The following is a 72,089-nucleotide window of genomic DNA, read 5'->3' as shown; positions in this document are numbered from 1 at the left end:
CCGTCGTAGCGCTCAAGAGTCAAAATCAAAATCAAAAATCAAAAATACAAAATATATACTCTATCCATATGGTATATTTATATTCGACATTTTAAATTTAGCCGCGTGCCTACATAAGTTCATTAACTCACTTCTTTGATTCAAAGAATTATTGTCTTTGAATAAGATGTGCATTTTCTCTAATAGGCAAAGTCTGCACTTGAAATTATATTTGTAAGCTCCATGCCTGTATGGTGCCGCCCTGTCCAGAATGCTCCATGTCACGTTGAAAGGTGGGGCTTCCTTTTCTTTTAGTTCCCAGACATATTTTGCTAGGCTGGTTTTCTTCCTATTCTCTGGGTATTTAAAAGAATTCTTATGAGAATAAAATCTTGTTTTAAATGAATTTTCTGAAGCCCCTGTGTATGTCTTGTATTCCGATGAGCCTTCCACTTGCACCTTGGCTCTATAAACTACTCCTTTCACTAGACATTTCCCTTCTAACGGACAGGAGCTTTCGTTTTTGCAATTACATTTCTTAATGGGCTCGGCACCATGTCTAATCTCAATTAGCTTCCTATTATGTTGGCTAATGTAAGAGGCGAAATTTCTGCAACAAGAATAGCTAACCTTCAGGGTTCTTCTATTAAATATTCTGTAGAATTTATGACCCTGCTTAAAATGCTTAGAGACTAATCTCAAAAATTCCTTACCTATATTAGTCTTTACGGCCAAATTGAAAGCCGGGTTGAACCACAAAACTTTCCTGGTCCTAGTTCTTCGTGCAGCATTATTATTAGCATTAAGCTGGTTGAACTGGATCTTCTCCGAGAATCCACTATTCTTTAATGCGCTATCGTAATAAGGTGCCTTATTACGATAGTGCATTAAAGAATAGTGGATTCTCGTATATATATATATATATATATAAATGCCTAACTTAGTGGTCCGCGGACTCCTGGTTGTCCGCAAAGATAGTACTGGGAGTCCGTCAACTAAATTCAAAATTTCATATAAATCTATCTATCTATCTAATATCTATCTATCTATCTATCTATCTATCTATATATATATATATAATATATATATATAATACATACATATATATATAATACATATATATATATATATACCTCTGTCGCATAACCAGCCCATTTTAAAGTACCCTTGAATCGTCGGGCGATCTATTGGATCAAGTAAAATGGATATCAAAATGGAAATCGTAGTTGTGTCTGATGTCAGTGCTACCTGACTGGCACCCGTGCTGGTGGAACACAGTAAGCACCATTCGAGCGTGGGTCGATACCAGTGCAGCCTGACAAGCTCCCCGTGCCGGTGGAACGTAAAAAGCACCATCCGAATGTGGTCGATGCCAGAACCACCTGACTGTCTCCCGTGCCGGTGGCACGTAAAAAGCACCCACTACACTTTCACAGTGGTTGGCGTTAGGAAGGGCATCCGGCTGTAGAAACATTGCCAGATCAGACTGGAGCCTGGAGCAGCCCCTGGCTATCTATCTATCTACCTACCTACCTGTCCGTCTGTTACTTGTCTATCTATCTATCTATCTATCTAGATAGATAGATAGATAGATAAGTTTTTTTATTGGCCACACAGGGCTGCACACAGATGGGACAAATTACAAGGTAGAGCTTTTCTTTTGGGGGATGAAAAAAAACAAAAAACAAAAGAAACAAAAAAAGTGGCGTAGGTTTTTGATCAAAAGGGATCGTAAAAGGGAAAAAAGAAAAAAAAGAGAAAAAAGAAGGAAAAAAGGAAAAGAAACAAAAGAAAAGAAAAGGAAAAAGGAGGAAAAAAAGGGGAAGAGGAAAAAAAAACGATCAATAGGGATCGTGTATCACAATGTCATGATGTACAGTGTAAAGGGGGAAGCAGATAAGGTTTATCCGTGGGAAGAAAAGCCTACGAAAAAGACCACGGTAACCTCAGTCAATATTGTTATATAGATAGATAGATACATAAATAGATAGATAGATAGATAGATAGATAGATAGATAGATAGACAGACAGAGACAGTTTGAACTGTAAGTATAATATTCAGTATAGAGACTATTTGCTGTTGTCTTTGCCTTTATTTTACACACACACACACACTCTCTCTCTCTCTCTCTTTCTCTCACTTTCTGTCTTTTTGCTCTCTCTCTCTCTCTCACTCTCACTGCAAAAATAGATAGATTAGAGAGAGGGAGAGCAGAACAGAAACTCGTTGAATCCCCGTACATGTCCATTTATTGGATACAAATCAGAAATACAAATCATTACAAAACAAAGACATTCAATCTGCTTTTCTGGTTTACACAAATATTTTATCAAGTTACATTCTTTTGCCGAGCATTCGAATCGTTGACTCTGAACGTATTTCTGGCATGTTTGATCAAACCAGGCAGAAACCTCCCCCACCTTTTAAGTGTAGACCTTGCTTCGAAAGGGCCGACAGAACGCCAAATCTTGACTGTTTTATAAATAATGTACCTTATTTTTATATAGACACACCTCCCCTGCCTTCACTCCCTCCGCGACACATGTAGGGAGAACCAGATGTAGCAGTATTAAAACAGCATAGTTATATTCTATCTTAGGCGACCCCTTTTGTGTGTGTGTGTGTGTGTGTGTGTCACTGTCCTTGTATGAATATGCGAGCCTGTATATCTGTCTGTCTGTCTGTCTAAGCAGTTCAGCAGAAAGGACTGATAGAAGGACCAGACTTTAAAAAATATGTACTGGGGTCAATCTGTTCAACTAAGCCCTTCGACTGAACCCTTTAAGGTCGCGCCCCAGCATGTCTGCTGAAGAAAGAGCTTGAAACCGTTCGGTAACATGAATAGGCTGTTATGAGACTAAATTTATAACTTGGCATAAATAATACACCCCCTCCATGACCTAATATACAAGTGCGTGTATATATATATATATATATATATATATATATATGTAGGTCCCGGGTTGAGTCGGGGTTAACCATAGTAAATAAGGTACTCAATACATAGCAGAGTAAATTAATTCATTTTATAGAAGTAGCTTCTACAGGACTAGAACTGTTTCATTCAAATGAAATCATCAGGAAGCTTCCTGATGATTTCATTTGAATGAAACAGTTCTAGTCCTGTAGGAGCTCCTTCTATAAAATAAAAATATATATATATATATATATATATATATATATATATATATATATATATATACATATATACATATACATATACATATATACATATACATATATATATATATATATATATATATATACATATATATATATATATACATATACATATATAATATATATACATATAATATATATATATATACATATATATATACATATACATATATATATATATATATATACATATATACATATATACATATATATATATATTATATATATATATACATATAATATATATATATAACATATATATATATATACAATATATATATATACATATATACATATACATATATATCATCATCATCATCATCATTTAGCGTCCGCTTTCCATGCTAACATGGGTTGGACAGTTCAACTGGGGTCTGGGAAGCCAGAAGGCTGCATCAGGCCCAGTCTGATCTGGCAGTGTTTCTACGGCTGGATGCCCTTCCTAACGCCAACCACTCCGTGCTTTTTACGTGCCAGACGGAGCTGGCAAACGGCCACGAACGGATGGTGCTTTTACGTGCCACATATCCTTAGCTGCAATATTTTAAGTAAAAATGTTCTTGTTCTGTACTTTACTAGTTGTAATAACTTGTCCTGAACTTTTCCAGGTTTATAATCTTAAGAATATTTCTCTTGCTCGCAGTTTTCCATGTAATTCACTATTAGCTCGTAGTCCGTATTTTACCAGTTCCATTCTTTACACACACACACACACACACATGAGAGAAGTAACGAAGACACCCTTATAATCATTAATTAAATCTGAAATTATATATTCAAATTATTTATTAAATGGTATAAGTGAATATTTAATATTTAACAGACATGCCCTTTGCATTTTTCAATGCTAGGGCCCTATTAGGCATGTTAATAATCAGATGAATATTCTTTTGAAGAATTTCTTGCCAAGTTACAGGCAGTAATTTCAAAAGATCTGGCTTTGAAGATGCTTTCTTGTTCTTTTTATGAAGTGTCTTTGTCCATTATGTCCCAGAGGTGTTCAACAGAATTCACATCTGGGAACTGGCTTGGCCATGGAAGCTTTTTAATGCCATTCTCATCCAACAAACCTTGGGTCATTTTAGCCATGTGACAAGGAGCCCCAGACCATCACAGAATAGCTGCCGTGTTTCATTGTTGGCTGCAATCTTTTCACATCAAATTCTTGATCACAGAGTCTCCAGACCCACACTCGACCACTGTCAGAGAATACAGCAAATCTGGACTCATCAGAGAATATGACAGTGTCCCAAAATGCTAGTGGCCTCTCCACCATCTCACTGACCCAATCTTTTCTCCGCTTGATATTGGCTGGTCAAAGAAGTGGCTTCGTTTTTTGCTGCTCTGCCATAGCAGCCAGGGTTGTGGAGATACCTGGCAGCTGTTCTGGGACTGACATCCACTTGTTCTGCTATGTCAGAGGCCTTGCAATGAGGATTGTCTTCCACACTTCTCTTAACTAAGAGAAGGGTCCTGTCATACAGCCCTGGTCGACCTGGGTGAGGTGATGTGGACTTCTTCCCCTCTCTAGTGAATTATACAATCACTCTATTAACTGTAGAAAGTGGGATCCCAAGGTTTTCTGTGATTTTTTGCTGACTCAGTCCACCTTCAGAATGACCCACAATATGGCCCCTTTGAAATTCAGACAGTTCCCAAGGCTTCTTTTGTACGTGGCATGATTAAACAGTTGGATATAGAACCTGAAATATAAAAATGTCAATTAATAAAAAATATAAACCTTTACAAGTTAGAATAAACATGAAACGATGTTTTATGGGGTGTCTATATACTTCTGTCATGTCTGAGTGTGTGTGTGTATTCACACTGAGGAAGAGGGAGAGTGTGGGTATGCGTGTGTGTGTGTGTAGTATTATATAACGCTATAAATGCATATATGTAGGTATCTGAATGTAGATTTGTGTATGTATATTTGCATGTGTGTATTTATATTGGGTTGGCAACTAATTTTTAGTGTGAAATATAGTCATTTTTTTTTTCATACAAAGAATGAAATTTCATCAATTATATATTTTCCATTTTGTTCAATGATCTTTTGCCATCTTTCTGGCAACTTCATGATTCTGCGCTCATAGAACTTCTGGTCCTTATCAGCCAAAAACTGAAGCAAGTGTGATTTCAGATCATCATTATTCTTGAAAGTTTTACTGTTCAAAGAGTTTTGCAAACTTCAAAATAAATGGTAATCTGATGGTGCAAAGTCGGGGCTGAATGGTGGATGTGACACCACTTCCCAACCAAGCTCCAGTAAATTTTCATGAGTAAACAAAGACATGTGTGGTCTAGCCTTGTCTCGGTGGAACATGATTCCTTTACAAGATCCCAGTTCTGGCCGTTTTTCTTTGATTGCTTCCTCCTGTTTCATTAGTTGTTGACAGCATGACCTTTTTTTTTATGCAATTCAGCTTTCGATGTGGTTTCTGCTGGTTCATTACACTTGGACCATCATCATTTTCGATTGATATTATAGACAATCCACTTTTCATCACCACTGATGATCTGATTCAAAGAAAGGTCGATTTCGTTGTGTTTGAGATGCATGTCGCAGACACTGATTCGTTGTGTAAAGTGAATCTCTTTCAATTTATGTGGAACACAAATATCAAGCGTCTTTTTTTTTAAAATTATTTTTATTATTATTTTTTTTTATTACCTACAAGGGGCTAAACATAGAGGGAACAAACAAGGACAGACAAAAGGATTAAGTTGATTACATCGACCCCAGTGCATAACTGGTACTTAATTTATCGACCCCGAAAGGATGAAAGGCAAAGTTGACCTTGGTGGAATTTGAACTCAGAACATAAAGATGGATGAAATGCCACTAAGTATTCCACCCGGCGTGCTAACATTTCTGCCAGCGTCTTAACGAGTCCAAGACATTTTAAGTGATTTTCAGTTGTTGTGTTTGATACATTTAACCTCTCTGCAATCTCTCGCACAGTCACATGACAATCAGATTCAATTATGGCTTTGATTTGGTCATCATCAACTTCAGTAAGTCGACCAGAATGTCGGTCATCTTTCAGTGAAAAATCTCCAGAACAGAATTTTTTAAACCATTTCTGACCATGTATGTTCTGTTAAGCAGTCAAGACCCTAAACTTCACATATCTTATTGTGAGCCTCAGCAGCTTTCTTTGCCTTTGTGGAAATAAAAAAGCAGAATATGGCGAAAATGTTCGTTTTTGCACTCTGAGTTAAAACCAATGCTGAACTAACAGCTGTAAACAAAATTACGTGCAATTAGCTTCTGGAGTAAGTTAAAAGTAACGACTATTGAATGTCAAAAGGGAAAAGAATCATAACATTCACAAAATTCATTAAAAAAAAATCCTAACCCTATCTATTTGCGAAAAACCAAATTACTTCCTTGCTAACCCAATATACATACATATATAAATATATATATATATATATATATATATATATACACACACACACACACACACATATGTTTGGGAGCATGTACAAGTAATGACTAAGTTTGTATAAGCCAGTGTGTGTATGTGAGTGTACATACACACACAGGCACACACTTTATAATGAGTATGACACAATTATCTGCTGGTTATTCTTGTGTTCATGTAAAAAGTGAGAGAGAGAGAGAGAGAGAGAGAGAGAGAGAGAGAGAAGCACAACAATTAAGCAATAGAAATGAAAGACAACCAGAAAAGCGGGAATCGGTGGGGAGCAACAGAGTGTCGGCTGTTAGTCTTGAATCCTTGTTGCCCAAACTCAGTTGCTATTCAACAGTGAACTGCTTTGAATAATGTTATCGCCAGTGAACTGGAACAAATTGTCAGGAGAACCCAAAATACATTCAATTTGGTTTCTTGCTGGTTTCAGCTCTGATGAGGAAGCTTTTGATTAAAGTGTTCCAGCCGTGACCAACCTTTATTTATATATATATATATATATATATATATTATATATATATATATAGTTTTGTCTATCTATCTATATCTGTCTGTCTGTCTCCTTCTCTCTCTCTCTACATATATATATATATATATATATACATATAATTTTTATTCATGTATGCAGAGACATGGCAGCTTGGTAAGAAGTTTGCTTCCAACCACATGGTTCCAGGTTCAGTCCCACTGTGTGGCACCTTGAGCAAGTGCCTTCTATTATAGCCTTGGACCAACCAAAGCCTTGTGAATGGATTTGGAAGACGGAAATTGAAAGAAGACCAACATATATATATATATACATATGTGTGTGTGTGTGTTTGCTGTCCACTACCGCTTGACACCCGGTGTGTTTATGTCCCTGTAACTTAGTGGTTCAACCAAAGATACCGACAGATTAAATACCAAGATTTGAAAAATACGCACTGGGGTCAATTCTTTTGACTAGTGTTCCAGCATGGCCGCAGCATGACTGAATTAGGTAAAAACTAAAAGATAATGTTAGAAATTATACTATCAGTTATGCTGAAAGGTTTGGAGATAGTTTTGGGCCCAGCTGTGATGGCATCGTTCATTCGATGCTGACTTATTTGACATCAGATGATTTAATGTTCCTCCTTCAACCCCCCTCCCTCTTTTTCTCTGTCTGTCTCTCTCTCCTCCTCCTCCTCCTCTCTCTCTCTCTCCTTTCCCCCCTCCCTCTCAGTTTATGTGTATGAGCTTATTTCTTTTTATGTTTCTGAGGAGGGAGAAAAGTTTGTCAATCATATTCAACGAATAAGTTGTAGCCTCTCTCTCTCTCTCTCTCACTATCTTTATCTGTATGTGTATATTTCTGTACAGGTGTGTGTGTGTGTGTGTGTGCATATTTGCCAAAAAGTACTGTCACCAAAACTGGTTCAATATGTAGTTGGAGGCACTTGCCTGTGGTGCCGTGCGGTGGGACTGAACCTGGAACCATATGGCTGCAAACCACTCAGTCGTATCTATCTGTGTCTATGTATATTTTCCTACTAAGCTAAATGAAATAAAAACATAAAATGAATTAAATGTTGAATAAATTAAATGTAAATTTACAATTTCTACATCTTGTTGAGCGTCAGAGCAGGCTGCCAACACTTAAAAAAATTTTTTTCATCTCACAAAATATTTTCAATATAAAATGTAAATAAACACACTTAATTACCTCTGGAACTTTCTGTTTTTTTCTCTTCTTTAGGTGTCATGTCCAAAAGGTAGGACATAGGTGAACATGTCCTACTGTAATTCTCTGTTATTTGTTTTCAGTAAATTTCATTTCCTAATATTTAACCATTTTGTTACTGTATTTCTGTTGAGATGTTCTGTGTTCCTTTCAATTAATTTTAAATATAACAAAGAATTTAGTAAAATAACTTAGTTATCATTGAGCTAAGTGTTAGGAACATAAACTGCGACTAAGGTTTGGTGGAAGATTTTAATTCAAAACTTATGAAAACAAGACATTTGTACTACAGAGCCAGAACCGGTTTCAGCTGGGTTGGTAACAAAAGGGTTAAGAATTGTTTCTCTATTGTTCTCTATTCCTGGACTAAGATTGGACAGAAATATTCTTCATCAATGTCTGACTTGTCTCACTGAGACTTGATACTGAAGCAGAAGCAGACGGTCAAGTTTGTCAAATTTTTTTTGGATACAAACATTTTGCTCTATTCATAAAAATTAACGAAGAATTTGACCCAAATTATATATAACAGCGGAGGAAACTCACAGGCAGTGATTGGCATCATATTATGCCATACGACACACTGCAGATATGGGATTACAGTACTCTCAGATGGAAGGTATGTTATCTTAAATTCTACAGCATTGACACAAATTCTTAAGCAATAACGGGAAAGGGTGAGTTCTTGGAACTTGGCACCTTGCCAGAATGAAGTAATGACTTAGATACCATTAACCAAAGCAGAAATACTAAATGGTGATGGGGCTGTTTAAAAATTACTTTGTACTGGGAGTTTCATATTAATCCTTTCTACTATAGGCACAACGCCAGTCAATTTGATCAACCCCAGTATGCAACTGGTACTTAATTTATTAACCCCCAAAAGGATGAAAAGCAAAGTCAACCTCGGTGGAATTTGAACTCAGAATGTAGCAGCAGATGAAATACCGCTAAGCATTTCACCCGACGTGCTAACGATTCTGCCAGCTGACTTTATTAGGGAGTCTTCTAATAATGAGACACGCTTTGAGCACAATTAACAAACACTGGAACAAACAGGGGAGAGACACTAGGATCGTTGTGAGAGACCCTGTTTAATACTGAGGGATTAAGAGAACCATTAATGTCTTACAAAATGACTTGCAGTGTTAATCTATGGTCTGTTATGTACTGAGTTCAAATCTCATCAAGGCTGACTTTGCTATGCATCCTTCCAGGATCGATAAAAAGTTCTAGTCAAAAACTGCAGGTGTTATAACAGACTGAGGGCTGTGATAGTGTAGCTAGAGATTACTGCTTCAGGTAGGTCTTGACTTTGCTGGTACCCCTCTCCCCACACACACTTATACAACTGACCATAAAATGTCTCCTTAAAAGCATAGCCTGGACCAGACCCTTTCATTGTTCCCTTTTCCTTTCAACTCCACTACCGATAGACAAGCAGGTGCAAAATCACCTGCTTGCAGTAACCTAGTTGGCTGCCCAGTAACAGGTAATTTCATTATATTTATATCAGGTCAAACAATGATGTAAATGATAACTCGTTGGCTCACCTAATGCAATATCAGAAACTGATGGTCTCCCACCCTGCCATCTTATAAAAACCTTATACTGGATGGGTGGACTTCACTAATACATGTCAGCTATGCTAACAGACTTACTCAACAGCCAAACTAAGTTAATTCTCACTAATCAGCAATTAGTGTGCTGCTATATCAACAGGCATGACTAATCACTGTCAGCCCAGACATAAAATCCTGATTATGAAGAACAGACATTTCTTAAAACTGAAAAAGAAGCCCCTTTACCATTTATTACATTATTATGCCACCCAATTTTGTCACAGTCCACAACTTCTAATGGTAAGCAGAATCTGTGGAGATGGTATTTTCTATAGAATAAACCAAACTGTACAAACTTTTTCTCTATTTCATCTGTTGTTACATTGTTTGAATATATATTTTCTACAATATGGTCCCAAGGCTTGGAGGTGCAATGGCCCAGTGGTTAGGGCAGCGGACTCGCAGTCATAGAAGCGCAGTTTCAATTCCCAGACTGGGTGTTGTGAGTGTTTATTGAGCGAAAACACCTAAAGCTCCACAAGGCTCCCTGCTGTGCTCTTTCGCCATAACTTTCTCTCACCCTTTCTACCTGTTTCTGTTGTACCTATATTTCAAAAGAACCATGCTGAATCTCCCCGAGAACTATGTTAAGGGTACACAGCTGTCTGTGGAGTGCTCAGCCACTTGCACATTAATTTCCCGAGCAGGCTCTTCCATTGATCAGATCAACTGGAACCCTCATCATTGTGATCAACAGAGTACCACGATATATTTTCTACAATATGGTTCCAAGGGCACTGTGCCTAAGAAAAAGGCTGGATGGTCATGACTGTAACACCTTTGCTCATAGGCCTGCTTGTAGCTAAGCAACAACAACAACTACATCCAATGGATGGCTTTGTGTTTGTCCACTTTGACCCAGCAAGATTAAATCTCAAAGAACTGAAATAAATAAAACAAGGTATTTGGTCCGACACTTTGTTAACTCACTGTTTAAAAAAAACAACAAAGATAAAGTTTGGCTTGAATTATATTTGCTGTAGAAAGAAGTCATTAAATCCTGGGATTAGGAACAGGCGTGGCTGTGTGGTAAGTAGCTTGCTTACCAACAATATGGTCCTGGGTTCAGTCCCACTGTGTGACACCTTGGGCAAGTGTGTTCTACTATAGCTTCAGGCCGACCAAAGCCTTGTGATTGGATTTGGTAGATGGAAACTGGAAGAAGCCCATCGTATATGTATATATATATATATGTGTGTGTGGGGGTGTGCATCTGTGTTTATGTCCCTGGAACTTAGCAGTTCGGAAGAAGAGACCAATAGAATAAGTACTAGGCTTACAAAGAATAAATCCTGGGACTGATGTGCTTGACAAAAGGGTGCTCCAGCATGGTTGCAGCCAAGTGACTGAAGCAAATAAAAGAATTATCAAATGATAGCTGCATCGTTAATGAGCCAGCAGAATCAGCATCCTGCCAGACAAATGCTTCAAGGAATTACTTTTGGCTCTCTACATTCTGAGTTCAAATCCCATCCAGATCAACTTTGCCTTTCTTCCCTTCAGGGATCATCATCATCATCATCATCGTTTAACGTCCGTTTTCCATGCTGGCATGGGTTGGACGGTTTGACTGGGGATTGGCAAAGTTTCTACAGCTGGATTCCTTTCCTAATGCCAACCACTCCGAGAGTGTAGTGGATGCTTTTTAAATGCCACCAGCACAGGGGCCAGTCAGGGGGTACTGGCATTGACCATACTTGAATGGTACTTTTTACATGTCACCAGCATGGGACCAGTCAGGCGGAACTGGTAACGATGGTGCCACTAAGTAAAGAACTAATCAAGTATGGCATTGATTTTAATTGACTTTCTTCCTCACTCCAAAATTGCTGGCCTTGTGCCAAAAAATTAGAAAGAATTATTAATTAATATTTCTTTCAGTGCCACATAAAAGTGCCCATGCTGGTGCAAAGAATAAAGCAGCCAGGACACTCTGCATTAGGAAGGGCATCCAGCCGTAGAAACCAGGCCAGAACACATAATTGCAACCTGGGGCAACTGTCTGGATTGCCGAAGCCTGGCAAGCCATCCAACCCATGCCAGCATGGGAAAAACAGACATTAAATGATAACGACGACGATGATAATGATGATGATGATGACAGTGACGCTGATGATGAAGATGATAATGATGATGACGATGATGATGATGATGATGATGATGATGATAATGACAATGATGATGATGATGACAATGATGATGATGATATATATTTAAGGCAGTATGCTGGGCAAAGTACTCAGTGGCATTCTGTCTGTCTTTACGTTCTGAGTTCAAACTCCACTGAGGTCGACTTTGCCTGTCCTCATTTCACGCTTGATCAAATAGGAACCAGTTGAGCCATGGAGTGGATGTAACCGAATTACCACCTCCCCTGAAATTGCTGGCCTTGTGCCAAAATTAGAAACCAATATTTCAAATATATATTTGTGAATTGATAAGAATTACACACACACACACACACACACACACACACAGACTTCTTATCGTTTCATAAATTCCATCAGTGGCATTTATTTTTGTTCCTCATCATTGATGTCGTTATCTTTAAATATTTTCAAAAACTGCAGTTGTGGCTCTGTGGTAAGAAGCTTGCTTCCAACCACATGGTTCCGGGTTCAGTCCCACTGTCTGACACCTTGGGCAAGTGTCTTCTACTATAGCATCGGGCTGACCAAAGCCTTGTGAGTGGATTTGGTAGACAAAAACTGAAAGAAGCCGGTTGTATGTATATATTCTGTGTGTGTGTATGTGTGTGTGTGTGTGTGTATATGTCCCCCACCATTGCTTGACAACTGGTGTTGGTGTGTTTACATCCCTGTAACTTAGCAGTTCAGCAAAAGAAATCGATAGAATAAGTACCATCTTTGAAAAAGAAAATAAGTGCTGGGGTTAATTCATTCAGCTAAAAATTCTTAGAGGCCCCAGCATGGCCACAGTCTAATGACTGAAACAAGTAAAAAGAAAAAAAAAAGATAAATGAAATAAAAAAAAAACAAAGCCAAAACAAAGATAATTAAAAAAAAATATAGTTTATATCAAAATAATGAAATTCTGGTGAAGAGAAAAACAAAATGGGACAAACACTTGTTGGAACCAATCTCAGACTATAATTCCAAGGAATCTATCATGTTATGGCATTGCTTTGAGTTGAATTGGTTCAAGAAATAGGACATGTCAGGAAGCTGGTATGTTCGGTTAATTTTGGTTTTATGGCTTTTGCTTGAAAAACTGTCATATTTTGTAATATTTTGCCTGTGAAAAATAAAATAAAATAAAATATTAACATTGTGTTTCGAAAGAAATATAAAAAAAACATTATATAGGCGCTGGAGTGGCTGTGTGGTAAGTAGCTTGCTAACCAACCACATGGTTCCGGGTTCAGTCCCACTGCGTGGCATCTTGGGCAAGTGTCTTCTGCTATAGCCCCGGGCCGACCAATGCCTTGTGAATGGATTTGGTAGACGGAAACTGAAAGAAGCCTGTCGTATATATGTGTGTGTCTGTGTGTGCATGTGTTTGTGTGTGTGTGTTTGTCCCCCTAGCATTGCTTGACAACCGATGCTGGTGTGTTTACGTCCCCATCACTTAGCGGTTCGGCAAAAGAGACCGATAGAATAAGTACTGGGCTTACAAAGAATAAATCCCGGGGTCGATTTGCTCGACTAAAGGCGGTGCTGCAGCATGGCCGCAGTCAAATGACTGAAACAAGTAAAAGAGTATACAATGGAAATGTGAGAAAACTCTGTTACTTTCACAATTTGGTTGGCAAATCTGAGCAGTTTCCAATGTGTCTTTTCTGCAGCATTTACATCCTTTTAATTGCTGTATTTAGCAGCATTTAATGCACTCTCTCACATGATGCAACCCTATTTGATGAATATATTGTGTGGAGAAAAAAAACAAACAAAATTGGGACATTTCACTCTGCACACATTGAAAGATATTTCAAAGTGGCTTTGTTGGGGGAAATGCATGGTTCTGCCCATGAAAACATACAATGCTGTGATAGTATACTGGAATAAAATATAAAACTATAAATCTATCTTATACATATAGGCACAGGAGTGATTGTGTGGTAAGTAGCTTGCTTACCAACCACATGGTCCTGGGTTCAGTCCCACTGCGTGGCACCTTGGGCAAGTGTCTTCTACTATAACCTCAGGCTGACAAAAGCCTTGTGAGTGGATTTGGTAGAAGGAAACTGAAAGAAGCCCGTCATATGTATGGGTGTTTGTGTTTGTCCCCCTAACATCACTTGGAAACCGATGCTGGTGTGTTTATGTCCCCATAACTTAGCAGTTCGGCAAAAGAGACTGATAGAATAAGCTCTGAGGTCGATTTGCTAAACTAAAGGCCTCTTCATCAGCATGGCCGCAGTCCAATGACTGAAACAAGTAAAAGAGTAAACCACATGATATGACTATTGCACTTCAGTTTTATCTTCTTTCAGATGAACAGTTTTAGTTGATTATATTTGGGTCCAGAGAACTGTCATACAAGATGTAAAACTCATATTTATGGCTGTGATGCTTATTGTTACTGTGATTGGCCACCAGGGTGGTGCACCACTGCTATGATTTTGTTGTCATCCACTCATTGCAAATGGCTGACTGGTAGACGAAAGTTTAACATTGCTTTCTTCTTTCCAGGAGAGTTTTTCATTTAGATAATTAAAAAATGTTTCTTAAAAGTATTACAGCCATTAAACAATGTAAGACGCAGATCAATTGTGGGTTACGTTTGCTGAGGAAGGAGGTATAAAAAGATGATGTGATCTCTTCACATAACCGTTAACATATTCTAAACACGTCACCATCAGACTGGATATTTTTGTTTTTAATAATTTATTCTTAGTAACAGTTATTGTATTGTACCTAGCGGATTTACGTTCATCCAGTTCCCTTGTCTATAGCGCTCAGTCTGCCATCCGTTATAAAGCCTCATTAAACGTAGAGCAATTTTTTGATGCATTAAAAAAAAAACATGTCTTATACACTATTAAATAGAGTAACTGCACTGAATTATTGTTTAATTTCTGGTAAATTCTGAGCAAGTGAGACCTAGGATCGAAGACGTTCCAGTCTTGACCATCACAAATTTTCTAATATGATGAATTAAAAGTGTCCTTTTTCAGCAAAAGTCTCAAAATGGACACGTAATTTGAGAATGAGATATGAAGGAAATTTGGCTGCTATTTCTTGCACAATGAATATCACTCGCTGGTAAGTTTTATGACATTTAAACAGATGAAGAAGATTGTCTCCCTTTATTTGCTTCACATTCTCGGTGAAATTACAGTTATCTCCCTTTTGCAGCTACACTTCTCTAACTGCGATGTTGGAGAGGAGAGCCACTGTTCACAGATTTCCGTTTCTAAAACACTACATAAAAAACTGGCAGTAATTTTTAAGGGATTCCAGAATTTAGGAAATAACTTCCATTTATGTTTGCAATGTATCTTTTTAAACAAATTAAGGAAACATGTGAAAACGAAACTTTTCCTAAAACTTGGCATGTTTGTCCCATCCAAAATTTTCTGCTTCCTCCGCAGTTTTCAATAATTCTTCCTCAACCCAAAAGAGTTTCTAACGTGTCTCTTATCTGGCCAACGGCTGTGAGAAACCTTTCCCTTCCTTATTGATTAAATAATAATGATAATAATGGTTTCAAATTTTGGCACAAGACCAGTAATTTCGAGGATGAAGTCAGTCGATTACATCGTCCCAAGTGTTCAACTAGTAACTATTTTATTGACGCCCCAGGAAGGATGAAAGGCAAAGTTGACCTCAGCAGAATTTGAACTCAGAATGTAAAGACAGATGAAATGCTGTGAAGCATTTTGCTTGATGTGCTAACGATTCTACCAGCTTGCCTCCTTGATTAAATAATAATAACAATATTAACCTTTTCTGTAATTGGCACAAGGCCTGAAATTTGGTGGGGAAGGGGCCAGCTGATTATGTCGACTCCAGTTGTCAACTGGTGTTTATTTCGTTGACCCCAAAAGGATGAAAGGCAAAGCCGACCTCAACAGAATTTGAACTCAGAACATTAAAGACGGATGAAATGATTCTAAGCATTTTGTCAGACATGATGATGGTTTTGCCAGCTCTCCATCTTGATGATGATGATGATGATGATGATAGCAGCAGTAGTAGTAGTAGTATAATAATCGTTTCTACTATAGGCACAAGTCCTGGATTTTTGTGGGGAAGGGGACAATCGATCACTTCGACCCTAGTAATTTATTGAGCCCAGAAGGATGGAAGGCAAAGTCGACCATGGCAGAATTTGAACTCAAAACATAGCAATAATAATAATAATCATAAAAAAAACTAGTCAGACAAATACATAACAAAAACACCAGGACTTATAAATATATATAACATACAGAAAATTGCACTACTAGTCACCGCACACATCCTACGCAAAACACTTTCAATACAGTGAAAATAAGAGCATCACAACAAACCACAGCACATACTCAAGGCACACAGAGACACACTCGGTAGTGAAGTGAAAGCACGCTATAAAAATAAAACTACTGAATAATAATAATAATAATAATAATAGGCCAGATATAGTTGTCAGAGATCATCAAGAATAAAATGCTTTTTAATTAGTGTATCAGTAGCAACAGATGACAATGGTTCTCTAAAAGAAACTTTCAAAATACAAAGACCTGGGAATATAGGTAACTCGAACGTGGAGTTTAAAAGCAGAAACAATTCCTATCATAGTTGGCTCATCAGGTATGATAAAAAAATATTCAGACGTCCTCAGCCCCCTCTTATTCATCATAGTCCTCCAGGCAATAGCAGAGGAATTCAAGACAGGATGCCCTGGGAGCTCCTTTATGCTGACAACCTTGCTCTAATTGCTGAGTCACTATCAGAACTGGAGGAGCAGTTTCAAGTGTGGAAGCAAGGATTAGAATTGAAGGGTCTTAAAATCAACCTAGGTAAAACCAAAGTCCTAATAAGTAGAAAGGCAGGCAAGCCACAAATCCCTTCAGGTAGATGGCCCTGCTCAATCTGTAGTAGAGGCGTAGGTAGAAACGCTATAAGATGTACCCAGTGTAAGCTATGGACACATAAGAGGTGCAGTAATATCAAAGGAAGGCTAATGGGGAAGATAGTTTTTGTATGTGGCAGATGCCCGGGAGCAATAAACACTTAAAATGTGCAGAGAACAACTTCTGCCATATTCCAGGGAGAAAAACTAGAAGTAGTTGATAGCTTCCGTGACCTAGGGGACCAAGTCAGTAGCGGAGGAGGGTGTGCTGAAAGTGTAGATGCTAGAATAAGAATAACCTGGGCAAAGCTCAGAGAGCTCTTACCCCTGCTGGTGACAAAAGGCCTCTCGCTTAGAGTAAAAGCTAGACTGTATGATGCATGTGTACAAACAGCCATGCTACATGGCAGTGAAACATGGGCCGTGACTGCTGAGAACATGTGTAAGCTTGCAAGGAATGAAGCCAGTATGCTCCGCTGGATGTGTAATGTCAGTGTGCATACTCGACTGAGTGTAAGTACCTTGAGAGAAAAGTTGAACCTAAGAAGCATCAGATGTGGTGTGCAAGAGAGACGACTGCGCTGGTATGGTCATGTGGTGAGAATAAATGAGGACAGCTGTGTGAAAAAGTGCCACACCATAGCGGTTGAGGGAACCTGTGGAAGAGGTAGACCCAGGAAGACCTGGGATGAAGTGGTGAAGCATGACCTTTGAACATTGGGCCTCAATGAGGCAATTAGTGACTGAGACCTTTAGAGATATGCTGTGCATGAGAAGACCCGACAAGCCAAGTGAGACCATAACCCGTGGACTATGCCAGGGGTGTAACCAGCCCACTTATGAATACCCCTCATTCATTCGACAATAAACTTTGCTTGCAAAGACCTGTTGAGGCAAGTGATATGAAAATCGCTGACATGGCCGATGACAGTTCCGCCTGATTGGCACTCGTGCTAGTGGAGCACTAAGAGCACCATTTGAGTGTGATTGTTGCCAAGGCAGCTGACTGCCTCCTGTGCCAGTGGCACGTAAAAGGCACCTTTCGAGTGTGATCATTGCCAGTGTTGCATTACTGGCACATGAAAAACAACATCCAAGCGTGGCCGTTGCCAGTACCGCCTGACTGGCCCTTGTGCCAGTGACATGTAAGAGCACCCACTACACTCTAGGAGTGGTTGGCGTTAGGAAGGGCATCCAGCTGTAGAAACTTTGCCAGATCAGATTGGAGCTTGGTGCAACCTTCTGGCTCGACAGTCCTCAGTCAAACCGTCCAACCCATGCCAGCATGGAAAGTGGACATTAAACGATGATGATGATGATGAAATACATAACAATATCACCAGGACTAACAAGTATAAATAATGTAGAGAAAATAGCATCACAAACCACAGCGCACACCCAGGGCACACAGAGCTGCACTCAGTAGGGCAGTGAAAGTATGTGATAAAAATTAGGCTACTGAATAATAATAATAATAGTAATGAAGATTTACTTACGTCCATGATACATGGGGTCGCATCATTCTCATACAACTTTTCACTGGCATTTTAAGAAAATCAACATCGGTTTTGAAGTCTATGTGTCCTTCACCACCAATTTTAAAATCAATTCCAGCTTTCAATATTTTTGACTCCAACTTGACAGAACCATCGAATAACAAGGCTCCACTGCAACAATGAAACAATGATTAGATGGAAAGGTATTCACACACACACACACACACACACACACACACATATACAAGAGCTGGAGATTGCTACAAAATCTCTCTATATATAAATGGCAAAATGTCTGTCTGTCTGTGTGTGTATCCTTTATACAAATCCACAATTTTTCAGTTAGAGGGCTCGCACTTTCTATGGTCATTCGAAACCGTCCAAGGGTGGTCGTGCACATCTTTACATTTCCCCAGTCACCCTGCAAAGCCAATAAAAAATCAATAGAGGTGACTTTTTTGTGAATTTTCTATCCAAAACCCAATCAAAATGCCCAAAACTTGATACACCAATTGAATGCCAGCTAGCTGTATGTGATTGGTCGGAGATTTGGACAGTACTCGTGTGTATGTGCGCATGCACGCAGTGAAGCCCTTGGAGACCCAAAACGCAACAGGAAATGCTGGTTATGTGACATTTCAGTGGAGGGTATAACACCAGCTGCCCAGATGTGTCATTGAGGTATTATTTCACAATGTAACACAATGTTGTTGCCTAAACAATATGCAATGCCATCCCCCAACCAAAGGCTGTCCAGGAATAAAAATAGAGAACCCCGTTGTTACTGAATACATGTGTAAACACCAACACAAGGAATATTGGTGGAACCTACCCATCAAAACTTCTACCAAGTGCAAAGATAACAGGCCAGATAGTGTTATGGGATGTAAACACACCAACACTAATTGTCAAGCAGGAGTGGGGGACAAACACACACACACACATATATATATATGTATAGGGTGGTTGGTGTTAAGAAGGGGCATCCAACGATAAAAACCCTGCCAAACGAGACACAGTAGCCTGGTGTAGTCTCCTTCCTGGCCAGCTCTTGTCAAACTGTCCAACCCATGCCAGCATGGAAGACGGATGTCGTATGATGATGATAAATGTATGACAGGCTTCGTCTCTGTGTTCGTTATGCTTTTAAAGTTTTAAGCAGAGAGAAAAGGCAGCAGTTATGACCTTTGACAGGACCTCCAAAATTTGTGATGAGAAAGGAGGAAGCAATCGTAATATATGGATTATCTCATACATCACAAAGAACCAGAGTTGGTGTTCAACTGGATAATCGGTTAATTCTATCATCTAAGAATAGGTACAGAAGACAGGCTTCCTGTAGTTTCCCTTTTGACAAATTCACTCTGAAAGCTTGGATTAATACAATAGTAGAAGATACTTGTCCAAAGTGCTGTTCAATGATATTGAACTGGGAACCATGAGTATTTGAAGTGAGCTGCTTCATCCTCTGACCATTCCTGTTGATGGGTATGTTTGTCTAAATAATAACTTTCTGATGCAATTAAATTGTCTTTAAGCCTTTAGCATTCAGATTACTGTGTCAAACATAATCCTTTCTACTGAAGACACAAGGCCGAAAATTTTGGAGGTGGGGATTAGTCGATTGCATTGACCCCAGTGTCCCACTGGTATTTAATTCAATCAATTCTGAGAAGATGAAAGGCAAAGTCGACCTTGACGGAGCTTGAACTCAGAATGTAGTAACTGACAAAATACCGCTAAGCATTTCGCCCAGCGTGCTAACGATTCTGCCAGCTTACTGCCTTTACTCTGTCAAACATAAAGCTTACTTATTCACATTGTTTTGAATTGATCATGGATTATCTCAAACCTTTGAGATTTTGATGATCTGATTGCTTATTTTTGGAATGACTTTGTAAGGTATGTACAAGAGGCTGGATCTGGCCAGTTTGAACATAAAACATATATGGCTGGTTTAAATACTAAACGGCTAAAGGTAGTTCAACTTACCTGTTTGTTACTACGCTTTGAGATGTTCGGCTCCAAATGCTATTTACCATTGAACCAGAAATGTCAAGAGACAGTGCTGTCATTAGATCGACTTTGGCAATAAAGCCATTCATAAGATGTAGAGTTTGGTGTTCATCTTGTAAAAGTATGTTACCCTGCAATAAAGAAAATCCAAATATTTTTAATATCACATCGTTATCAAAAAACTGAATATATTTCAAGTAATTATCTCTTGTTTGTAAAGAAATGTTCAAAATATGCAATTTACACCAGCAATGCTACAACGCCACCTTAAGAACAAACGCGACTATGCCTCTCCTGGTCTCGATGGTGTTACATACCTACTTCTCAAACGCGGTGGGTACTTTCTTCTAAGCCAACTTTCTCTATTCTTCCAATTCTGTCTTGACAATGGTGTTACTCCAGAGCAGTGGAAAACTGCCAGTGTTATCCTCTGTTCAAAAAAGGCGACTGCACATCGCCTGTCAACTATCGCCCCGTTAGTCTTACTAGCTTCATCGCCAAACTGATGGAATCCTGTATCAGGGAAACCCTCTGGAACTTCTGGAAGTCTCACAGCCTCATCCAGCTGTCACAATTTGGATTTATTCCTAACTCCAGCTGCTGTAATCAACTCATCGAGTTTCTTGAGGACGTTACCCAAATCACTGATCCTGGGTGGATGTTATTTACCTGGACTTTGCTAAGGCTTTTAACTCTGTGCCACACAAAAGAATTATGGTGAAACTCTCTGCAATAGGTGTAAGAGATGATCTCTATAACTGGTTGAAGTCCTTTATTTTCGGCCGAAAAGAGGTTGTCACAGTTCTAGGACAGCACTCTTCACCCTATGAGATGACATCTGGTGTACCACAGGGATCTGTTCTTGGACCCCTTTTATTTGTTGCATATGTTAATGACATAGATGCCAACTTTAAGAATGCCACAGTGCTGAAATATGCAGATGACATCAAGCTGTACCTCGAAATAAAGAGGTCAGATCCTGTACAGTATAGATCTCTATTGCAAGCAGACCTGGACACAATGCAGCAGTGGATCATGGACTGGCAACTCAAGCTGGCTGTGGACAAATGTACCACCATGCATTTTGGGAGGAGAAACCCAGCGTCCACTTACTCCCTCCACAACACTGTTCACTTTCCAGGCATTTATACATTACTGCATATTCTTTATATGCCCTTTTGACAAGTTGCCAACCCTTGTTTCCAGATAAGGTAATATTTTTCCATGGCCAGACGTGATTTGGCGGAATTATTCATTTACAACAGTCTTGTGATATTAAGACAAGGAAATACAAATACACACACACACACACACACACACACACACACACACACACAATGGGCTTCTTTCAATTTCTGTGTTCCAAATCTCACAAGGTTTTGGTCATCCTGGGCAGAAGATATTTACCTAAGGTGTCACACATTGAGATTGAACCATGCACCATGTGGTTGTGAAACAAACGTTTTAAACACACACACATTCCTGCACCTATTATGGCCTTGCCTGTGACATGCAAATTGTAGTGGAAATATATAGTGAGAACAAGGTGTTGATGTGGCTGTGTGTATGTTATTACAAATAGCTCATAATGAGATGAAGAATAAATTCAAGACCTATATATTTACCACACAAAAATATATTTTATTTACTGGTCAATGATGATACATAGAACTGATATGTAGAATCTAGTTGAATGAAGTAATCTATGCAAGAAAGTCCAGTGGTAGAAAATGTAGAAATAACAGCTAAGTGGTGGTTTTCAGTCATGTGTCATAGAGAAAGAGACAGGCAGAGCAAAGACTTGAATGGCTCAGAGTCTAGTCGATTGAGAAGCGAAAAGCTGGGTTGTTAGCAAGCTGTTTTTATTAATGGAACGCTAGACATTCTAGAAACTTCCAAGAGAAACACTAAGGTTCTTGAATAATTAAGAATCACGTCTCATGACACAGATGCTTCGAGAAACTTAGAAAGGGAAGTTACTCTATAATCTTTCTTGCAAGGGAGATCATTCGACTACCTAACTACTGCTACAGTAATTTAATGTTACCACAATTAAGCATCAGCAGCACTAATTACACTCCATTATTAAGATGTGAAACAGGCCTCAAAAACAAGGGTCGCCGGCTCTGCTTCTGCTCCTTTTTTCTCCCGATTCATTTTTTACCTTTCATTAGATTGACATGGGGAGTATGGAATAAAAAGTAGAGAAAAAGTGTCACACCCTAGCAGCAGAGGGAACCTGGAGAAGAGGTAGACCCAGGAAGACCTAGGATGAGGTGGTGAAGCACGACCTTCGAATGTTGGGCCTCATGGAGGCGATGACAAGTGACCAAGACCTTTGGAGATATGCTGTGCTTGAGAAGACCCGGTAAGACAAGGGAGACCGTGGCCTATGCCAGTGCAGCATAACCAGCCCATTTAAGGGTGCCCTTCAATCATTGGGCAATAAACTGTGCTTGAGAAGACCTGTTGAGGCACTGCCTTTACTCGAGCAAATCGACCCCAGAACTTATTCTTTGTAAGCCTAGGACGTATTCTATTGGTCTCTTTTGCTGAACTACTAAGTTACGGGGATGTAAACACACCACCATTGGTTGTCAAGCGATGTTGGGGGACAAACACAGATACGCAAACATATATACATATACGACAGGCTTCTTCCAGTTTCTGTCTACCAGCCCTCAGTCCAACCCATGCCAGCATGGAAAACAGATGTTATACGACGATGATGATGATGAAAGAAATATTACCTGCAGAGCTGATGTTGGTTCAGACGGTGCATTCCATGCGGCGGACATCAACTCTCCTGACCCACGGAAGAATTCAACTGGTCGTAATAAAACATCAAACAGTGTCAAAGACATTCCGGCTGTAGGTTCAACCTCTTCAGAAGTGGATTCATCGGACACCAAACTCTCAATACCATCAGCGTATAGTCTGAACTGCAATGAAAAAACATAAAGACATAAATTAGAAAATGGTTTCAAATTTTGTCTTAGGACCAGGAATTTTAGGTGAGGGGTCGAAGTTGATTACATCGAGCCCCCTGCACAGATGACCCTGAAAAGATGAAAGGCAAAAGTGACTGTGGCAGAATTTGAACTCAGAATGTAAGGAACTGGAAGAAATGCTGCTAAGCGTATTGCCTGACATACTGATCTGATGAATTTGCCTTAGATCAGTGGTTGCCAAAGTGGGCAGTACCCCACCACAAGGAGTGGTGGAAAAGTCCAGCAGAGGAGCTGAAAAAAACTGAGGCAATAATGGGGTGACCAAGATGGGGCCATGGATGTTAAAAAAACAAAGGATTAATTAGGTGAAGTTTTATTTGTGAAAAATTGTTGTTCTGAATTTGCTGCAGAAAATGGCTTATGTCTGTGATGGGTGAGTGGGGGGAGGCATTAGGAATGGGGCACCACCTTGAAGGGTTTAGTCAAACAAATCAGGCTTAGTACTTTTTTTAAAGTCTGATATTTATTCTATTGGTCTCCTTTTTTTTTAGCAAACTTCTAAGTCAAGTGGACATAAACACACCAACATCAGTTGTGAAGTGGTGACAGGGGACACACACAAATACTCACACACACACATACACACACACACACATATGACAGGCTTCTTTCAGTTTCCGTCTACCAAATTCCCTCACGAATCTTTGGTTGGCTCGAGGCTATAGCAAAGGACACTTTTCCATAGTGCCACACAGTAGGGCTGAAGCAGGAACCATGTGGTTGGGAAGCGAACTTCTCAAGCACACAACCGCAGCCAGTGAGGAACCTAACAGCTTACTGTCCTGTCAGTGACACACACGGTTCCTTACAATTAAATTCTTGACCTCCAGAACAACATTTTGCACGTCAGACAGCCAAAGAATGGCTAATTGTTTTTTTTCTAAAATTATATCAGAATGAAAATGAAAGAGAAAGTTGAAAAGGAAACTCACAGACAGAAGCTTCTCTGAAAATTCTTTGCCAAACAATTCTACATCGAGGGAACTCCTCTTCATAAGAGAAGATTTAGAGTTTTCAATGAAGAGTCCATAAGTGGAGTTGACGGATTTAGAAACTGCAAAGAGAAATTCAATGCCATTCTTAGAAAAGCATGGTGTGTGTGTGTGTGTGTGTGTGTGCGTACACCTGTGCATGTATGAGTGTGTGTGTTCATGTGTGTGTGTGTGTTTGTGCATGTGTGTGCCTGCATGCTTGTTCATGTGTGTGCATGCGTGTGTGTATGTGTCTGTTCGTACGTGTGTTTGTGCGTGTGTGTGTGTTCGTGCGTTTGTGTGTGCATGTGTGTGTGTGCGTGTGTGTGTGTGCCAGAATATGCACGGTCATATAAAAGTATATTATCTTTAGTTTTTACTTGTTTCAGTCATTGAACTGTGGCCATGCTGGGGCACTGCCTTGAAGGGCTTGTAGTTAAATGGTAACATTAGTCTTTTTTGTCAAACTGCTCAGTTATAGGGACATAAACAAAACAACACTTGTTTTCTAGCGGTGGGGAGCAGGGACAAACACAGTCTGAAAGATACACACACACAGATATATATAAACTTGGAAATGGATGCGTGGTGTTCAATTAAATAATAAATAGTAAATAATATATAGTATATATATATATATACACACACATACATATATGGGACCAGGACATCAGCAACAGTTCAAACAACATGAAATATGTAAACAAACGAGTTAAATACGTAAATAATGGGACAAAAATGGAAAACAGGACAAGTAAACACAGAGAAAGGACCCTTCATCAGTTGTCGGTCTGTCTGTCTACTCCTCATTTTGAGCATTCAATGACAACATGAGTCTTGGAAGACAGTTGCTCCCATAAATTCTAAAATAAAATTTTAGGAAAATAGTGCTCTCGTTTTGGTATAATGACCCTCCGTGTTTGTTTTCGTTTGGTTTCCTTGTCATGTTTTTGTTCCCAACTTTGACCCTCCATATATCCTAAATTTTATTTCAGAATTTATCGGAGCAACTGTCTTCCAAGACTCATATTGTCATTGAATGCTCAAAATGAGGAGTAGATAGACAGCTGACAACTGATGAAGGGTCCTTTCCCTGTGTTTACTTGTCCTGTTCTCCATACACACACACACACATATATATGACAGGCTTCTTTCAGTTTCCGTCTACCAAATCCACTCACAAGGCTTTGGTTGGCTTAAGGCTATAGTAGAAGACACTTGCCCAAGGTGCCACACAGTGGGACTGAACCCGGAACCATGTGGTTGGTAAGCAAGCTACTTACCACACAGCCACTCCTGTGCCTAAATAATAATAAAAAATAAATTTGAAATAATATATTTTGTTTCTTACCTGTAAGATAGGAACTGAAGGCACTAGATGTTCCATTTTGAGTAAAAACCACATAATTTAGTAAGTCAAGCTTTTCAATGACTGATTTCAGGAGTTTTCTGTTACAAAAGGGAAATTATAAAAATTACAAGAAGCCATTTAAACAGAGATACAGCATCATATGTAACAGTTACAAAAATCTCATTATACACCTAAAACATTCCAGGAAACACTACACAGAAAAGCATTCAAACCTTCTGCCAAATAAGGATGAGAACTGTCTTTAGTTTGATGTTCGAAAACTGAAACTATTTTTCCCAAAGGAAATTCAAGAAAAGTCTTGGTGAATTTGAATAGGGATGTGCACCGAGTGAAAGGTATAGAGGAAGGGACACTCTCCAGCTGATACCCCCAGCTTGTTGTCAACTTGTGTGTTTGTTATTTGAGATACTGTTCGTCACCTGAGACATTTTTTGTTTGAAAAATTGTCCATAAACTGATTTGCTTGTGATGTGAAGCATTCATAAACCAAAGATTCACTGTATATAGTAGTATATTGTATATCTAGTAGTTTATAGTATGAGTTTACATATATATATATATATATATATATGGATCAAAACACTTTGATTCAAATTCTCTGGTACTTAAAGTTTCAAGGTGTGATGCTTATCCTCAGCCATTAGAATATGGCACATAAAAAGCTCCATCCAAGCATGGCCGATGTCAGTGCCCCCTGACTGACCCCCGTGCTATTGGCACGTAAAAAGTACCCACTACACTCTTGGAATGGTTGGCATTAGGAAAGGCATCCAGCTGTAGAAAGACTGCCAGACCAGATTGAAGCCTGGTGCAGTCTCCTGGCTTCCCAGACCTCAGTCAAACTGAATGTTAAACGATGATGATGATGATACAGAAGTGCAAATCTCTCTAATAATTAAATAACTGGTAAAAGTATAATGGGGTTAGTTATGGAAGTGAAATATCTCCTTTATCCTGATTTCAAGCAGTGGGTTCTGGCTATGCTGGAGCACAACAACCATCAAATGAGACATAAATTAAGAAAAATCTATTCTTGTTTTGCCCCTTAATTAAATCAGATGTTGATTATTCTTACTTGAATGTGGGGTCATTCTGTGCCATGTCGTTAAGTTTTGAGATGGTGTATGTTGCAAATTCTGAATTGTCTCCTTTTTTGAGTGACCGAAGAACTTCTTCCAAAGCCAATGGGCAAATATCAGTCGACAACATAACTTCCAGTGCTGCAAGACGTGCACTGCTCTCACGAGTCTTGTCTTTGTAGATTTTGAGCATTACTGGAACAGCCTGCAAATTAACACAGAGTATATCGTTAATTAAATTCATACAATAAGGTGGAAGCTGGTAGAATCATTTGCAACACTATGTTCTGAGTTCAAACTCTGTTAAGGTCAACCTTTCAACATCAATAAAATAAATACCAGTTGACTTTTGGGGTCCATGTAATCGATTTTGGCTTTGTGCCAAGATTTAAAACCAATTTAATCTATATTGTAACTTCCTTAAATTTAAGAATTTTGTTGAATAACTAACCAAAGTTTGGCTTTGAAAACAAGTTGCCATGGGGATTACAGTGTAATTTTTTGAGAGTCCATATTATAAAATGAGATTGTGATCTTGATATTAGATTAGAAGAAATCTCAAGTATAGAGTCTTTGATATGTAAATGTTTTTAATCTTTATAATTGATCATCATCATCATGAGTTGAAACCGGTGAGGGCCAGATCAGTTTTCACCTTTTAAATTGTATTTTTGATTTAACAAAAATTTCGTTTTTGTTCCTCAATAAAAAAGCAAAAGAACAAATTTTAAAACATAGATTGGCTTACATAAAATGTTTAAAAACATAAAATGATTTACTAATGTGCTAAAAATGTTGACCATAGATTTTCAGACAAGGTTCATATAATCAGCACCATTTTGAATTGGAGAGACTTGTCTTAGCAGTAAAGAAGGTTCCAGTGGATATATTTGAATATATAGCCTCTGTTCATCTGGCACAAAGCCACTCCCCTCAACACAGCCCCTCCAATCTGTGAAGGGATTTTGTCTTGCATGTATATTCTGTAAAGTGGTGTTAGGAGGGCATCCAACTATAGAAACCCTGCCAAAGCAGACACAGGGGACCAACACAGCCCTCAGGCTAGTTGGATTCTGTCAAACCATCCAACCCATGCCAGCATGAACGGTGATGGGAATGATGATGGTGATATAAGCATTAATATTGAATCCAATAATGGAATCTGCAATATAGCATTAAAATAAGTGACCATCCACCACCAGGAGTGTTTGCAAAATTCTGTTATCAAAAGATAATTCGTAAGACAATCTCTTTTATACAAATGAAACAATATTTAATATTGATTTCAAATTTTGGCACAAGGCCAGCAATCTCAAGGGAGGGAGTAAGTCAGTTAAGTCAATCCCCCAGGGCTCAACTGGTACTTATTTTATCAACCCCGAAAGGATGGAAAGCAAAGTCAACCTCAGTGGAATTTGAACTCAGAAAGTAAAGGCAGACAAAATGCTTCTTACCATTTTGCCTGACGTGCTAACGATTCTACCAGCTTGCAGCCTTAAAAACACCATTCAATATTACCATTTTTTTTACATTTTAATCAGATTTCTTTCTGATATTCATCAGATGTCCTCACTCCAAAATGAGAACACAATATCAGAACAGATTCAAACTAACCCGAACTGTATTGCACAAGGGTTTGTCTGAAAATATTCAAGGAATCTGCCACACATCATAGCAACAAGGTAGCAAAGGTTTATAATAAGGGTCAGGGTTTGTGCAGAGCCAGTCCCATTCTCTTGTCCTTCGGATTTGTGCGGGTCTGGTACAACAGGTACCTCAAACCCAGTAGGTATCACCATGCAGGATTGGCATGGAGTTACCTTCCCTTAGACCAGCAACTAAAGAGCTGAAGGTTCTCGCCTGCCTTGGGTCTCTTGAGGTGTCTTTGAGTGACCTGATTAAAATATACAATTACAATAAATTCAGAAAGAAATTAGCAAAACACTATTAACCTCAGCTGCGATGACATCTTTCTTGAAACGCCGCAAAGAATAAACAGCTGTGCTGGAAATGCTTGATGGTTTAGTTTGAAGTGACTTTTCAAGTAGAATTGGTAAGAATTCTTTGAAGCCAGCATTTCCCATAGATCGTAGGTAGATTAACTGACATTCTTCAGTCTTGCACTTTGATATCAAACTCTTAGTAGACATTATGTATTCTTTAACAATCTGAAATTAATATATAGATAAACAGTTAAATAGCTAAATATATATATATATATATATATATATATATATTATATATATATATATATATATATATATAATCAAAATAAGCAACAAGGATATCCAAGGTAGTGTAGTACAATTGTTTCATGCTACTTCATTTTATTAAACATTGTAAGTATTACATCAGTTTTAAAATGTCGAGCAATCTTCAGCCACATATAGACTTTTCCAATTAAATGGATAATGCACGTTTTTATCCCTATTTCATTTACCAACATTACAAAGAGGGTAGATACATAGACAGAGAGGTTGATTTCATTCTTAAGAACATGATAGTAGTATGTTCACTCTCCATCTGTATATATATATATTTTGTAAGATATAAGTTTGAGGTAATGTAACCATCTAAGGGATAGATGTATCCATAGGAACTCCCGGTATTACCTCAGTATGTATGGTCCTTGTTATGAGGTATACGGTAGTAGGTAATTTAAAAGGTAAAACCGTGGTTTAATATATATAAAAAAAAACGATAAGAAATGGAGCAATAATAACTGAAGTGGATCATTAGTGTTTTAAAGTCATGTCTTTATTAAATTACTTTAAAACACCAATGATCCACTTCTGTTATTATTGCTCCATTTCTTATCGTCTTAAATATATATATAAATATATATATATATATATATTATATATATATATATATATATATATATATATAATCAAAATAAGCAACAAGGATATCCAAGGTAGTGTAGTACAATTGTTTCATGCTACTTCATTTTATTAAACATTGTAAGTATTACATCAGTTTTAAAATGTCGAGCAATCTTCAGCCACATATAGACTTTTCCAATTAAATGGATAATGCACGTTTTTATCCCTATTTCATTTACCAACATTACAAAGAGGGTAGATACATAGACAGAGAGGTTGATTTCATTCTTAAGAACATGATAGTAGTATGTTCACTCTCCATCTGTATATATATATATTTTGTAAGATATAAGTTTGAGGTAATGTAACCATCTAAGGGATAGATGTATCCATAGGAACTCCCGGTATTACCTCAGTATGTATGGTCCTTGTTATGAGGTATACGGTAGTAGGTAATTTAAAAGGTAAAACCGTGGTTTAATATATATAAAAAAAAACGATAAGAAATGGAGCAATAATAACTGAAGTGGATCATTAGTGTTTTAAAGTCATGTCTTTATTAAATTACTTTAAAACACCAATGATCCACTTCTGTTATTATTGCTCCATTTCTTATCGTCTTAAATATATATATAAATATATATATATATATATAATTGCAGCATAGAAGGTGTTTATAAGCCATTTAAACACATACCAAATCCGTTAGATTCACTTCAACATTTAAATTTAATTTGTCAAAATATTTTCATTGCTTTGAGACCGCGACCTATTCACTGACAAAAATCCATGCTGCAGCACGATGTTTTGTCAGCGAACAGGTCGCGGTCTGAAAGCGACGAAAATATTTTGACAAATTAAATTTAAATGTTGAAGTGAATCTAACGGATTTGGTATGGTTCTTATAAAGGTAAAATATTTTTCTGGAAATGAATTGCAATTTATAACATTGATATTACAGGAAATTGTTGCTCTGCTTTATGAGTCTTTGCTTTACAAGCAAACTCCGGGAACAAATTAACTCCTATATCGAGGCATTACTCTGTGTGTGTGTGTGTGTGGGTGTGTGTGTGTATGCAAATCAAAACTAAAAAACAGGACAACCAAAGCCAATTGGATGTACACATAGAATATATTAGCTGGACACTCAGTGAAAGTTTTAGATGAGAAAATAGGAGTAGAAATGATGTTTTGAGCATGGCTCTTAATCAGAAAGAGGAAAAAGTCCAGAGAGGACTTTATATGGAGAGGGGGGGGGAGAAAGAGAGAGAATACACAATTCTTTGCCAATAGTGATAGAAATACAAATGAGATAATATAATATTAAAAAACAATCAATAATAGAACAGAGATGATAGTAAAGCCATCAATTTTGCGTTGATGTGTTGCCAATCCTATAGCCCCAGTACATGACTGGTACCTATGAATCCTGACAGAATGAAAAGCAAAGCTGGAAGAAGAAATACCACGAAGCCTTTTACACAATGCATTAACAATTCTGTCAGCTGACTGCTTTCAGATACTCTTCTGTCTTTTACTGGCCATGCTGGGGCACCACTTTCAAGAATTTTTGGTTGAATGAACTGACCCCATTACCTATACTTATAAAACCTGGTACTTATTCTATTGGTGTCTTTTGCCGAACTGCTAAGTTACAGGGATGTAAATACACCAACCCTAGATGTCAAGCAGTGGGGGGGGGGGCAACACACCCACACACATGATGGGCTTCACAAAGCTTTGGCTGGCCCAGGGCTACATTAATATTAACAAAGTGCCACAGAATGAGACTGGACCCCAAAGCCAAGAGGTTTTAAAAGCAACCTTCTTAACCATCATCCAATCCTTCCTGTGCCTCTCCACTCACCCACGACATTTATCTGCCACATAAATAGCATCTTTATTTACTTACATTTTCCTCACATTGACTCGGTACCAAACAATATGTGAACATCAAAGCGCCAAGGGTCAAACCAACGCTTTCTTTCAAATTCTTGTTTGCTATTTTTTTCTTATATATTTTCTGGAATAAAGTTAAACATTTTGAGTTTAAATATGAATCTGTTGACAATTTATGGACAATAATGAAATATATTATTTATTATCAAATAAAGATGAATTAAAAAAGAATTACAATTCAATATCATAATCATCATCATCATCATTGTTTGGCATCTGTTTTCCATGGGTTGAACGGTTTGACTGGAGCTGGCAAGCCGGAGAGCTGTACCCGGTTCCAATTGTCTGTTTTGGTAAGATTTGTATGGCACGATGCCCTTCTTAATGCCAACCACTTTACAGAGTGGCACTGGGCACCTTTTATGTGGTGCCCAGCAGTGAAAACAATTTTAGAATTATGTTGTTGTTATTGTCATTTTGACCTTAGGTCTTCTTTGGTCAAGCATAGATGGATGGATGGACAGACGGACGTATGTACGTACGTATGTATGCATACATGCTTGTATGTATGTGTGTATGTGATTGTTCAGTTTTATTTCAAGATTTCTTGCCAAAAGAGAAAGAACCAGTTTCTAACTTTGATTCAAGGCTCCTTCATTGGAATTTCAACATCAACAGCAGGGTATTTTTGTAAATATGTATATATGTATATGCACAGATTTGTGTGTTTTGTTTTATATATGTATTCTCATGCATATAGCCACATATCTAGACATGCTCATATATATTTAAATGATAAACTTCAGGAAAGTTTCAAAGATTTTTACAGTTCCAGTGATGGATTGGATCTGTAGTCTTCAAATTAGCTTTCTCCTTTCTGGTTTTGAAAAGTCTAATTTCTCAAGATTGGTATTTAGGCAGTGTGTTACATATCCCAGGATGTGTGTGTGTGTGTGTACATATGTATGTTTATGGATGTATATATGACATGGCTGTGTGGTAAAGAGGTTTGCTTTGCAGTCATAGGGTTTTGAGTTCTTTCCCATTACGTGGCACCTTCACCAAGCCAAATGATGCATTGTAAGTGAATTCGGTAGATGGAAATCGTGTGGAAACCCCTCTGTCTGTATGTATGTCTGTATATACACACACGCACATATATATATACACACATTGATAACATCTAGATAACAACGATAAAAACAAAATAAAAAGAAAATATGATATTGCTTCATCGTCCTTACCAAGAAATTATTCAGAATGAATTTGGCAGGTTTGGTCGCATAAGCTAACGTAAAGAGATAGCGCTCTGGGTAATCCGTGTGGTCCCCTTCAAAATTGAGAAGCTCCATAATGGCTTTGTGAGATCCTTTTGATTGGGCAGCACTGGCAATGTCAATTAATTGGGGGCTAAAAACAAAAGAAACTATTTTAAAATAACGAGGAGAAAAGTTAATTAGTCAATATTATTATCAACATTGTTTGAACAGAGCAAAATGAACGTTTAAAGCATTTCACGTTAATTAGGATTTAAATGATAACTCATTAATTTGAACATATGTATGTATGTATATACACCAGCATCATTATCAGCATCGTTTAACACCCGCCTTCCATGCTAGCATGGGTGGCTCCGTGTATGTATATATATATATATACATATGTATATTCTGTGTGTCTTACTTAATGTCGATATACTGTAGTAAGCTACTAAACTACGGTATTTATCTTGCGAAAGCTTCTTTTAGAAACCTACAGTGCTAAAGAGCACAGAAATATAGCAGCAGCAGTCAGCTTGCCAAATCCGGATTTCTGAGTCATTGCACATCATCAGCACCAAGTAGACACTGTCAATTGCATAGAAACATTTCACCTGTAAAAGTGAATTGGGTTGATAGAAACTGCAGGAAGCCTGTCACAATATATATATACATACATATATATATATATATATATATATATATATATTATATATATATATATATAGGGAAAAAAATCATCAATCTTTTCCCTTTAAATTTATTTATTTATATTATATAGAGGGCATTATTACACTTCGATGCCTCATGCTCGGAGGGACTCTTAAAGTCAAAACTTCCTCCTAGCGTGAAGCATCTATGTGTAATAGTGCCCTATATATATATATATATATATATATATATATATATATATATATTATATATATATATATATATATATATATATACATATATATATATATATAAACGAGAAAGAAGCAACAAGAATGGATTAGTTTTTAGTACAATTGTTTCATACAAAGACAGGCTTTATTACAAGTTGCAAAAATTGCAGCAGATAAAAGTGTCCCGTACTCATCAGCTAAAATACATTTGAGTTCTCTAGACATCTTAGTGGGTGAGGTTATACTCATGAAATATTGGAGATAGTTCCATTAGAGGCAGATATAGGTTGTAAACAGTTTTCCAAAGTTCCTTAATGATGATGCACAGACTTATCACAGGTTTTTAAAAACTTATTAGCTTCACAGAAAAGGTGAATTAATCCGTAGCGAAGATTTAAATTTCCAGCGATATGAGGAGGAATTTCATACTCACAGACGATGAATTTAACCATTGTTAATCCACAATCATTTCATGCTATATGATAAGGTATTTGCCACATTTACTGCTCTCCATGCAAAACTGCTATGTTAAGATTTCTAAAAGCTGAAGGAATTTATTTGTGGAGCAAAGAAGATAAAAGAAAAAAGAAAAGAGAGAAGGAAAAAAGAAAAAGAAAAAGGAGAAGAAGAAGAAAGGAAAAGAAAAAGAAAAAGAAAAAAAGAAGAAAAAAGAAAAAGGAAAAGAAAAAGAAAAAAAGGGGAGGAAGGGAGAAAAGAAAAGGCGCCTATATAGAGGATACTGTGACAACTTAGAGGGAGGGGGTTCTAAAGTGACCAAATACAGAAGAATTTGTAGACAACTTAGTTAGCTTGAATCTGTAAGAATCCAGGAACTATGAGGAGAAAATTATTTTTGACCAGTAAACAGCTATTTACTATATATACTTATATATATATATATATATATATATATATATATATATGTGCCTGTTTCTTTGTTTGTTTCCCACCACTGCTTCACAACCAGTGTTGTTTAGTTTACGTACTCCTAAAAGAATGGTTTCCCAAAAGAGACAATAAAATAAGTACCAGACATTAAATAAGTGATAAACTCTTCAAGGTGGTGCCTAAGCATGGCTGCAGTCCAATGAATGAAGCTAGCAAAAGATGAAAATATTTGTTTCTTACACAATATAATAACTGTCTGCGTGTGTCAGGGTTTGTAAAATAATTTCTTTCCCTTGGTTTCTAAATGAACGGACATATTCCAAGAATGCAGATGCGGATGCCAGTGTGGAAAGTTGTTCCTTCCTTAAAACCTCTTTCACTTTACTCAGCAAATCCAAAGGCTACACAAGAAACAGAAGCAAAAGAGAGTAATTCACGTTAAAAAGACATTTCATTTATTGTACAACTAAAACCAAAAACAGAATCTAAAAAGATAAAACATGCCGTGCTTGAGAAGACCCATCAAGCCAAGTGAAATTGCAGTGATGGCCAATGCTGGTGTCGTGTAACTGGCAACCGTGCTGGTGGTGTGTAAAGAGCACTGTTTGGACATTGGGCCTCATGGGGGCAGTGACAAGTGACCGAGACCTTTACCGTGCTTGAGAAGACCTGTTGAGCCAAGTGAAATTGTAGTCATGGCCGATGTCGATGTTATGGTGCCAGTGACACGTAGAAAGCACTTACTACACTCTTGGAGTGGTTGGCATCAGGAAGGGCATCCAGCTGTAGATGACCATGCCAAACCAGACTGAAACCTGGCGCAGCTCTCCAGCTTACCAGTTTTCAGTCAAACCGTCCAACCCATGCCAGCATGGAAAGCAGACGTTCACCACCATCATTTAACATATGTTTTCCATGGTGATACGGGCTATGGGCTGGATGGTTTGACAAGATCCAGCAAGCTGTAACCATGTCAAGCTCCAATGTCAGCCCTAGCCATGGTTTCTACAGCTGAATGCCCACCCTCATGCCACCCACTTTACGTAATGTATTGAGTGCTTGTTTTTGGTGACACTGACGCAAGTGGGATCTCTAAGTAACTCACAAGACTAAGAAAGAAAGAAGAAATATCAAATCTTCCTTGTCTAAGAGCATGTTTGGAAGTATTTGAGAGGAGACGGTGGCTTTATGCCAGTTGTAGTCGTGTGTGTGTGTGTTAGTGTCAGCTTGCCTTGACATCGCATGTCACCATCCTGTAAGCAGTGTCCTTCATCTCCAATCTCCATAAAAACATGTCTGGTCATGAGGACATATTACCTGACAAGGAAACAAGTGAGGGTTGGTGACAGGAAAGGCACCCAGCTGTAGAAAATATGCCTCAACACATTCCATCTGACATTAGAATGATAATGATGACAATGATGATGATGTACCACAAATGCAAAGAGGCGTGAACAAAGTTCACTTGTTGTTATCAAGATAAAATAGGTAACAATTTTTAAGGTGGAAGAAGGGATAAGTAGAGAACAAAGGATGGAGAAGTATATGATGATGATAATATAAAAACAGAATTTAGTTTTCAAAGATATTCTCTGCTAAGGCGTCACCTTTGGAATTACCAGTGCCAACTCTTGAGAGCCAAATACCATAGAAAAAATACAGTTCCGTGGCTGTGTGATCAAGGAGTTCACTTTGCAACCACATGGTTCTGGTTTCAATTCCACAGCACAGCACCTTGGGCAAGTGTCTTCTACTATAGCCCTGGGCTGACCAATGCCCTGGGAGTGGATTTGGCAATCAGAAACTGTGTGGAAGCCAGCTGTGCATGTGTGTGTGTATTTGTTTGCCCCCCATCCCAATCTTAGTGTTGGTTTGTTTACAACCCTGTAACATAGCAGTTTGGTAAATGAGAATGATAAAATAAGTGCCAGACTTAAAAAAACAATAAGTACTGGGTTTGATTTGTTTGACTAGAAATTCTTCAAGGCAGTGCCCCAGCATGGCCACCATCCAATGATGACTGAAACAATTAAAAACAAAAAAACAAAACATAGATTCCAAAGTTCTCTTATAGTTTTCAAAATAATTCTCAATGTTCTTGCATGTTTTCCGTTTTATGTGGTCATGTGGCGAGAATGGATGAAGATAGTTGTGTGAAAAAGTGCCACACCCTAGCGGTTGAGGGGACCTGTGGAAGAGGCAGACCCAGGAAAACCTGGGACGAGGTGGTGAAGCACGACCTTCGAACTTTAGGTCTCACTGAGGAAATGACTAGAGACCGAGACCTCTGGAAGTGTGCTGTGCGCGAGAAGACCCGGCAGGACAAGTGAGTCCACAACCCGTGGCCTTCTACATGGGATGGAGCCAGCCTACGTATGCATACCTTCCCTTCTTGGGACACAAAACTCTACTTGTGAAGACGTGTTGAGGCAAGTGAGGATCAGAATCGAAATCGATCAATGGAAATTGCGGATGTGCTACCAGTGCCAGTGGCATGTCGAAACTCTGCTTGTGAAGACCCATTGAGGCAAGTGAGGATCAGAATCGAAATCGATCAATGGAAATTGCAGATGTGTTACCAGTGCCGGTGGCATGTAAGAGAACTTTCCGTTTCGCGACCGTTGCCAGCACCGCCCCGTTTCGTGTCCGTTGCCAGCCTCGCCTGGCCCTCGTGCCGGTGGCACATAAAAAGCACCATCCGTTCGTGGCCGTTTGCCAGCTCTGTCTGGCACCAGTGCGGGTGGCACGTAAAAAGCACCCACTACACTCACGGAGTGGTTGGCGTTAGGAAGGGCATCCAGCCGTAGAAACACTGCCAGATTTGACTGGGCCTGATGAAGCCTTCTGGCTTCACAGACCCCAGTAGAACCGTCCAACCCATGCTAGCATGGAAAACGGACGCTAAATGATGATGATGATGATGATGATGAACTTGTTGAAATATTCTTCAAAGAACTTACTGATATACAACCCTGAGTACAATGCTGGATCTCTCTGCTGCTTGGTAAAAGTGAAATAATATGATCGTAGCCCATTTCTGTAAATAAATATTGGAAAATGGTCAAAAGAAACCAGAAGAGAACAATCTGTTCTAAACTAAGATTGAAATTTATCCTGACTGGCACCCATGCAGTGGCACGGAAAAAGCACCATTCAAGCATAGCCAATGCCAGTGCCACCTGACTGGCTCCTGTGCCAGTAACACATAAAAAGTACCATTCAAGCATGGCTGATGCTTGTGCCACCTGACTGACTCCCATGCTAGTGGCACATAAAAAGCATCATCCGAGCATGACCAATGCCAGTGCTGCCTGACTGGCACCTGTGCCAGTGGCATGTAAAAAGCACCATTTGAGCGTGGCCAATGCCAGTGCTGTGTGACTGGCACCTATGCCAGTTCCACCTGACTGACTCCCTTGCTGGTGGCACGTAAAAAGCATCATCCAAGTGTGGTCAATGCCAGTGGCACCTGACTGGCTCCTGTGCCAAGGGCACATGAAAAACACCATTCAAGCGTGGTCGATGCCAGTACTGCCTCACTGGCTCCCATGCCAGAGACATGTAAAAAGCACCCACTACACTCTCGGAGTGGTTGGCGTTAGGAAGGGCATCCAGCTGTAGAAACTTTCCCAAATCAGATTGGAGCCTGGTGCAGCCTCCTGGCTTGCCAGTCCTCAGTCAAACCGTCCAACCCATGCCAGCATGGAGAGCAGACATTAAACAATGATGATGATGATGATGATTTAACTAAAACAGTTTTATTTATTTCTTTTGTCTTTTATTTTTTACCTGTTTCAGTAATTAGACAGTGGCCATGCTGGAGCAATGCCTCGAAGAATTTTTAATTGAATGTACTGACTTCCAGTACTCGTTCATTTTACAAAGCCTGGTACTTATTTTCTCGGTCTCTTTTGCCAAACTGCTAAGTAACAGGCATCTAAACACACCAACACAGTTGTCACGCCATGGTGGAGGACAAACACACACACACACACACACACACACACACACACACACACACATATATATATACACAGCAGGCTTCTTCCGGGTTTTGTCTACCAAATCTAGTCATAAAGGTTGGCCTGAGGCTGTAGTAGAAGACACTTCTTGAGTGGGCCACACAATGGGATTGAACCTGGGACCATGCGGTTGGGAAAACTTCTTACCATGCAGCCATGCCTGCATAAGTAGAATAAATTCGGTTTACACAACAGAAGCTGCTCTATAATAAATATATTATCAATATGAGCTGTTTAAATGTATCATCATCATCAGCGTTTAACGTCCACCTTCCATGCTGGCATGGGTGGGATGGTTTGACAGGAGCTGGCCAGGCAAAAGCCTGCCCCAGACTCCTGTGACCGTTTTGGCAAGGTTTTTATGGCTGGATGCCCTTCCTGACACCAACCACTCAGCAGAGTGGACTCAGTGCATTTTACGTGGCACTAGCACAGGTGAGGTCAGTTTTGGTAAGGTTTTTTACAGCTGGAAGCCCTTCCAAATGCCAGCCACTTTATAGTGTGGACTGGGTGCTTTTTAAGTGGCACCCACTCTGACAGGGTCACCAAGTAACTTGCAAGACAAAAACCTTTTGAGAGGGGAGGAGGCATTGGAGGAGATGATGATGAAAAGGTTATAGTGAGACAGATACAGGTGCCTTGCTGTAGAAGAAGTACAAGATTACCTGGAGAGAGAGAGAGACAGAAACAGGTGTCTTGCTGTAGAGGAGGTACAAGATTACCTGGAGAGAGAGAGAGAGACAGAAACAGGTGTCTTGCTGTAGAGGAGGTACAAGATTACCTGGAGAGAGAGAGAGAGACAGAAACAGGTGTCTTGCAGTAGAGGAGGTACAAGGTTACCTGGAGAGAGAGAGAGAGAGAATGAAGATAGAAAAACAGGTGTGCTGCTGCAAGGTTCCCTCATGGTTACCCAACCTGAGGGAAGGGCAGGAGAAGGGATAGAGATTAAAAGAATCTCAGTACCTATAAACCCCTAATCAAAGGTAATTGACTTACTGGTGTCTAAGAAACTTTCTGCTTCATCAAGGTCTGGAATTATCATTTTCTCCTTCGTTTCCACCTGACCAGTCAGTTTTAACTTTTGGCTACAAAAAAAGTAAAAGAAAAATATATAAATAATAAAATATATTGGATTTGAATACAATTTGTAATGTAAAAGAAAAAATCCTGCTTCTAGAAATTTCCACTTGATGCACTATGCTTACCTCCCACTCCCCAATCCTGTCCTCTTGGCCCAGGACATCCAGCTGTAAAAACCTCGCCTGTGCTTGTGCCACGTAACAAGCACTCAGTCCCCTCTGCTGAGTGGTTGGTGTTAGGAAGGGCATCCAGCTGTAAAAACCTTACCAAAACAGTCACAGAAGTCTGGTGCAGGCTTCAGCCTGGCCGGCTCTTATGATACTGTCCTACCCATGCCACCATGGAAGGCAGATGATGAATGATGATGATGACGATTATGATTAGGAGGAGGAGGAGGCAACCAGTAAAATTCATATTTAAATGGGAAAATTTCAATAATTAAATTTAGCTCCAATTATACTCACAAAACATCGATTTTCGCACCCATTGATGTATTTAGGTTTATTTTCAGTTGGCTGGCACCGTTTCCAACGGCTGTGTCTATGATGCCATCGTTCAGAATATAGGAAATAGCGGATGTGGAAGATGTAGAAACACCCAACAACTGCAAAATAACAAAATGATATTAGAGTAAAACTTTTGAGTGTAGTGTTTTTTGATTTTGTTTCAAGGATTCTTGATGTGAACAGATTTTGGTGTATCTTGGGAGGGTCATTGTGCCAATAGTAAATACATGCACTGGTTGTACTTTACTTCTTTATTATTTATTTGTCAGTAGGTTAATCATTTAACCAGTCAACTCATTGATTGTTTGATTAATCTTTTGGTCAATCAGTCAATTAATCAATTATGTTTGAGGTTGTGAATGGTGACAAAAGGACTTTGACAAACCAAAACATGTAACAAAATATGAATAAATAAATAAAAATGTAATAAAATATAAAAGTCATTCATAATTTCAGATTACCAAATTTTTAATGTTATGGCATCAATTTGTTTAAGCTTAGAACAACAGGAATTGTCTCCAAAAGAAGGTTACTCACAGACATCTCAATGGTTTCGGAGCAGACAAAGCCCTTCAGTTCTTTAGCTACTCATCTAAGAGAAGGTAACTTCGTACAAACCGTATGTCCTGATAACTTACTGGCATCATGGCACATGGTGCAGGAGACCAATACAGGTTTGAAGGATGAGAGAGAGTGGGAGTGGATCTACACAATCCATGACCCCTATAGTAATAATAAGAGCACTCAGAGAGTGCAAACCTCCACCAAGGCAACACCAACGTCCTTTCAACGATTAGCCAGGGATGATTTTTAAAATGAGAATATCTGAAATAATCTCGATTGCTCTCACAAACGAGAATCCTAAAAATGAACCTGACCACTCTCAAAAATTAAGTAAAAAAACCGGAAAAATAATTCAGAACCTTGTCCAGTACCAGATTGATCCCAAAATATAATCAGTCGGTGCCAGTCACGAGGCCAAACATTCCTTTGAAGTTTCATCCGAATCCATCGAGCGGTTCTTGAGATATCTTGTCTAAGGGACAAACAAACAAGCAAACAAGTACAACTGAAAACAATACTTCCGCCTTCGCTAAGGCAGAGGTAACAAAGCCCTGATGCCTTGTGGGGTGAGTTACCAAGGGTTTAAAGAAAGGATAAGGGAATAAACCCCTACAAAAGAAATGGAGGGAGTGAAGATTGATGATGATGATGATAATGAAAAGGACGAAAGGCAAAGCTGACCTTGGTGGGGTTTGAACTCAGACATCAGAATCAGAACAAACACCAAAAGTTAATCTAGCTGAAGCTCTTACAACTCATCCAGTTGGCTGTTGGCTGTTTTACTCTGCATCTGTTGGTTAAGAAAGCATGGCATGTGGTTCCAGGTTTGACCACCATCACGTGAGATCTTGAACGAATTTCTTCTACCATAATCTTGAGTTGACCAAAACCTTACGTGGAATTGCATCATCATCATCATCATCACCATTTGACATCCATGTTCCATGCAGGAATGTGTTGGACGGTTTGACAAGGTCCAATGCGTCAAGCACCAAATGTCTGTTTTGGCATGGTTTTTACGGTTGAATGCCCATCTTGGTGTCCACAGTTCACAGTTTGGAGTGGGGGCTTTTTTTTTTGTGCCACTTGCATTATTGAAGTTGCCATGCAGTTTGCAGAAACATAAGCCCCGGGTGAGGGGGGGGGGGGGGAGAAGCTTCATGTTAGGGGACAAGAGGATTACTACATGTGTAGCCAAGCAGATCCTTCAGCAGGAGTAAAAGAGAGGGAGAGAAATAGAAAGTGGTCAGCAGGAGCTGCAAGACAGACAATGGCAAGCTGTAGAATTCCATTGGTTTTCTAAATGCGATTGCATTCATTGATATTAACCGAATGCAGTAATCCAAAATTATGAATTAGCAAAATACCAATAAAGTTAAATGACTTTGAAATATTTTAATTAGAATCTGTGCTTAAAAAAAAAAGTAAAAACTCACTTTTTCTGCTCCGGAGAAATCTCCTGCAATTTCCATATTGGTGCAGTTTTCTTTGATTTTAATTATGCGGCCTCCCATGTTTGTGTATTTAACGGAACAATTTCCTGATATGTCGAGCTAAAATGTGAAAGTGGGATATTAGTTATGAGGAAACATATTGCCATTAATAATAATAATAATGATAATAATAACAACAACCAGGACTTAAGAATGTATATAACACACAGCAAATGGTATTCCTAGACACTGCACACATCTTACATAAAGTGCTTTCAATACAGTGAAAATAAGAGCACCACAACAAACCACAGCACATACCCAAGGCACACAGAGCTGTGCTCGGTAGTGCAGTGAAAGCATGTGATAGAAATAAGACTATTGAATAATAATAATAATAATAATAATAATAATATAAAAAATGCCCTGATGCAGTACCAGGCAGTGGCTCTCGTGTCTTCTGATCTTAACTGATTGGAAGTGTTATCATGTACATTGTTATGTCTTGGTATAAAAGATGGGCTACAGCAAATATTCTGCTCAATACCACGGATTTGTTTGTCAGTTGTTTGACCTTAACCAGTTGAGCATGTCCCTTAGTGGCTGACGATATGTGCATCTCTGATCATGAGCAAAAATAGTAGGGGAGGAATTCTTTGGGATTTCGTAATTCACAGTTGGAAACCTAGGTGTTTCGTTCAACATCCTTAAACAACCCTTATTCAAGGACCTTTTGAGTGATATGTGCTCTTGATCTGAAGAAAATTCTAACTGGGCCCCACCTGCAAGGTCATGCACTGTTTATATTGATATGAGGTCACCATGTCATGCACACATGGTTGTGATACATGTGCCTGGTGTAACCTCATCAGATGGTTAGTCATGATGGGTATATTGGGCTTCGTATATTTTACCCCAGTATCACTTTGATGGCATGCACTGCTCTCTCACTCAATAACAATAAAAATAACAATATTAATAATCCTTTCTATTCTACGCACAAGGCCTGAAATTTTAGGTGAGGAGGTGAGTCAACCCAAATGCTCAACTAGAACTTATTTCATTGTCCCCATGAGGTTGAAAGACAAAGTTTATCTTGACAGAATTAAAATTCAGAATCTAAGACCAGGAGAAATGCCATTAAGCATTTCGTTTGGTTCTGTAACGATTCTGCATAATAATAATAATAATAATCTGAAAAGAAGCAAGAAAATCTTAGGAATTAGACCAGTGGTTCCCAAACTTTTCAACACCAAGGACCCCTTTTATTTAAATGAGTTTTCCCACAGGCCCCAGGATGTTGAAAGGTCTGTCAGCTTAACATGTTCACAGATTAGCTTTGTGGAGTGGACCACCAGGGGTCCACAGACCACGGGTTTAGATAAATATGAATTAGATCAATAAAAGCAACGGCCAAAGACTTGGAAACATTTGGTAGTCTGTCTGTTCCATCGACTAATGAAACCAATAATTGAAACTGAAGAACATCCAATTTGTCGACCACATTATTTGGAACTTGTGATGTTTGGGAATAGAGTAAAGTTTATAAAATGAGAATTTTGAAGAATATACTCACTTCTGTTGATGTTTCTTCTGATGTCTTCAGCTGGAATAAATTAATGATACCTTTCTTGAAGTTTGTTGAAAATATGGAATCAGTTGCTGCCATATATAAATTGGTCACTTCTCCATTTTCATGGATTTCAAAGAATATGGGAAACTTCTGGAGTCGTTTTATATATTTCGAATGAGAACCTGTGGCATCTTTATCAGGTTTGAGGACCTAGAAAAGAAAATGTTTACAAAGATGCTGAACTATTTACAACAGCATTCATCATCATCACCGTTTCAGCATCCACTTTTCCATGCTTGCATGGGTTGGATGGAATATGTTGAAGGCGGATGTTTTGTGGCTGGATGCTCTTCCTGTCCCAAACTCTCGTCTGTCTCCAAGTAAGGTAATACTTCCCCATGGCTGGACACATTTTCATGGAATATTGGAAAGGAAGGACACTGCTTGCATGATGCTGACATCCATTAACAACTACAATGTGATGACATAGCAAGGAGACAGTAACACATACATGTGATGGGCTTCTTTCAGTTTCCTTCTACCAAATCCACTCACAAAGCTTTGGTTGACCCAGGGTTATATTAAAAGGCACTTGCCCAAGGTGCCACACAGAGGGACTGAACCTGAAAGCCGGTGATTGAAAAAACAAACTTCTTACCACACAGCCATGTCACATCATTTGCATAAAACAGTGAATTAATTAACTGGCACTCTGTTCGTTACGACAACGAGGATTCCAGTTGTTCTGATGAATGGAAGAGCCTGCTCATGAAATTAATGTGCAGGTGGCTGAGCACTCCACAGACATGTATACCCTTAACGTAGTTCTCAGGGAGATTCAGCAGGACACAGAATGTGACAGGGTTGGCCCCTTTGAATTACTGGTACTACTCATTTTTGCCAGCTGAGTGGCTAAGCCACGCACCTTCACTACAGTGAATTAATTATCTCAAATATTGGTTTCAAATTGTGACACAAAGCCAGCAACTTCTGGGGCGGGAGTCAGTCGATTACATCAACCCCCAGTACACAACTGGTACTTGTTTTGTTGATCCTGAAAGAATGAAGGGCAAAGTTGGCCTTAGCAAAATTTGAACTCAGAACATAAAAAGGGACAAAATGCCACTAAGCATTTTGCCTGGCATACTAACGACCCTATCAGCTCGTTACATTAATTATCTCAAATATACATAATAAATAGTTTCTATTTTATTTCATTATAAATGCTGCAATGATTTAACAATTTTCTGACGAAGAAATGGCTGATAAGCCTGCCTCTCTTTTACTTGTTTCAGTCATTTGATTGCGGCCATGCTGGAGTACCGCATTTAGTCGAGCAAAACGACTCCGGGACTTATTCTTTGTAAGCCCAGTACTTATTCTATCGGTCCCTTTTGCCGAACCGCTAAGTGACGGGGACGTAAACACACCAGCATCAGTTATCAAGCAATGCTAGGGGGAAAAACACAGACACACAAACATATACACACACACATACATATATATATACATATATACGACAGGCTTCTTTCAGTTTCCATCTATCAAATCCACTCACAAGGCTTTGGTCGGCCTGGGGCTATAGCAGAAGACACTTGCCCAAGATGCCACGCAGTGGGACTGAACCCGGAACCATGAGGTTGGTTAGCAAGCTACATACAACACACAGCCACTCCTGCATTTAATTTTTATAAATTTTATGAATATTGTTTCAAAAATATTACTTTCGGGAGTTCCCGGAGCTTGTGCCTTGTTTCCCTTCCCAGAAGTCTGTCTTTTATCTTTTGTGTTACTTCTTTCAGCTGAAGGCCTTTATCTTGCAAGCTCTTTGGTAATCCTGCTGGTACTGGTGGCACATGAAAGGCACCCAGTACACTCTGTAAAGTGGGAGGCTTTAGGAAGGAGGGCATCCAGCCGTAGAAACCCTAACCAAAGCAGACAACTGGGGCCTGGTGTAGCTCTCTGGTTTGCCAGCCCCTGTTAAATCATCCAATCCATGCCAGCATGGAAAACAAATGGATTGATGGATGAATTGATGATGATGATGATGATGGTGGTGGTGGTGGTGATGATGATGATGATGGTGGTGGTGGTGGTGGTGGTGGTGGTGGTGATGATGATGATGATGTGAGTGTGTGTGTGTGTTTGGTTTTAAGTACTGTGGTCACCGAAACAGGCCAACTGTCCCATCAGCTTCAACCCTTTTTGCCACTATCCAAATGGCTGCCCCCCCCCCAATAATCTTCTTCTGTTATATGAAACAATAGCTACAATCTAAAAGAATTCATCAACACCGTATAAAATGACTAATAAGTACAAAGATAACGAGCATTACATGATTGAGAGGAGGAATATCAATTATAATACAAATAATAATAATAATGTTCTGAATGGCACCAACAATGCACCATAATAACAACAATGGACTCTTGTAATTCAATCATCCATAGTCTGATATAATAATATTGCGGAATATAAAAATTCCTTCTTCTGATATCCCCAGGGATTGATCGAGTCACTGCTATAATCGATTTTCCAATGTTTTTTATATTTTTTCTTTTCCCTGGAAGCGTCTGTGCACTGGTCTCACGAAGTCCCTTCCGGAATTCTTTGTGAGAAGTCTGTGATGGTGACCATGTTTCAAGCATGTGTGTGCTGGCACATCCGTAACACTGCTTTTGTTTTTTTTTTATATTCCGAAATATTTTATTCATAATAATGAAATTATTGTATTCAGTGCTCAGCAGACCATGGATGATTAAACTACACCAGTTATTATAGTCCATCGTTATTCTTACAGTGCATTGTTGTGCCATTCAAAGCACTTTTTTCTTCTTCTTATTTATTTTTTACAAACAATACACAATGCTTCAAGCAAACTAAAATATTCTCCTTAACACAAATAATTTGTGGACTAACCTGTAACTTGACAAACTTCCTCTCTCCGAGTTGATACAAAGGGGTAACAACAACCTTTGCCAAGATGAGCTTGTCCTCATTTGGTGTTTTGTGATGGACTTCATTGAATAAAACTGAAGTTTCATATTGATACTGATAAGAAACACCTACTTGAAAGCCAGCCGTAAGATCTGTAAAATAAAGCAATTTCAAAAAATCAGGTTTCATTTAAAATATTGCAATTGAAAAACAAACAACTGTATTTACTTATGTGTAATTCATCATCATCATCGTTTAACATCCGCTTTCCATACTGGCATGGGTTGGATGATTCGATTGAGGGCTGGCGAGCCAGAAGGCTGCACCAGGCTCCAATCTGATCTAGCAAAGTTTCTACAGCTGGGTGCCCTTTCTAACGCCAACCACTTCGAGAGTGCAGTAGGTGCATGCTCAAAAGGTGTTTTTTACGTGCCACCTGCACGGGAGCCAGTACGGTGTTACTAGCAATGACCACACTCAAATGTTGTTTTTCACGTGCCACCGACACATGTGCCAGTAAGGCAACGCTGGCTGTGATCCTGCTTGAATGGTGCTTTTTATGTGCCATCGGCACGGGAGCCAGTCATCGGCCATATCAGCGATTTTGATTTCACTTGCCTCAACAGGTCTTTGCAAGCAAAGTTTATTGTCCAATGAATGAAGGTTACTCATAAGTGGGCTGGTTATACCCCTGGCATAGGCCATGGGTTATGGTCTCACTTGGCTTGCTGGGTCTTCTCAAGCACAGCATATCTCCAAAGGTCTCGGTCACTAGTCATTGCCTCAGTAAGGTCCAATGTTCGAAGGTCACGCTTCACCATCTCATTCCAGGTCTTCCTGGGTCTACCTCTTCCACAGGTTCCCTCAACTGCTAGGATGTGACACTTTTTCACACAGCTGTTCTCATCCATTCGCAACACGTGACCATACCAGCACAGTCGTCTCTCTTGTTTTAAACATGATTTCAGCTGTAAAAACTAGGGGGTGACTTATACATGCACCAAAGCTAAAACTATCAATGGAAACAATTTCATATTAAGATTTAACTAAATGAGAGGTGTCACGCGTGGCTGTGTGGTAAGTAGCTTGCTTACCAACCACATGGTTCCAGGTTCAGTCCCACTACGTGGTACCTTGGGCAAGTGTCTTCTACAATAGCCTTGGGCCAACCAAAGCCTTGTGAATGGATTTGGTCGATGGAAACTGAAAGAAGCCTGTTGTGTGTGTGTGTATGTTTGCCCCTCCCCCCGTCACCATCTTATGACAACCGATGTTGGTGTGTTTACATCCCTGTAACTTAGCGGTTCAATAAAGAGACCAATAGTATAAGTACGAGGCTTACAAAGGGTAAGTTGTTCTACTAAAGGCAGTGCTCCAGCATGGCTGCAGTCAAATGACTGAAACAAATAGAAGTCTAAAAGAATGTAAATTCATTGCGTATTTTAAACATTTGTTACAGAAATAATTCCAACTACCCTTTTACGTCCATCTATCCAGACAGGTATGGGTTAGGTGGGTCTGTTGCAGTTCCTCACCTGACGCAAGGAAGAGGAAAAAAAACCTGCTCATATCCATGCAAATTTCATCAAACCTACAAGGTTCAAAGGCAAAGTTGACCCCAACAGGATTTGAACTCAGGACATAAAATGGTAAAGTATTTCTCTCCTCTGACACTCTATTGATTCTGCCAACTCACTGATGGATGGATGCTGAAATCATCTAATTTTAAATGTTCTTTGGTTTCATTCCATCAAGTCTTAGAAGAGTTCAGCCACATTTGTTATTCCTTCAAGTACATTAGCTGGCAATTAACAGATGTTATTGACAGTAAATTACAGATAATTAATTAAGACAATATGACAGGTCTGGTCAGGTATGGGGGCTCCTTTTTTTAATCTCTTATCTTTAACTTGGTTCAATCATTAGACTGTGGTGGCCATGCTGGGGCAGTGCCGTAAAGAATTTTTTAAAAATCAAATGAATCAACCCCAGTATTTATATTTCTGTAAGCCTGGTATTTATTCTATCGGTCTCTTTTGCTGAACCACTAGGTTACAGTAAACACACCAACAAAGTTGTCAAGACACATACAAAGACACTCACGCACACACAAATACAAAGATACATACATACATACATGCATACATACTTGGAAGGATAATCTCAAGGACAAAGAAAAAAAAAACACATAGGCGTAGGAGTGGCTGTGTGGTAAGTAGCTTGTTTACCAACTACATGGTTCCAGGTTCAGTCCCACTACGTGGTATTTTGGGCAAGTGTCTTCTTCTATAGCCTCGTTCCAACCAAAGCCTTGTGAGTGGATTTGGTAGATGGAAACTGAAAGAAGCCTGTCGTATATATGTGTATATATATATATATATGTGTGTGTTTGTGTGTCTGTGTTTATCCCCCTAGCATTGCTTGACAACCGATGCTGGTGTGTTTATGTCCCCGTTACTTAGCGGTTCGGCAAAAGAGACCGATAGAATATGTACTGGGCTTACAAAAGAATAAGTCCTGGGGTCGAGTTGCTCAATTAAAGGCGGTGCTCCAGCATGGCCGCAGTCAAATGACTGAAACAAGAAAAAAAGAGTATTGTTAAAGTGTTAACCACTCATAACGAAGAGGAATACTGGTGGAATGTACCAGAGAAGACCTCAATAAAATGTAAGCACAACAGACCTGATATAATGATTTGGGATTGAGAAGAGAAACGGTGCACAGTTGTGGAAATTAGCTGCCCAATGGATGTTAACGTAAAGCTGAAGATCAGTGGAAGAGGGAACACCGACGCTGAAGTATTGAGAAATCTGCAGTTACTCTATCCAAATTACAAGTTCAGGTTTATACCTGTAATTACTACGGCACTCCGTCTGTTACAACAATGAGGGTTCTAGTTGATTTGATCAATGGAACAGCCTACTCTGAGCACTTCACAGACACATGTACCCTATGTGGAGGCACATGACCTAGTAGTTAGAGCAGCAGACTTGCGGTCGAGGGATCGCGAGTTCGAATCTCAGACCGGACGATGTGTGTGTTTATGAGCGAAACACCTAAGCTCCATGCAGCTCTGGCAGAAGGTAATGGCGAAACTTCTGCTGACTCTTTCGCCACAACGTTCTCTCACTCTTTCCTCTTGCATCTTGCAGCTCACCTGCAATGGACTGGCGTACCATCCAGGTGGGGAACCTATACACCAAGAAACCGGGAAACTGGCCCTTATGAGCCAGGCATGGCTCGAGAAGGAACAAACAACAACAAAACATGTACCCTTAATGTAGTTCTCAGGGAGATTCAGCGTGACAGAGTGTGACAAGGCTGGCCCCTTTTGAAATACAGGTACAACAGAAACAGGAAGCAAGTGAGAGAGAAAGTTGTGGTGAAAGAGTACAGCAGGGTTCACCACCACCCCTTGCCAGAGCCTTGTGGAGCTTTTAGGTGTTTCTGCTCAATAAACACTCACAACGCCCGGTCTGGGAATCAAAACCATGATCCTATGACCACGAGTCCACTGCCCTAACCACTGGGCCATTGCACCTCCACACCTGCAATTATTGGGGCCCTGGGATATGTAACACACTGCCTAAATACCAATCTTGAGAAATTAAGCTTCACAAAACCAGAAAGGAGAAAGCTAATTGGAAGACTGCAGATCCAATCCATCACTGGAACTGTAAAAATCTGTAAAACTTTACAGAAGTTTAGCATTTAAATATATATATGAGCATGTCTAGATATGTAGCTATATGCATGAGAATAGATACATAAAACATACATTATGCATTCATACATACATACATTCATACATACATACGTACATACAAACATACCCTGTTGTTGATGTTGAAATTCCAATGAAGGAGCCTTGGATCTGGGTTAGAAACCAGCTCTTTCTCCATTGGCAAAAAATCTTGAACTAAACTGAACAATGACAGACATATACTTCAGCAATGTAACTACACATGTGCTGTTGGCGATTTCTTTTCCTTCTTTGGACTTTTCCTTTTCTCCTTTATGAAGAAGAGCTAGGCTCGAAACGTCAAAAAATTTTCTCTTTTTATTGACTGTCAAACTAAAACATTCCTTGTGCATGTCCTATATATATATTCTGTTGTGTCTGGGGAGAGTAATTTTCTTTTTGTGCCTTATAATGTAACACACTCACCGGTAAAATTTCCACTTATTTCTTATTTTTATATTCTTATTCTTATAGGAAAATAAAAATATTTTTAAAAAATTAAAAATAAGAAATAAGTGGAAATTTTACCGGTGAGTGTGTTACATTGTAGGGCACTGAAAGAGAATGACTCTCTCCAGACACAAGAGAATGTGCTTCAACACACGAACTCATATAAAGAATCTTGCAAACCAAATCCAAAAACGATATATATATACACATATACAGGCTCGTGGTACAGGGGAAGGGAAACAACTGACGAGTTCAGGAAAGTTATTCCTTTCCATCAAGAATTTAGTTATAACAACGATGTTTTGGAAATATGACTGATGTAATTGGAAAAAAAAGGTCACACACACAAACATTTTAAACAAAAATATGGGTGTGTGCGCACATATGTGTGTGTGTGTGTTTGTAATATATATATATATATATATATATTATATATATATATATATATATATATATATATATATATATATATACATATATTATATACATATATATATATATATTAAAAAGGAGGAAAGCCAGTTTATGGGATTACCTCAGGTTTCCCGTCCATAAAGGGTTTATATATATATATATATACATACATACACACACAACTACATACACAATGTGTGTATGCATATGCATGTGTATATGTATGAGAATATATATGTACACATACACAATAAATAATTATTGTTAAGTTCTTCACAATTTGATCGCTTAATGTTTCCCTATCTCCGTAAAGTTTTCTTTCCTGCTAAAACGAAATACTTTCGGGAAAACATCTTTTTTGTCAACAATTTTTCACTCCAATAATAATAATAATTTGTTATTATATCAGAAGGAATTAAATTATTTTTTTTTGCGAGCGAAATCTTGTTTTGTCCACAACGCAAGGCGACGGGATTCCGAGCCCCACCCCCCTCCGTCCGACTCAGTTGTTGATCATTTCTAGAAATCTCTAAAATGCCACATTAAAAACAAAAAAAAAAAGCAAATCGTGGATACTCACATGAAAATAAAGAAATCAACGCGTAACAAAGCAGAAAGTAAGAACGGGTATTATTACTTGGGAATGCCATTACCAAAATGTTACAAGACTGTCCTCGTTGAAAGGATGCTGAGCTGGGATGAAGATTCCCAGCACTTGAGAGAATGGTACACAAACCTAACCGGATGTATACAGCGAGTTGTACTACTGACGGTGATTTGGGATTTTCGAGATGTTTCGAAGTGTGGTGGAGGAAAGTTCATCTTCATCTCAGAATCATTCACAATAATTTTAGGAAAAGTTTGAACGCCACAACTTCTATTTTCCTTTACACAGTTTGGACTTTAATATCGCTTATACCACTGCGTTTTATGCGTTTATTTTTCTAGTGACATAGTTTTCAAATTGTCTCTCAAAGTATATATAATATATATGTATAGTATATATATATATATATATAACTATACACACTCACCGACCCCCCCCCATCACCACCACTCTTTATCGCGCACGCGCTTTGGGAGCGCGTGATTTCGTGTTCAACCCTGAGTCGTTTACTGTTGCTTCGAGTCGGTAAATGTCCTGAGAGGGAATTTATCTGACGAAAATTGAGTGGAAGCCTCTGTGTGTGTGTGTGTGTGTGTCTGTGTTTGTATGCATGTATAAACGGTATGTAAACGATCCATATATAATATATATGATATATATATATATATATTACTCTTTTACTTGTTTCAGTCATTTGACTGCGGCCATGCTGGAGCACCGCCTTTAGTCGAACAAATCGACTCCAGGACTTATTCTTTGTAAGCCTATTACTTATTCTATTGGTCTCTTTTGCCTAACCGCTAAGATACCGGGACGTAAACACACCAGCATCGGTTGTCAAGCGATGTTGGGGTGGGGGGTGGGGGGCAAGCACAGATACACAAACATACACAGACACACACACACACACACATACATATATATATATATATAATATATATATATATATATATATATATATATATACATATACATATATACGACAGGCTTCTTTCAGTTTCCGTCTACCAAATCCACTCATGTGGGATGAAGATTCCCAGCACGTGTCTTCTATTATAGCTCGAGGCTATTGTAGAAAACACTTGCCCAAGGTGCCACACAGTGGCAATGAACCCGGAACCATATGGTTGGTAAGCAAGCTACTTACCACACAGCCACTCCTGTGCCTATATATATATATATATATATCGAAATTGAATTCGAAATCGAACCAAATTCAACGACTGGCACCCATGCCAACCTCCTTCATTGGACACTAAACTCTGCTTGCGAAGACCTGTTGGGGCAAGTGAAATCGAAATTGAATCAAATCCGATGACTAGCACCCGTGCCAGTGGAGCACTAACAGCTCCATCAGAGCGGGATCACTGCCAGAGCAGCTGCCTGGCTTCTGTGCTGGTGGAACGTAAAAAACACCATTTGAGCGTGATCCTTACCAGCATCGCCTTACTGGCACTTGTACCGGTGGCATGGGAGCAAAACATTCAAGCTAGGTCGTTGCCAGTGCCACTGGACTGACATCCTGTGCAGGTGGCAAGTTAAAAACACCATTTCGAGCGTGGCCGTTGCCAGTACCGCCATACTGGCTCTTGTGCCAGTGGCACATAAAAGCACCCACTACACTTTCGGAGTGGTTGGCGTTAGGAAAGGCATCCAGCTGTAGAAACTCTGCCAGATCAGATTGGAGCGTGGCGTAGCTATCTGGTTCACCAGTCCTCAGTCAAATCATCCAACTCATGCTAGCACGGAAAGCAGACGTTAAATGATGTTGATGATGATGATATATATATGGATCGTTTGTAGAAATACATCAATCCGGAGGAGAAGCACACCCTAAGATGTAGAGCAGTTGATATTATAGTGGGTTAGCCCCGTTTATGGTGTTTGGAGTATGAAGATGCGCAGTAAGGCTAAACCCCTTATGAGCGAGAAACCCAGGGCTAACCCCATAAACCGGCATACCACACTATAATATATATACATACACACACATATATATATATATATCATCATCATCATCGTTTAACGTCCGCTTTCCATGCTAGCATGGGTTGGACGAATGACTGAGGGCTGGCAAACCAGATGGCTGCACCAGGCTCCAATCTGATCTGGCAGAGTTTCTACAGCTGGATGCCCTTATTAATGCCAACCACTCCAAGAGTGTAGTGGTTGCTTTTTACGTGCCACCAGCACGGGAACCAGTCAAGCGGTACTGGCAACGACATATATATATATATATATGGAGATATAATACCGGATATGAAAATAACACATACAATAGTAGTAGTAGGATTAATATTAATAACAATATTTATAATAATAATGGTATGAATATCAATAATATTAATTGTGGTAATTCTAGTTGCAATTGTAGGGTTAAATCCCACTGTCCGTTATTAGGCTGATGTCTAACCCAAAATGTGTTCTATAAGTGTACTATCACAATTGTAGCTGGTAACATTGTATATATAGGATGTTCAATAAATATTAAAAAATCGCATTAATAAATATTTTTCATCTTTTAGGCTCAAACATAAAGCCAATTGTACGTCCTCATCTAGCAAGATTTGGGAACTGAAAGAAAGCGGAATCAAATTTCGCCTTAAATGGGATATTATAAGGAAAGCGCAGCCTTATAGAGATAGTCGATATGGGTGTGAGCTGTGCTCTATGGAAATATATGAAATTTTTAAGTGTAGGGATAAGAGCAACCTGGTTAATAATAGATTAGACCTAAGGGTATCATGCGTACATAGTGTTGGCTGTACATTTAAATATTTTTGAAATTAGCGTTTATAGATGCTACATTTGGACCTGGACAGGAGAAATTAATTTTAGTGTCGTATGTGATGTGAACACCTGCTAGTATTGTATATATTTTCTTCTTATTCTCTATAATTTCTTATCATTGTGTTTTCTTATTTTGATATATTTACCTATCAACTTCTTATCTCTTATAAGCTATTAATGTTCTTAAAGAGAAATATAAACTTTCTAATTATTTAAGTCAGGAAGAGTTGATTGTAACCTACCCATAATAAAGTACAAATATTTGTGTATATTTGTATGTATGCACATAGTTAAATATGTGTATGTATCTGTGCACAACTTATTTTTTCCATTTTTTTTTCTGATTCTTAGCTTATAACTAGTATAAAGATAGCATGATTTATCGCCCCAGTATTCCCTAAGTAAATACCCAGAGCAATCTTTACAGAAATCACCTTATAAGAAAATAATTAAGTACTGGTATGAATACTAAACAAATTTTATGTAATCTCCCCTTTCTATGTTGAAAATTGCTTTATATACACAGTTTATTTATTCTGGTTATAATATCATTTTTAATAATCTTAAATTTTATCTTCATACAACATAACAATATTGTTTATATACAATCATCCATTGTACCCCATGATAATTTCCTTTGTATTAACATTATAGGTTTTATTAGTGTCTTGCCCCATTAACTGGTAATTAATATCTTGATTTAGGTTCTTCCCCTACCCAGCCTCCTTTATAGACAATTATTTATACATTTTCTAAATCCTGACAATATTTATGATCATACCCAACTATAAACCATCAACTCACTCTGTCTATCCATTCTAAACAGACACTGTCCTCTTGTCTTAGATTTGGTAGTTGATAAAAAAAGACTGATACATTAAAAGCAACCACAATCCTTTACAAGCTATGACCCTAACAAACTTCATAGAGTTCTTAGAAGTGTAGTATATTCTGAGTCACATTAGTAGCAACATGCACTTTCTCCTTCTTCTTGCTCTATTTGAGTATTCAAGTAAAATCATACAAATGTGTCCAACTGATTAAAAATTTCTATTTATTTATGCAGCTGAGGATAGCCCTGCATTTAACTTGATGTAATGATTGCATTGTTCAATTAAATGGAGCTGCTTGAAATGGTCGTACTGCATCGCCTCTTGATATCCTGTTGCTTATTTTGATTATGATCTAAATTAAAATCTTTTAAATGTTAATTTATATTCCAAACATTAGCTTAATGAGTTAATTTTAACATCAAAAATCAATGCAACAGCAAAAATCAATGGAAACTAGTTGTGATCCCTGGGCCGGTGGCACATAAAAAGCACCATCCGAATGTGGCCGATGCCAGTGCCGCCTTGACTGGCTTCCGTGCTGGTGGCATGTAAAAAGCACCCACTACACTCTCGGAGTGGTTGGCGTTAGGAAGGGCATCCAGCTGTAGAAACACTGCCAGATCAGACTGGGCCTGATGCAGCCTCCTGGCTTCACAGACCCCAGTTGAACTGTCCAACCCATGCTAACATGGAGAACGGACGTTAAACGACGTTGATGATGATGATGATATATATATATATATATGTCCTTTTTTGTATCGTCCAACCATCCGAATGTTTTGTTGTCGCCTGTTATGTTCTTTTTTTTCCATTTTTTGTTTTCTTGTATGTATGTATGTATGCATGCATGCATGTATGTATGCATGTATGTATGTATGTATGTATGTATGTATGTATGTATGTATGTATGTATGTATGTATGTATGTATGCATGCATGCATGCATGCGTGTGTGTGTGTGTATATGTATGTGTGTGTGTGTGTGTGTGTGTGTGTATGTATATATGTATGTATGTATATGTATGTATGTATGTATGTATTAAGAAATCGAGTCAAACGTAGGAGTTATTCAAATCATTTATACTTCCAACATATGTTTCGCAGAAAGCATTGAGATTATTCCGAGATGATTGCATTGTTTTACATCATTTTTATTCCCTCCGGAATAATCTCAATACTTTCTTTGAAACATGTGTTGGAAGTATAAATGATTTGAATAACACTTGCGTTTGATTCAATTTCTTAATTTATCCACGTTATACAAAAACATTTCATTCAACCCTGGAATTTCCACCTTTATAAGTAGGCTGTAATATCCTTGGCATTTACACGAATTTTGGCCACCCTGGTAACTATTTATTTATTTTTTCCGTGTTATTTGTACACATTGAAAAAATACACATACATATACATGTATGTATGTATGTATAATGTGTGTGTGTGTGTGTGTGTTTATCGCTACAACACTTGACAACCGTTGGTTTGTTTACATTCCCGTATTCTACACACACACAATAAAAAAAAGCCAAAAAGAAAAACGATAGCTCAGACTTGAAGAAAAAAAAGTCCTGGGGTTGATTTATTCGACGAAACCTTTCAAGGCAGTGCTCCAGCGTGACCGTGGACCAATGACTGACACAAGTAAAAGAATGTGTGCGTGCGCTTGTGGTTTTATAGGACCCTTACACTCACAGAGCCAGTCACTTGGTTTCTATGGCGTACAAGTGACTAGGACCACAATATTACCCTTGTTGTAAGGTTCATGACCAGCAATTTTAAGGGAAGGGCACGAGTTGATTACATCGATCCCCCAGTGCTTGACTAATATTGTGACCGGTACATTATTTTACCGACTCCACGATATCGTGAAATACTGAACTTCAGATAGAATATAGTAAAATATTCTGTTGTGTCTGGGGAGAGTCATTCTCTTTTGGTGCCTTATCATTTAACACACTCATTGGTAAAATTCCCACTTATTTCTTATTTATTTTTCTAAAATTTTCGTTGCGTCTTGCAACCTTTTCAATAGTTGAAAATCATAAGGCACTAAAAGAGAATGACTCTCCCCAGACACAACAGAATATGCTTCAACACACGAACTCACATAAAGAATCTTGCAAAACAAATCCAGAAACGAAATAAAGTAAAATATAGCTATGAATAAAAGGTACGTAGATTATGAATTCTGATTGAAAGGATGGGGCCTCGAAACAAAAGGTTGCAGGAGAGGGGCCTCTAAAAGTCAGGCGACAGAGCTGTTGGAACCGTTAGTATTGTTGTGCTTGATGTTTATTAGCGAATATTCTGGAGGACATTACTCGAATTCTTTAAATAGATAACTAAACAAAATAAAATATAAAAACTATAAACGATAGAATGAAAATTGAGAACAACGACCCAACATGACGTTCCCCGGTGATTCATTTTCACACGTTGGATTTTGATAAACAACAGCGACCCACAAGAACTGAAGTTTAAGAAATAATAGTTATACTAACCACACAACAGTCAAATGTTATTGTTAGGTTCGTGGAGGCGCAGTGGCCCAGTGCTTAGGGCAGCAGACTCGCGGTCGTAGGAACGCGGTTTCGATTCCCAGACCGGGCGTTGAAACAACGAATGAAAACAACTAAAGTTCCACGAGGCTCCGGCAGTGGCGAACCCTGCTGTACTCTTTCCCTCACAATTTCTTCCTGTTTCTGTTGTACGTGTATTTCAAAGGGGTCAGCCTTGTCTCACACTCGGTGTCACGCTGCATCTCCCACATTCACGTTAATTCCACGAGCAGGCTGTTCCGTTGATTGAATCAACTGGAACCCTCGTGCCACGATTGTTAGGACGGTGGGAATAAAATTAGAAGAGAAAACCTCGACAAACAACTCGACATAGTTCGCTGCTCCTGGAAGAACAACAAAACCAGAAATCGGTTGGCACTTTTTTTTTTGTAATATTTAAACCTTTCCAGTGTTATGTTTTTACTTTTTCACATGTTTTAATCTTTGGACTGTGGCCATGCTGGAGCACCGCCTTGAAGGGTTTAGTCGAACAAATCGACCCAATACATTTTTTAAGCCTGGCATTTATTCGATAGCCGAACTGCTAAGTTACACACAAACACACATACACTCATGCACACACACACACACTCATACACACACTTACACACACAAACTCATGCATACACACACACACGACAAGATTCTTTCCGTTTCCGTCAACCGAATCCGTTCACAAGGCTTTGAGATTTAGGTTAGCCTGGTGACATTGGAGAAGACATTTGTTCAAGGTACGGTGCAGTGGGATTGAACCTGGAACCATGAAGCTGGAGACCAAACTTCTTACCACAGCCACACCTGTGCATATGCGCACGCACGTGTATAACGTTATCGTGGCACTCCGTCGGTTACGACGACGAGGGTTCCAGTTGATCTGATCAATGGAGCAGCCTGCTCGGGAAATTAGCGTGCAAGTGGCTGAGAACTCCACAGACACGTGTACCCTTAACATAGTTCTCGGGGGAGATTCAGCGTGGCACAGAGTTTGAAATACAGGTACAACAGAAAGAAAGTTGTTGTGAAAGATTACAGCAGGTTTCGTCACCTCCACCCCCACCGGAGCCACGTGTTGCTTTAACACAATAAACACTCACAACGCCCGGTCTGGGAATTGAAACCGCGATCCTATGACTGCAGGTCCGCTGCCCTAACCACTAGGCCATTGAAACAAGTAAAAGGTAGAAGATGTATAATCTATGAATTAAAAATTGTGAGCAAGTAGGGGGCGGCTGAGTATTTGAACCAACGTAGCAAAAAGAAAGTGTCACAAATGTGGTGTGAGTTCGTGTACGGAATGGACAACAGGTGTTGGTTGAAAACACTGACATCTGGTGTCAGCAAAAGAAATAAGTTGGTACTCAAAAGTGATGGGAACTTCAGGATTTTGGGTTTCACACAAATGAAATGATAGAAGACGGAGAGAAGGAAGAGGGTGTTGTATTGTGGGTCCTCTTGTGAGGGGAAACTGAGACAGAAGTGGGGAAATGTATCCCTTAGAATCCTCGATGGTCTTCTGCACAGTTTTTGATCTTCCAAATAACAGAAGACTTTGCTCCACTGAGATTAATTCTCTATAATGGATCACAGGGGACATTGAGCATGGGAGAAACATCTGTCTCAGAGTCGCAACGTCTGGCTCGACAAAGCTCATGCTGTTGTGTGGGAGTTTTCTCACCTCCATCTGTGAGTGATCCCGGGAAGCTCTGGTGTTACAGCGTAAGGGCCGAATATAAGTCCCGCAGATATATGTACCGAAAACAAAAGATCACCGAGAGAAAGAAAGAGCATTATTTCCTTCCTTTCTTTTCCCCATTCTTTGGCAAAAAGAGAAGGTCCGAAACGTTAGATTGTATTTTCCTGGTGGTGGTATTTCTGTATACCGAATTGTTTTTATGAAGCCTGCTCTGGTTAAACAAATCCTTTCGAAATAATTTTTGTAATTTGTATTCAAGCCTCCTCGCTGTTTTATCACACTTATGTCTAGCATATCTGGCTATCTCTTCTCTGGCCACTCTGAGATATTTCTCAGATTTGACTTTAAAGAATCCGGGAAACTAACTGAAGCATGATTATATTTTTAAAATTCTGCTTAAAATATTGGTTTGTCATTTTTTTCTCCTACTTGGCACTCCATCATGATATGTTTGAAAAGAGGTAAAATTTATTCAAATTTCAAAATCGATAAACGAAAATTGTAAAGGACGAACAGAGCTTTGAGAACCCATAAAACACCAGGATAGAAATATTTCTCGTGTTAATTCAAATAACATTGGAGAGGATTAAAATAAATGGGTAGAAATGAATTTGTATGACAACCCAATAGAATTAAGGGGTGGTTGACAGATCACTATTTTTTTTTTCCTTTTTTACATTCTTTACGAAAATAAGAGTTTCGAGACAAAGTAAACCTATAACTGAGCTTCTCAACTGAGAACACAAGCAGCTGAAATGGGGTTCTTTCGAAGGGTCTCTGGAATAATATTATTCAACAGGGTCATGGCTTGAAGATCAGGGAGTCTCTCCAAGTAAAGCTGCTACTTCTCTACATTGAGAAATCACAACTCAAGTATTAGAATGGCAAGACGGATTCTTCAAGCGGAGCCAACAAGCAGGAGGCTCAGGGGAGACTCAGTTGGTCAGGCTTGGGAATCCAGACGGAAAGTGTAATAATGGTTGCTTCTGATATGACCCTAAGCAGGAGGTGACTGAAGGCTCTACCCCACAATCTTACCAGGAATACTGGGCGGAGAAAATAGAATGGATGGGTGGAATCATTTTTTTTTTTTCAAAGTGTAACCCTCTCCGTCATTTATCTACAACATAATTTTACACGCAATATTTTCCCTAAAATATTCCTGAACTTCTCAAACAGTAACATTTGTTCTCGTGGAGTACACCTGTTATAAAAAAGCATTCCAGCTATGACCATCCCTATTATATATTATCATATTTTCAGATATATGTGTCAAGAGCTACGTTACGCAAAGTCTAAAATAGAAAAGTGCAATTTGAGGAAGATTTAGTCGATATTTCTAGCAGTATAAGAGACAACAAAAGTACTTCTTGAGTAACTTGGCAAAAAAAAAAAAAAAAAAATGTTGCATTTTATGGGTTCACCTACGAAAAGAAATTTGCTGCTTTGTTAATCTCTCATTGCGCTTCTCCCAATGCTGGTTAAGCGGATTTACAGCCCCAAGAAAACTAGCAGAGGAAGCAATCTGGATTTTAAAGAAATATTACAACCTAAAATCAAAATTGGGTTCTCAAAATAATTTTAAAAAAAGGTGGGTGGGAAGAGAAACTTTGCGATTGTGAAAAATTGTCCGAACATTTGGAGTTTGTTTAGAATTTAGACGATGCTATAAGATACAGATTTGTTTAATCAAAGAGTCTAAGGCTGAAGGAGAAAAGTGTGAGTGACAGTATCTTCTGTTTTTATTATTAAAATAGTAAGAATTTTGAAAAATACATTTACAATGCTAAGTATGTACAAAATAATTTTAAAAAGTAACCTAAAGTCATCTCCCCTTTAGATCACACGCCAAAGAAGCACTTTCAGACGGTGTGGAATACGATTGTATCGGAATTTAATGTAAAAAAAGAAAAAAGAAAAAGAAATTGTTGGATGCACACATGCATTGTTATGCACATCACATGTCTTTAAAATGTAACTTGAAATTCTGAAAAAATTGTGCTGTGTGTCAGGATGTGTGCGCAGCCATCGTTTGTTTGTCTTGTTGCATTAAATTCCGATACAATCGAATTCTATACCATCTGAAAGGTATTTCCAGAAGATTTCATTTAAAAATACCTATTAAAGTTATGAGGAAACAAAGTCTAGGAGTGGACGCACTGAGTAGGTATAACCCAGCACTATTTTTTCATCGTTTCTAATATATCAGTTTTATTGGATTTCTTTAATGTATAACAACAAAATAAAAGGACATCTATAAAATGTCTGTTCGTCCCACGTTTTGCCACCAACATTTCCAATTAGGTCAAATGTTACTATGGTGTGTCTCTTTAGTGTCATCCTTCGCCTCAACAACTTGCATTTTTTGTTAAGGCGGCAAAATATTTTTCGTTCATGGGTTAGTTGTCACGAATATATATAGCTTTAAGCCCCCGCAACCTAATCTTTTGAACCAGTGAATATTAGAGTTAAGAATGTCTCACATAACCAAATGAAGAAGAAAAAAAAAAAACGACCGTATAATGTTGCAAGAGAAAGAAAATAATAAAACATTGTCACAAAGAATATGTATGTATGTCAGGGACATTTCCAAAAACAAACATATTTGAAATAGGATTGTGACTGTCTCTATCAGTGGAGGTAAATATACAGAGAATGTTTGAGGCTCGTTACAGGCCGGGTAGATGTATTCGTTAAACGTTTTAACATTTTTGATTAAAAAATTAAAAATCCAGATTAATCGCCGACAATGCTTTAATTTCTACGATTCTGTGATTGAAAGTGGAATTAAAGCTAAAGGGAAAATAAAACGATATTTTAATGAATTATTAGTTTTAAGTAATTAAATGATTACACAAATTCAAATTGCTCGAAACATGAATATTAATTATCTGAGAAATAAAGTCAATTTACATCTGTCTGTCTGTCTTTGAGTGTATGTATGTATTACGTACGTACGTATCTATGTATGCGTGCATGAAGATAGTTTTCGGTGGACAGCTGGTATGACGAAAAACAAATCCTGTGAAAGGGGGTCTGAAATCAGTAGAATCAATGACAAAGGCGCAGGAGTGGCTGTGTGGTAAGTAGCGTGGCATCCTTGGGCAAGTGTCTTCTGCTATAGCCCCGGGCCGACCAATGCCTTGTGAGTGGATTTGGTAGACGGAAACTGAAAGAAGCCCGTCGTATATATATATATATATATATATATATATATATATATATATATATATATATATGTGTGTGTGTGTGTGTGTGTGTGTGTGTGTGTATGTTTGTGTGTCTGTGTTTGTCCCGCTAGCATTGCTTGACAACCGATGCTGGTGTGTTTACGTCCCCGGCACTTAGCGGTTCGGCAATAGAGACCGATAGAATAAGTACTGGGCTTACAAAGAATAAGTCCCGGGGTCGATTTGCTCGACTAAAGGCGGTGCTCCAGCATGGTCGCAGTCAAATGACTGAAACAAGTAAAAGAGTAAAAAGAGAGTATCCAACAGCTGGAAGTAAGAGAACCTTTCTTTAGACAGAACCTTCTTTAGAAGAAGGGAATTCTGATGTGACACTTGCGATTTCGTTTGCATCCAGTGATGTAGACTAGTTCTTTTAGGGAAAACACATGTTGTTTAGAAAGTGGAATCGACCCCGTGCAAAGCCTTTCTTTGCTTAAATAGCTTCAGACACAAGCATTGCCTGCTTTTTTGATAATTATATTCTGTGTTGCATACTATGGCTGACTGTGGCCGAAAGAAGGCAAAAAACTCAAAGAAAAATCCCACGAAGGAATGAAGGCCTGTGTCAGCGTTAGTGGCAAGTCTCTAAACGTCTGCTATAAGTGGAGTCCATCGCTGTCACATCCGTGCAAAAGCGTGAGGGTCCATCGTAGGATAGAAAAGCCACATCCATGCTGCTTTGAGGGATCAATCAAACGATGGCATTGCTTGACATCGAGATGCAATCATTACCTATGCATGCATACATGCAAATGTCTATGTATGCATTTGTGGTTCTATCAAAAGAGCTGTTTATACAATAAACAGAGGACTTCTGTGAATTGTTTTCAGAGAATTTACTAACCGCCCACATAAGTTAATTTCCTTTGCCAAGTCCACACAAGGGTTGTTGAAAGGTAGAAATTTGAGCCCTTTGGTGTAAAAACAGAAGTCAAAGCTGCGTGCTTGCTTGTGTACCGTTTAGTATATGTGACAACTCTATTATGCTAAGGGATAGAAAAGGGATGCAGGATTCCCTATTAACTTTCGATCTCAACAAAAGCTTTTCAGCATCAGAAGGTTACAGACCATAACCAAGTTTACATTGCAATAGATCTGTAGCAGGTAAATTGGCAGTCTCAAACACTCACTCACTACCTAGGAATCGAGCCCGAATCACTGTGTCCATATGTAAAGATGACTAGACAACACAAACGGAATTTTGTCAAATATTGATGACGTCAGCAAACAACTGACCTCTAAAGTCTCTTGTACAAACAGAAATGTCATTAACAATTTTGTCTTTGGCGCCTTTTCATTGATACACCATTTATAAGATCGTTTATCTAGCAACTGACGGTGGTCGTGACAGTTTAAACCAGTATACTGTAAGAATCTACACAACTCATGGTTACTGTCATCGCTAATATACATTTCACCATTTCATACAAACTGTTGGCTTGCTTCATTTAGTGTGAATATCTTTTTTTTTTTTTTTTTTGCTGTCATTCGTCACAACGACAACATTTTTGCTACCGGTAAATACTTAGCATTTGGAACTTCATACAGATTTTTGTTCTTCCATCTCCTTACCAAACCCAAATATCTTATTGATACAGATCATTGCTCACATTCTGGAAGCCCTACAGCTATTAGTTCAGCACCCGAGTAAGGACATACATGAACTGAATTGATAGTTAACGTTTAGAAAACTTCGGTTAATATGTCAATAGTATTCTCCTGCATCACTCCTTCATTTCTCAGCACAGAAGCGATAATTAGACACTCTCCTCCGATCCAGACTTCTAGGCAGCAACATCTCCAATGACTGCACATCGGTACGATTGCACAATGGACAGGGAAATTCAAAACCGTCTCAAACATCCTTCAGAAGGTTCAGAAAGAAAATCTTTATATATATTGCGTAGGTGTTTTTTTTTTCAACTGTAGCCTCGGGCTGACCAAAGCCATGTGAGTGAGTTTGGTTGACGGAAACTGAGAGAAAGCTTGTTGTATGTGTATACCTTTGTGTTTGTTCCCACCACTTTTGACAATCGGTGTTGGTTTGTTTGCGTCCCCACAACATAGCAGTTCGATAAAAGAAAACCGATAAAATAAGTACCAGTACTTAAAACTGGATACAGGGGTCGATTTGTTCGACTAAACCCCTTCAAGGCGATGCTCCAGTATTGCCGCCGTCCAATGACTGGAAAATAAGCTCAGCCTCCATACCAAGGCCCTCACCTTCGGAGCAGTTTGTATTTTATTTTGCGTGGGTTCGAGTCATGACCCCCTACCGCCGCCGCCACCACCACCCACAGCAGACACATTGTGATGTCGATGACCTTTAAAATCCCGTGTCAACAAAAGATACTTTCACAGTTTTTTCCTTGAGCCTTAGGATTCACAGGGTCGGTTACCCGATTCCCAAGGCTTATGAGTGACCAAGATCACAACATCCCCCTGAATGCGATGCCAGTACATTGCAGGATTCGGGCCAACAGTTTTGAAAGGAGGAGAGACGTCGATTACATCGACCGCAGTGCCCTGCCATATTTTCCGGTGTACGAGTTTAATCTTTCAGACCGAACTTCACAACCAAAAAAGACAGGTTGACTTCTGCACCAGGGTGACGGTGGAGAACCAAAAATTCCATGTGAAATGCAAGAGGAGTTGGTTGGGTAGTAATGATGGTTGAATGGTTACATTACATGTTGCTCTCTACACTACATCGACTTGTTAATGCAGGAGAATACAGTATGAATCAGCCTGTCTATCAGTTCATCTATCTATCTATCTACCTACCTACCTACCTACCTATCTATCTATCTATCTATCTATCTATCTATCTATCTGTCTGTCTGTCTGTCTGTCTATCTGTCTACCTGCCTGTCTATCTATGTCTATCTATCTATCTGTTTATCTATCTGTCTGTCTGTTTGTCTATCAATCAGTCTATCTATCTATCTATCTGTCTATCTATCTGTCTGTCTGTCTGCTTGTCTGTCTGTCATCATTTCTCTAAAACAGCTCTTGTCTAGTTTCATTCTTTCCCTCTCTAATCGCGGCTACACTGTGTTTGCTCACCTCTCTCTCTCTCTCTCTTTCTCTCTCTCAACATCGACTTGTTGATGCAGGAAAACATTTCAAGTAAGCAGCCTCAATCTGTTATTCTTTTCCTGCCCCTCCCCCCACCTTCGTCGCTTCTCCATTTCTCTCTCTCTCTCTCTCTCTCTGCATCCCACATGATCTGTCATCAATCACTCAATTCTACACTCCGTAGCTATGTTAGCCTCACTTCCTCCAATTCCACACTCCGTCATTTTCGGTTTCCGAACCGACGCATTCCGCACATTTATAAGACTAACACATCCACGGAGTTACAACACGTCCCGGCCAAATATGGCAACACGGTTTTAGTTTCTTTCCCAATAATGGCTGTGTGGTAAGAAGTTTGCGTCCCAACCACATGGTTTTGGGTTCAGTCCCACTGCGCCGCACCTTCGGCAAGAGTCTTGTTTTATAGCCTCAGACCTTACTAAAGCCCTTCTGAGTGGATTTCGTAGACAGAAACTAAAAGAAGCCCGTTGTTACACATACATACATACATACATACATACATATACATGTGTGTGTGTGTGTTGCCGCCCGGGGCGCGAAATATTTTTTTCCCACGAGAGTTCCGGACTCCAGTTATGAACTCATTTGCATACAGCCAATCACAGCTCAACTATCAAACTAGTGTCCACCTAGTCACGAAAATACTCCGGTTGAGTTTAGTGGAAAATGTGCGTTATAGCAAAATCTGTTTTAAACGGGTTAATAGGGGTGACAAATGTGAAAATTAGTGCATGAAGGGAATGGAGAACTGCTCCCAGATGATGCCAGAAGTGTTGCCAATTTGCGTAATTTACTAGAAAATGTAAACGTGTGTAGTTTCCTAGTTTTTTGACTGATTTTGTACATTCTTAATTTAAAATGTTGGTGTTGATCTGAGAACAACGTAATCAATATGGCGTTGTGTCGCATTGCGCCCTCCTTGCATATATCAATGGCTACATGCAGTATCACTAATCTCAGTCTGAGTATGGGTGCCTAATGTTAGCTCCATATAGAGATGGTGCTCCACTGATCTATGATGATGGTGGAGGCGGCGGAGACTGCGATGCTTATGTGAGACCTGCTGTTATATTCATAGAGGGGCATACACCATCACTGGGGTCCGGAATTCTCGTGGGGAAAAAAATTCGCACCCGGGGCGGTCCTTCTGTTTGCGACCCCGGACCCCACAAAAAACACACTGCCTACAGCAGACCCAAAAGTCCCGCCCGGGGCGGACCATTCCCCACCCCAGCTACGCTAGTGTGTGTGTTTGTGTCAGTTCCGCCACCGTTTGACAACCGGCGTTGGTTTAGTTACGTCCCCGTAACATAGCAGTGCGACAAAGGAAAACGATGAAATAAGTGCCGGACTTTAAAAATAAAAAAAAAAGTACTGCGTTTGATTTGTGCATTAAGTCCCTTGAATGCGGTGCTCCAGCATGGCTGCATTCCAATGACCGACAAAGATAGAACTGGAAACAACACATGTAGCAAGCAACACGAAAATGTTAGTCATTCACATTTAGAGTCTTTATGTAGTCGATGGATCTGCTAGAAATAGCAGCCAAATCTCCCTTCTATCGCATCCTATTGTGTTGAGAGAAAAAAAGCAAAAGAAAGGACACATTAGATAATGTAGTTCTAGGCTTAGTTCTAAAAGTGTATAATTCGTTAATCATATACACTTAATCATAAGTCTGTTCAATCAGGACTGACCTGTGACTGAACAAACAGAACGACATTGTTGGTCACGTGATGTATCGTCTGCTCTTTCCATTTGGATCCATGACAGCATGTCGTCTGTTGCGTGTAAAACGTCACCTCTCTCTCTCTCTGTCTCTCTCTCTCTCTCTCTCTCGAATCTATCTATCTATCTATCTCTCTCTCTCTCTTATACATATATATAATATATATATAATATATTATATTCTGTATATCTATCTCTATATCTATCTATCTATCTATCTATCTATCTATCTATCTATCTATCTATCTATCTATCTATCTATCTATCTATCTCTGTCTATCTATCTATATATATATATCTATCTATCTGTCTGTCTATCTATCTATATATATATTTTATTTTATTTTTTTTATTTTATCTAGTTTCAGCTCACGAGCTGTGGTCATGCTGGGGCACCGCCATTTATATATATATATCTTTCTCTCTAATCTATCTATCTATATGTCTCTCTGTTCTCTCTCTCTCTCTCTCCACAAACACACACACAGTGCTGTGATGAGATGATGATGATGTTAGTGATGCTAATTCAGCGAAGAAATGTTGGAATCGTTTCAAAAACTTAGGTTTTCAGCAAAAAAAAAAAAAAAGTGATGTCACAATTAAGATTTGGAGGAAATAAATGATTTCACACAAGCCTTTCAAACAATGAACCAAAGCTTATAAGATAACCATTCCATCTCTACAGACCAACACACACACACACACACAAATCCATTATACACACACGTGTGTGTGTGTGTGTGTCCAGCATCGCATGACAACCGGTGTTGGTTTGTTCACGTCCTCGTAAGGATATATTTTGCCAAAGAGGCCGATACATTTAAGTACCAGACTTAAAAATAAGTACTGGGGTAGACTTGTTTCGACCGAGCACATCGAGTCGGTGCCCCAGTATGGCCGCAGTCCAACGACTGAAACAAGTGTGCACGCGCACGCGCAAACGCACACACGAATTTATATATATATATATATAAGAGCCAGCGATTGTCTCCGAGTCAAAAAGTGGGTGGGACCCGTCATTCGAGCACCCGGCCAGACGGAAGCAAATAAAAATTTGAAATCGAAGTGAACTAAACATTTGAAATCGAAATGTCTGAAAGCAAAATATACAAACGTATTATTAATTAAAATAGCTATAATTTTTTAATTAACGCACATTATAATGACCGAGAACCACTGAGGTCTTCTTATAAATTCTATCCCAGCTGTTTATATCGAGCTCTAACGCTTTACTTCATTCTTCGACACTCTACAGAATATGGAACGACGTAGAACATGTGTGTGTGTATATATATATATCTATATATATATATATACATATATATATGTCTTTTTTCTTGTTTCAGTCATTAGGCTGCGGCCATGCTGGAGTACTGCCTTGAAGAATTTTAGTCGAACAAGTCGACACCAGGATATAATTTGTTTTTTTTAAAAATCCTGGCACTTATTGTATCGGTTCCTTCTGCCGAACCGCTAGGTTACGAATGCACTACCCACACAACGCGCGCGCGCGTGCACACACACACACACATATATAATGGGCTTCTTTCAATTTCCATCAACCAAATCCATTCACAAAGCTTTAGTCGGCCCGAGGCTATAGTAGAGTACGTTTGCCCAACACTGGAATTGAACCTGGAACCATGTGGTTGGGAAGCAAACTTCTTATCACACAGCTACACCTGCCCCTATACACACACACACACACACACACACATGATATGTCCATGTTTCCTTAGGCTAGTAATTTGGAAGGAAGGGGATTTGGTGATATCTTCGACCCCAGTGTATAACTGGTACTTATTTTATCGAAAGAGACGAAAGACAAACTTAAAACGTACAAAGCCGAAAGAAATGCTGCCAAGCATTTGGTCCGGTCTGGCAACGATGGTGAGTAATAAAGAACCAAAGACAGCTGCTGGCACCTACAGACACGTGGCAGATTTTAATGAAGAAACGGGGGGGGGGGCTCCTTCGGTTTATGCGGGTGGGTGTGTGTGTGTGCGCATGGACATATGTAAATGTATGTTTATATATGTATATGTATGCATGTGAATGTCATTTAATGTATATGCGAACGTGTATGTGTGTATATATGACTAGATGTATGTTAATGTGTATATATATATATATATATATATATATATATATATATATATATATATATATATATGCCATGTGTATATGTACGAATGTATATGTGAATGTATGTATATATGTATTATATACATGTATGTATGTCTGAAGAGTAAACAGCAGAAAAGAATATAGAAATATATATTATATATAAATATTTTATGAATGACAACCGAACGATGTATATACAAGAAGAATATGAAACACTGCGAAACGGTTGATTGTTCTCATCCTTATTTATCCATCATGAAACATACACACCACATTTGAATATAGGAAAATCCTTCGATAGTCAAAGCAGTGTCTTGGGAGCAAGTTTGAACCCCCGTAAATTAAGATAATTCTTCGAAGATGCGAAATAAAAAGTAAAACTTACCAGCGACATTAATAATAAATAAGGAAGCGAATACCAGAAAACCAGTCTTGTAAAGTGTATTAAAAGGCAACATGTCTAGTTAATTGCTCTGCTAAGCTGTAACAGTTTTGTTTCATATGATAAAGCTACCGAAAGCGGAGTGGGGTAAAGTGGAAATTATATTTAATGAAGATGCGACTGGAGATAGTAAAAAAATTGTCAATAACGAACCAAAGTCCAGAGTAAGAAGGGCGAACGATTGTTAGAGTACGGCATTCTTGCCGAAATAGTGTTTAGTTTAGCGATAATAACATTGTTGGTGATAAAAAAAAACAGATTTATTTGAAAGGGCAATGTAACAAAATTAACAACTACATCATCTGCAGAGGTCGCTTTTATATATGTACATATATATATACATGTGTATGTGTGGGTGTGTACACGTACTAGTCTATCTAGCTAACTATCTAGCTATCCATTCATCAATGTGTCTATCTGTATGTATGTCTGTGTATGTATGTATGTATATATTATATATATATATATATATATATATATATATATATATATACACATACCTACATATAAATATATATATATAATATAATATATATATAATAATATATATATATATATATATATATATATATATATATATAGAGAGAGAGAGAGAGAGAGAGAGAGAGAGAGAGAGAGAGAGAGGAGAGAGAGAGAGAGAGATGAGAGAGAGAGAGAGGAGAGAGAGAGAGAGAGAGAGAGAGAGAGAGAGAGAGAGAGGGAGAGAGAGAGAGTTTCCGTTCAGGTCATTTACTGGAATGAACTCAACGTTTTCAAGACAATGTCAGCTTCGGTCACATTTTCTGTCATCTGCCAAATTATGTCACAGTTGTTGACACTTTGCCGAAAATATCTCTCTTTCTAAAACCACGATGTCAGGAAATCATAAACATTGCCGTTTTTAGAAGTCATTTATTCGTGTCCTCTTTATAATCTTTCCTACACTTGCCTCATGCATTGGACTGCGGCCATGCTGGAGCAACGCCTTGAAAAGTTTAGGCGAACAAAGCGACACCAGGTACTAGCGTAGCTAAGGTAGGAGCACGGTGGGGACGGTCTGCCCCGGGTGGCACTTCTAAAGGGGTACCACTTTGGAGTCTGCTGTAGGCAATATGTCTCTTTTGGCGAGCTGGCAGAAACGTTAGCACGCCGGGCGAAATGCTTTGCGGTATTTCTGAGTTCAAATTCTGTCGAGGTCGACTTTGCCTTTCATCCTTTCGAGGTCGATAAATTAAGTACCAGTTACGCACTAGCGTCGATGTAATCGACTTAATCCGTTTGTCTGGCCTTGTTTGTCCCCTCTGTGTTTAGCCCCTTGTGGGTAGTAAAGAAATAGGTATTTCTGAGTACAAATTCCACCGAGGTCGACTTTGCCTTTCATCCTTTCGGGGTCGATTAAATAAGTACCAGTTACTCACTGGGGTCGATGTAATCGACTTAATTCCTTTGCTTGTCCTTGTTTGTGCCCTCTACATTTAGCCCCCTGTGGGCAATAAAGAAATAAATATGTGCCTTTTGTGGGGTCCAGGGGTGGAAAACGGAAGGGCCACCACAAGCGGCACACACTCTAGTTACCCTAGTGACACTAGGACGTTTTTTTTTTGTTTTGTTTTTAAGCAAGGCAAAAATTCTGTTAGATAGT

At 38.9% G+C, this 72,089-nt stretch overlaps 1 protein-coding gene across 2 annotated transcripts; it reads right to left on the bottom strand.

The window, feature by feature from the left end:
* Nucleotides 1-12,937: 12,937 nt before the first annotated feature.
* Nucleotides 12,938-70,721, bottom strand: LOC115214177 (microsomal triglyceride transfer protein large subunit). 2 transcript variants are annotated; one of them, XM_029783267.2, is made up of 18 exons: nt 70,412-70,721; nt 46,739-46,908; nt 43,823-44,029; nt 42,250-42,366; nt 40,208-40,347; nt 39,660-39,748; nt 37,602-37,678; nt 34,882-35,042; nt 32,855-33,020; nt 31,624-31,734; nt 28,839-29,054; nt 26,883-27,091; nt 25,787-25,884; nt 24,397-24,518; nt 23,204-23,395; nt 20,430-20,584; nt 18,438-18,608; nt 12,938-13,179 (listed from the first exon to the last, which is right to left on the bottom strand). In XM_029783267.2, exons 1-18 carry the CDS (start codon nt 70,482-70,484, stop codon nt 13,032-13,034), a joined length of 2,622 nt encoding a protein of 873 aa, XP_029639127.1. In that variant the 5' UTR covers nt 70,485-70,721; the 3' UTR covers nt 12,938-13,031. The 2 variants fall into 2 exon arrangements, with proteins under 2 accessions (XP_029639127.1, XP_029639128.1); XM_029783268.2 differs by lacking the exon at nt 70,412-70,721 and adding an exon at nt 51,943-52,331.
* Nucleotides 70,722-72,089: the final 1,368 nt, after the last annotated feature.

Source organism: Octopus sinensis, linkage group LG7 (genome assembly GCF_006345805.1).
Source record: "Octopus sinensis linkage group LG7, ASM634580v1, whole genome shotgun sequence".
Taxonomy (NCBI): domain Eukaryota; kingdom Metazoa; phylum Mollusca; class Cephalopoda; order Octopoda; family Octopodidae; genus Octopus; species Octopus sinensis.
This window is presented reverse-complemented; position numbering and strand designations above follow the sequence as displayed.

Excerpts from the sequence above, each read along its gene's own strand:
- LOC115214177 (XM_029783267.2), bottom strand. The coding sequence starts at position 70,484 with ATGTTGCCTTTTAATACACTTTACAAGACTGGTTTTCTGGTATTCGCT. Across the intron at positions 42,367-43,822 it reads CAGAAGAAACATCAACAGAA|CTCGACATATCAGGAAATTG; the intron begins GTGAGTATATTC and ends TTCACATTTTAG. Across the intron at positions 24,519-25,786 it reads CTTCAGTTCCTATCTTACAG|TTTCTAAATCCGTCAACTCC; the intron begins GTAAGAAACAAA and ends TTCTCTTTGCAG.